The 70,793-nt window shown below is 47.3% G+C and overlaps 3 protein-coding genes across 4 annotated transcripts in view; 1 reads left to right on the top strand and 2 right to left on the bottom strand.

Moving 5' to 3' along the window:
* Positions 1-6,634: 6,634 nt before the first annotated feature.
* On the bottom strand, positions 6,635-21,829 carry LOC309537922 (uncharacterized protein). The gene is made up of 7 exons (XM_082233066.1): positions 21,671-21,829; positions 14,584-14,697; positions 13,401-13,547; positions 12,290-12,433; positions 11,771-11,905; positions 8,957-9,115; positions 6,635-8,245 (listed from the first exon to the last, which is right to left on the bottom strand). The coding sequence occupies exons 1-7, from the start codon at positions 21,717-21,719 to the stop codon at positions 6,828-6,830; spliced, it is 2,166 nt and encodes a 721-aa protein (XP_082089192.1). The 5' UTR covers positions 21,720-21,829; the 3' UTR covers positions 6,635-6,827.
* A 19,948-nt stretch (positions 21,830-41,777) lies between these two features.
* On the bottom strand, positions 41,778-59,959 carry LOC309538059 (heat shock cognate 71 kDa protein-like). 2 transcript variants are annotated; one of them, XM_082233299.1, is made up of 9 exons: positions 59,800-59,959; positions 54,527-54,736; positions 52,933-53,138; positions 51,190-51,342; positions 49,855-50,410; positions 46,507-46,709; positions 46,049-46,247; positions 44,515-44,747; positions 41,778-42,224 (listed from the first exon to the last, which is right to left on the bottom strand). In XM_082233299.1, exons 2-9 carry the CDS (start codon positions 54,729-54,731, stop codon positions 42,033-42,035), a joined length of 1,947 nt encoding a protein of 648 aa, XP_082089425.1. In that variant the 5' UTR covers positions 54,732-54,736; positions 59,800-59,959; the 3' UTR covers positions 41,778-42,032. The 2 variants fall into 2 exon arrangements, with proteins under 2 accessions (XP_082089425.1, XP_082089424.1); XM_082233298.1 differs by lacking the exon at positions 59,800-59,959 and adding an exon at positions 59,669-59,774.
* Positions 59,960-68,392: 8,433 nt separating this feature from the next.
* The window catches only part of LOC309537180 (interferon-inducible GTPase 5-like), a 6,179-nt gene continuing 3,778 nt past the window's right edge, over positions 68,393-70,793 (top strand). The window contains exon 1 of the mRNA XM_082231810.1: positions 68,393-68,800. Coding sequence (XP_082087936.1) covers positions 68,792-68,800 — 9 coding nt within the window. The 5' untranslated portion in view covers positions 68,393-68,791. The remainder of the gene's footprint in view (positions 68,801-70,793) is intronic.

Below are 70,793 nucleotides of genomic sequence, written 5' to 3' on the forward strand. Positions count from 1 at the left end.
AAATAATGGGACTTCTATTATTTTTTCTTTTATTGGTTGATTCCATTATAGCCCACCTTTCTTCCAAGATGCTCAAGGTGGCATACATGGTCCTCTCCCTCCCAATTTCCTCCTCACAACAATCCTGTGAGGTAAGGTTGGGCTAAGAGACAATGACTGGCTTGTCCTCTTATGTTCTTAGAGCCACAGCTTCCTCAACCTTGGACCATACTGTTTCATCTGAATCCCTTTTGCTGGAAAGCAAAACCCCATTTCTTCCACTGAAGTGGAGTAGCCTGCAAAATCCAGGAACGGCATGGTGCCAATGGTAGTTGCCCCCAGATGCCCTTTGGGTTTGGTGGCGTTTGGCTGCCTCTGCTGGCATGAGGATTGGGAGAGAAAATAGGCTGGTTACACCAAGCACTGTCCTATTTCTCAATGTCTTCAGATACACAGGATCTGGGGGTGGGGGGAACCAGCTTGAATTAATCATCCTTCAAACTTCACCCTTCCTGGAGAGACTGATGGTTATTCTGCAAATGTTTCAACATTATTACTGGAAAGAGATGGCCGAGGTCACAGTTTCACACACCCATATAAGGAGGGGATGTGAGCTTTAGCCGTTTGTCAAGTGGCATTCATAGTGCACTCCTAAGTGTATTTGCACTTTCCAAAGCACTTTAAACAGTTACCGCTTTCCGGAAATAATCCTTCAAACTGTAGTTTGTTAAGGGGTTGAGAGCTGTTAGCAGACCTCTATTCCCCTCACAGAGGTACCACCCCAAAGCAGTTTAACAATCAGTCACTCTTCCTGGGAACTGTAGCTCTGTGATGAGAACAGCCGTCTCCTAACAACTCTCAGAATCCTGTAACAAACTACAGTTCCCAGGATTCTTTGGGGGAGGTTATGACTGCTTAAAGTGATGCGGTACTGCTTTAAGTGCAGAGGGGGCCTCAGTTGAGCATGTTTTGCTCCCTAGCTAGAACTGTATTTAGAAATTCAGCCTTACTTTAGAATCTCAATATTAAACGTGGTGGAGACTCTTGTGCCTTTAGAAATAGAGTGGTGCCTCAAAAGTCAAGCGGAATCCATTCCAGAAGTCCATTCGACTTCCAAAACATTCGGAAACCAAGGCTTCTGATTGGCTGTAGGAAGCTCTTGCAGCCAATTGGAGGCCATGGAAGCCCCATCAGACGTTCGGATTCCAAAGAATGTTCACAAACCGGAACACTCACTTCTGGGTTTGCGGCATTAGGGAGTCAAAACATTCGACTTGCAAGGCATTCGGAATCCAAGGTACAACTGTATGGTTTAATTACACATATTTACACCTTTAGTCTACATAGAGTGAGTTACAGCATGGTCATCTCAACAGGGGCTTGTTCCCCCACAGTGGATAACATAATTTTGAGAAGGGGAAAAAACCAAATTAATCTGGGAGGTGTGAATCAGATCAATGCAAATGGAAAATTGTAAATGTTACATTCCTCAGCCATTCCCACTCTCCACTAATACAGCTGTCTTTTCAGGGGTTGTTGTTGTTTAGATCTTACAGTAAATATGTGCAGATTGGAGATAAAACTTGCTACCACAATAATACACCCACACACCTCAGCAACAAGTGCTCACACTACAAGCTAAGAATGCCCGTGAAGGACCTCAGTCACAAAGGTGCATATATGACTTTTGTCTAGACCTAGAGAAAACTCTGTTTGCTGCAGCACTTGCAAACTCATTGAAAGCAAGGGTTCTATAATTAGCAATCTAGGAATTTAGCAGGGTTTCCTCCTCCCTAATTTAAGTTCATTCCGTTACGGAAAAGCCTTGGAGTTATAAATAAACAGAGCCTAGTTTTGTCCCACAGCATGGGGACATCCTCCTAGTTTTGTCCCACAGCATGGAAACTGAACTCGTTATATCATGCAGCAATTGTAAATTAATTAACAAAGACAAAAGTAGGGAAATGCGGTTGCGGTTCTTTTCCTTAGGGCAATGGGACATGAGGCCCCTATGCACACAACACATTTATTTATGCCAATTTCAGAGTCGGGGTTCCTCCAAAGGAGCTACTGGGAATTGTAGTTTGCTGATGGCACAGATAATCTCTGCCTGAGATTTGTTTAGATTGTTGGCATCTCCCCATGAAACACTCCTTTGCAGAGGTCCCTGGGGAAAGGGACTCATGATTAAGCCAGCTTAACTGTAGCCTTGTTGCCATGTTTCACTGAAAACGGGTTCAGATTGTGTCTATACATGGAGATGTGTTTGCTTGAAAGAGTGTACACTTATTGACTTGTACAGCTTAACTGTTATGTAAAGAGATATACAGATTGTACATGGGTTGAACGCTACATGTCAAAAACTGTATTAACAACAACAACAAGAAGAAGAACCACTTAATTCATCTCAAGGCAATTTCCACATAAGGTAATTAAAACAGTTACGAACACTAAAACAAAAAATAAATTTAAAACAAGAAGACACTCATGGTAAAAACCCATTTATCCTGCTGGAAAAGCCCTAGCTGCATTTTAAACCAGTAATGTGTACACAGCTTGAATGTACAGCTCAACTACCGTATTTGTGTGAACAGGCATACAGACTGCACACTCTTTAAATGTAATTTAAACATAGCTATTTCCTCATAGAAGTCAAATTCCCTGGTGCGTAATAAATGTGAAGTAAATGGAGTTTGGTTGAGTTCTTGTGCTGTCTTGTGTTTGTGGCCTTCCAGCTGTTGCTGGATGCTGTCTCCCATTGGTTCTTGCCAAGGTGGCCAGGAATTATGGGAGTTAGAGTCCAGTAACATCTGGAGGGGCACAAGCTCCCATCTAGAAGACTGCTGAACCTCTTGGGCTTCTGGAAGTTTAAAGAACCCATAGGAAGCTGCAGGCTAGATTTAAGCTCCTGGATCCAAAGTGGTTCTGAAAGTGCTGCGAACCAGCTTACTTTAATTTGACATTTCAGACACACACACACACAAAACTCAACAATTTTGTGTTCAGATTTTCACTTTTTGAAATATGGCAACCCTACTACAATATCCATACTGAGGTCCAGCACTAGCAACCTCAGACAGCACCATGGAAGGTTCATTCACTGACACTTGTTCTGCCTTCTTTTTAAAAAAGCAACAGCAGCAGCAACATTTTTGCCAGCTCCCAGTGGAGCTCCCATCTTTGTTTTTGACAACATCCTGACAGCCATCTGAACTTCCAGGGAACTGTGGAACTTCAAATTGTTACGCACAATTAATTGCATGTGACTGGAGCATGAGTCGGATCCAGTCTTCAGTTGGTTCTCATCCCACTTGCACAGTCAATTTCCATATGGCAGCCAATGGGGCAATGGACGCTCTACATTGGAAAGCTGCCTTTTCACATGTCCAAATCTAGCATGCACCAAGGTACGTAAGGAAGACTGTTACATTCCCAAGGAAAGATGTCTGGACTGTGTGCAACAAATTGGTACATATTTACGTGAATCTGCCCTAAGATGAGTCATCGGGGGAAGGCCCTCCTTGGGTTTTCAGCCATTCAGTTGTGGCAAACCAACCAATAATTTTATCTAGCTGCTCCTCTGGGCAACACTTTGACAGATGGCAGCTATGTTGCAATAGCTGTTTTGATGACCTAGAAAACGAGCACGCAATCGTTTTAATTGCAGTGTTAGTGTGTTGTTTTTAAAATAACATTGTTTCTTAATTGCAAGGGAGCTTGAATACCCTGCCCACTACCAGGCAATGGGCAAGGTATTCTGCAAGGTCAAAGCTAGAAATGGGACGCTCCAAAGGCATCTGTGTTTAGGTTAGCAGTGAGAAAGGTGAGGCCTGCAGGCAGTGCTTAGTTAGGCTGTATCCACATCATATATTTAAAGCACTGTTATACCCCTTTGAACAGTCATGGCTTGCCCCAGAGAGTGCTGCGAGCTGTGGTTAGTTAAGAGTTCTGTGAGTCATTAGGAGACCTCTTATTCCTCTCCCAGCACTGCAATTCCCAGAGTTCCCTGTGAAGAGGGATTGATTGTTAAACTACTGTAGGAACTGGAGCTCTGTGAAGGGGACAGATACGGCTGGAATATCTGGAACGGTGAAATTAGCATCCAGGGGGGGAAATCTTAACAAGTTTGTGGTTGATTCCCCACCCCCGAAAGCTCAGTTTTTGTGTCTGGATTTTTACTTCTTAAAATATGGCAACCCTAGGAACATGGGCTGTCACCACAACTCTCAGCACCCTCAACAAACTTTGTTTCTGTTGGGGAGAAGAATTAAGGGGTAGTTTGTGCTCTGTCTGTATTTATCTCAAGGAAAATTCCAAGTGTTGTGACACCGAACATCCTTTTTCTCTGGCTTATGCACATAGTGGGGATGGGAGGTGGGTTCCTCAGGATATTTGTCACATTTTGGATTTGGGTGATTTTATACCTCAGTCCCAATGTGCAACCAGAGCTGCTCCCCCCGCCCCCTTGACCAGCATTTCATCACAGGTGTGCTTTGCAACATGGTTTTGACCCAAGAAAATTGCCTTAGTGGTAGGTTCATTCTCCTTTATTAGATGTTTCACGATGCTTCCCCAATTCTACTACATGATTGCTCCTCGGAGGGACCACAGTGCAACGAAAAGTGGTACAAAAATAAACCAGAACATTGGTGATATAAATAGTTAAGGGGTTTCACCGGGTAGTTACAGGATATGCACTGATTAGAAAGGAAGCTGTGTGATCGCCCTAGAACTTTTGCATGTACAAACAGTACTGAAAGCAAGATCATGTCAGACTGCCCTGGTAGTATCCTGAGCACAAGCCATCATGAATGCAGAATAAAAAATCATTTTAAAGCTGCCCCCCCCAAGTGGAATATGGATGCTCCTCTCCATTTGCTGTATTTTGCAATTAGCCTTCACAATGCCTAGATGGGACTGAATTGACCCTGGAGCTCAGAGTCGCCTTCCTGAGCTTGGAGGAGCCCTGAGTTTTGCTTGTGACCGACTGAGCTTTGCTCTGTGTATCTGGAATATATATATAATTGTAAAAAAAAACAACAAAAAAAATCCCATTGTAGATTTCCTAATAAATATAGTGTGTGTCAATGTGTGCTTGCAGTTCCCCATAGCTGCGCATTATTGGCACAGGTGAGTGAACTGTACAAACCTCACTAGCAGCATATGAAAACAAACAGACCTACCAATATGTTATGGGTTAACTGCTCTACTTGTCCAAACTACAAGAAAGAAGATTCCACCTAAACATTAGGAAGAACTTCCTGACAGTAAGAGCTGTTCGACAGTGGAATTTGCTGCCAAGGAGTGTGGTGGAGTCTCCTACTTTGGAGGTCTTTAAGCAGAGGCTTGACAACCATATGTCAGGAGTGCTCTGATGGTGTTTACTGCTTGGCAGGGGGTTGGACTCGATGGCCCTTGTGGTCTCTTCCAACTCTATGATTCTATGATTCTATGATTCTATGATTCTACTTGTGTATCCTGTTGGTTATGTGGAATATATACTTCTCTAACTACAATCCCTGCAATCCCTACACAGATCTGGCTGGCACAAGGCACAAAACCACAGCTCGCCCCTATACACGAAGCCAAGCCAGAGCACAACTAAATGCAGCACAGCCATCTTCTCAGAAAAACTCTTCACAAGCTCAAGAGGTCAAGACACGAAAGCTTTAGCAACTAATCTACACTTAATGACCCACCCAGTGGTATTCAGAATATCACTCATGAAATCACCCAAGATATCCCTCAAGTAATTAAGGAACAAAAGAAGAAAAGGCACACTAATCTAGGAACTTCCTCTCTGCCCAGAACGTTGGAGGCTATACACCACACCCCTCAACAGTATTTATAGGAACTCAAACACCAGACTCTGCTCTGTTCCAGTAACAAGAAGCCGAAAGCACCAGCCTGAAGATGACGAGTGAGACCTCGTCGAAACGTCGCACAGACACCCCGACTCTTACACGGGAAGACACCCGAAGACACCAAAACCTGCATTCTCTAACTACATGTCAATATGGCACCCCACCTCCCGAATCAGTCCAGGAGGAGTTCCCAGCTCAGCCTGAATATAAGCAAGACTCTTCTTTCAGCCAAGGGTCTTGTAGGGTATATGAAACACATGGAGCCTCATCCCATTTTTCCTACCAGGAGGGAGCAAGATGCCATTTGTTTTATTCATTTGTGCATATTCTCTCACACACCCATGCATACTTTCATGCAAAACCCAAGCATTCCAAATTTTATTCTGGATTACACTTCTCCTTTAAACCCTGTGTGGGTTCGAATGTTCTTTTACGAAAGGAAATGGCAGTAGATCAAGGGGTGGGAAGCCGTACTCCTTGATTCTAAAACCAGTGCTTTTTTCTGGGGGGGACACAGGGGTACGTGTACCCCTAAACATTTTATGAATCTAACGGAAGAAGAAACTATTTTTTTTAAAAAAAATAGTTTCTTCTCTAGCCCAGTGAATCATCAGTTCCATTGCTATGCCCAATGGTGGCCTCATTTCCTGTCACGGTGTTCCTTGAGCCTCAGACGTAAGTGAGTGTTTAATGTGTGAAGTAGGAGTTGGAATCTAGCACGGTGATTGGTCAGTTTCATTGTTACCACCTCCGATGGCAGCTTCATTTCTGTTCCCGGTGTCTCCTGAGTTGACAGCTGTGTAATATGAGGTAATCCATGTTCTTTGTACTTTTGTCCATTTACTGTATTTATTTTCCCCTATTTGAACTATAAAATGGTGGTTTTCTTGAGTCAAAATGAGAGTACCAAAAGATTTTTTTTCAGAAAAAAGCATTGTCTAAAACAAATCAACAGACCTAACCCCAATCCCAGCCTCTGCGGGTTCAATGCAACAGGGCAGCCAACAGGAGAGTGAAACAGAAGAGGCCCAAGTTGGAGACAAGGCCCAAAGCCCCATTGTCAAGGCTACCTTTCCCCCCTGCATTGAGCTCCGGCTGCTTAGCATCACTGAACAACGAGGGTTCAGGGTTCTTGGTGGCAGTGTCTTCCACGCCTCGGCTCTCAGCTCCAGGTGCGGATGCCAGGTTCACGCCGGGTTGGCTTTGGGGCCTGGGCCGCTTGCATGGGATCTTCTTCTTGGGGCGTGGAGTGCCAGCTGCCGCTCCAGAAACGAGGACTGCTCCGGCAGGACTGCTGGTGGTGGCTGGTGCGTTGGCAGTGATCACAACAGGGGCACCTGCCTCCACCTTTCCTCCCGTGGTGGAGCCACTGGTGGCATGGCCTGGCTGGGGACTGCTACCATCAATGGTGACATGCTCGCCACTGGCATCTCCATGATTGCCACCGACGGCAAAGGTTTCGCTGCTAGTAGTAGTGTGGCCAGTGTGGTCCACATTGGTGTTTCCTGTGGTACCGGCAGCAGGAGAGTGAGCAGACCCATGTGGCCGGGTTTCACTTTCGTAGAACACACCTGAAGGGTGGGTGGCGGCCGAACCTTCACGGTTTGCCTCCTTACCAGCCATGAACTGCTGCCCGGTGCTGATGGCCTCTTCTTCTGCCTCACATTCTTCATACTCATCATCGTCATCGCTGGAAGCAGCCACGACCATGTTGCCGGCGCTTGTTTCTGAGGAGGAAGAGGAGGTGGTGGTAGCAGTGGCAGAAGTGGCATTCTTCTTGGGGACTACGACGGGCACCAGCACAACAACACTGCCATGATTGCCAGAAGAAGTGGCGTTGGTGCCAGCGTGGCTCTCGTCCAAGTTTGTGGCAGCTGAGGAACTGCCTGCTGCCATGTCCTCAGAGTCTGCGGTGCCCGCGGGGGAGACGGTGTGGCCCTCTGTGTGATCACCAACGATATTCTCGTTGACAACGTGTTCGCCTGCAGTCGTTGAGTGGTTACGGTCGCCTTCATTGACCAAAGACTCACTCCCTTCCTTCTCATTGACCTTGTAGGCCGTCTCATTATCGACATGGCTCCCGGGAGACAGGTCTGCACCAGCGGGGACATGGGCAACCGCAACGCTGTCTTCATCCTCATCATCATAGATGCAGTCAGGATTTGGTGCAGTGCCAGATGGCGTGGGGGTGGCGCACTCTGCCACCGTTGTGGTGTCAGCACTGTCCGCAGGGACTATGCGCTGCGTCACCACGCCATCCACGATGCGGTCATTGCAGAGGTTGCCTTGGCAACACATGACGTCAGCGTTGTCCAGCTCTTGTACCAAAGCCAGGAGAGAGCTCTGGCACATGGCTGGGGAGGCGCAGCCTTTGAAGGTCACTAGGCCCAAATCCCTACCAGCTGCAGGTGAAGAAAAGAAAAGGGAACAGAGACAATTAGGCAAAAGGGTTTATTGCTCCCTACGAGGCTGTTGTGGTTACTCTCCCTGGGCGAGTGTGAACTGCAGCCCTTGTCGCACACCTTAAATCTCGTATGACATGTGGCTGGAAAACGATTTGGAGAGCTCCTACAATTTCTTTTAGAGTGATTTAACCTTTGGGGTGGGTTTTGGTGCCCAGTGCATGCAGCAGAACTTGCACACTAATCTCTTGAAACTGAAGCACCTTGTTCTTTTGGTGTACCTAAACATTTAGCTCTGCAGCCCATGGAACAACTCAGAGTTCTTCTTGTGCACCTTCTCCAGAGTGGCCCTAGGGGCCAATCCTCAGTGTCTGACTCCCCCCCCCCTTACACTTTTTTGGACTGTAGTTAATGCAAAGGGTTGAAAAGACTTCTTCCCAGTGACTAAAAAGTTCCCATTTTATGCTCGTTGGGTAGCTCTCAGATGCTGGAGACAGGGACCCTAACACAGAAAGAGTAACAAGTCTTCAACCCCCACCCGACCTCAGACTACTACACCTTTGGGTACGAGAAGGGGGGGCGAGTGTCCTGCCCACTTTTGACTCTGGTTTTGCTGTTTCTGGAAGGAAACAAAAAAATGCTTGCCTCCTCTGCCTAACCAGAATGGCACCGGAAACTTAAGTGTAGGGAGTCTTGCAGATCAACACTCACCTTTACGGCTGTTGCCAATCCCCTCCAAGCACATGTTGTGGATGCCTGTGCATTGCACCTTGGAGATTGATTTTTTGGAGCACCCGGACCCAGAGCCATTGTCATCCACACAGCTATAGCATTCTAGCCCGTTTGTTGCCTGGCTTTGGACATGAAGATCTGAAAGGAGAGAGAAAAGTGAAAGAAACAGCCATGAGGCATACCTTTGTCGTAACAACCAGGAATCCTCCTGCCATTTGCACAAGCAGCAGGTTGTGGACTGGACTCGCTTCCAGTTACAAGGAGTGCATGTTATTTCCTTGCTGCAAGAGTGGACCTGGATGCCTATTTTCTACCAGACCAAGTTATTGCATCAATTCACAAAGCCCTAAGCAATGGGCACAGAGTACCCAAAAGACTGCCCGATTCCTTTGTCAGTTTGCATTTCTTAGTGCAGAAGAAATCTTTCCTATTCTGATTAATTCAAGAGGGTTCCGGAAGCTTCTCTGTGTGAAAAAAACAAGCAGAAGGTTCATGATGTTTAGGTTATTCCTTCAGAGAAGCTGAGTACAGCTGGCTGAAAATGGTTCTGTTATCTCTTCTTCAAGGTCATGCTGACTATAAAAGAAGGAGCCTGGGTTTTACTTTCTCTTTCTATCTCTCTTCCTTCTGGTGTGGTGTTCTGTATATAGTGTTACGATTTAGACCTATTATAAGTTATTGTAAGTTTAAGTTAAGTCTGCTGCAACTGGACACTGCCAATCATGAATGTATTAGATTTGTGACCATTATGCTCATTTGCTTTCAGTAGCAGTAAAGCTCTGCTGGTTGAAATACAGTTGCCTCTGGTCTATTTTTTGGGAATCCTGCAATGTGTTTAAGTTTTTAGTCTGCTAACTATACATTGGAGTTCTGCTCTGGATCAATACTGAGTAGAATTCAATGAGTAGAATTTATGCTGAGGATCACCAAGATACAGTGGCGTAGCGTGGGTTGTCAGCACCCGGGGTAAGGAAAGTAATTTGCGCCCCCTAACCCAAGGATTTGCGCCCCCTAACCCATGGATTTGCACCCCCTAACCCTAACCCCCAGATGTTGCGCCCGGTGTGGCCGCCCCCCCTGCACCCCCCACGCTACGCCACTGCCAAGTTACTCTAATGGAGCAGGCATGCTGCTGCGGTTTGGCTGACCTTTGCCAGTGACCAAGACTTCTGTCTTCACCAATAGAAGCCCAGCAGGAGCCACCCTTGCCTTCTCTGCCTGCCATGGTCCAGACAGAAATCACCAATGGATGTTCTGCCTTGTTTGGCCCAAAGAGACAATACATTCAAGGCTAGCTATACAAAAAACAACAAGACCAAGGTCACCTGTAGAATATACCAGTGTCTTAAGCATTTGACTGCATCCCTCATCTGTAGTCCTCTAGAAGTTGCTAGCAGCAAGATTGTTTATGTATGCAACAACAGCAGCAAGAATTTTATTAGCACAAGTATGGAAAAAAGAGAAAACGCCAACAAAGGAAGAATGGCGAACCAAGCTTATGGACTACGTGAAACTGGCTAAGCTGACAGAGAGGATACATGAGAGAGAACACTGATTTCAAAAAAGAGTGGGAACCATTTATAAATTGTATAAAAAGACAGTATAAAGACTTGGACTCATTGGCAGGTTTTGACTAAACTTTCACAACTATGTAAGAGGTCAAACCAGCAGGGAATAGAAATTGTTGAATAAATCAGTACAGAAATACGGGGGAAGGCAAAGAGGGGGGGAATATGGGTATATAAATTGTTTAACTAAGATTTGTGGAAAATTTGTTGTTATAATTTGAAAATTCAATACAAATTTTTTTTAAAAAAATAGAAGTTGCTAGGCTACAACTCCCATCAGCCCTGAGTGTAGAGCAGATAGCCTGGCAGGGGAAAGGGGGCTAGAGGAAAGGACTTGCTCGTTCTCTCCTAACACTGGAACTCATGGACATCCAAAGGAACTGAAAACTGGAAGATTCAGAACAGGGAAAAGAAGGTTACTTCTTCATCCAGCGCATAGTTAAACTATGGAACTTTGTCCACCAAGAAGCAGTGATGGCCACCAAGTTGGATAGGTCTAAAAGAGGACTTTGTCCATGGAGTTTTCTTGGCAGGGATACTGGAGTGGCTTGCCAGTTCCTGCTCCAGGTGAGAGCTGGACCATAAAGAAGGCTGATTGCCAAAGAATTGATGCTTTTTAATTATGGTGCTGGAGGAGACTCTTAAGAGTCCATGGACTGCAAGAAGATCAAACCTATGTATTCTGAAGGAAATCAGCCCTGAGCGCTCACTGGAAGGACAGATCCTGAAGCTGAGGATCCAATGCTTTGGCCACCTTATGAGAAGAGAAGACTCCCTGGAAAAGACCCTGATGTTGGGAAAGATGGAGGGCACAAGGAGAAGGGGACAACAGAGGACGAGAAGGTTGGACAGTGTTCTCAAAGCTACCAACAGGAGTTTGACCAAACTGCGGGAAGCAGTGGAAGACAGGAGTGCCTGGCATGCTCTGGTCTATGGGGTCATGAAGAGTCGGACATGACTAAATGACTAAACAACAACAACACAACAAAAAGAAGACTGGAGAAATTCATGGAGCAAAAGGAAATCAATGACGACTAGCTATGATGGCTGTGCTCTACCAAGAACATTGGGAGGACACAAGGCCACACCACCACTGTTGCAGATGTATGAGATAAGGACTGAGGGTGGCTTAGCATGCTGGGGAACCCACTGTCACAAGAAAACAAATTGATCCTATACCGTACAATTCTATATCTGATGCCCGGCTATCAAGTTTAGTAGTTACCTGGGTTGAAGGTATTGCAGAGGGCTGTTGAGCAGCAGCTGGCATGGATGGTACGGTCTGCAGAGTGGAAGCTCAAAGTCTCCTGGCACCGTGGGAGGTTGGTGCAGCCCTTCATCTTCATGTTGTCATACGGACCTGCAGGCATAATTGACAGTGAAAGACATAAGACACTGCAGAACCCATCATGGAGGAGGGGAAGTCTATCAGTGGCTGATGGTCATGGTGGCTATGTTCTGCAGTAATGCTTCTGAACAGCAGTTGCTGGAAACATCAGGAGGGGACAGTGCTGCCTTGTGGTTGAGTCCTGCTTGCAAGCTTCCCACAGGCCTCTGGTTGGCCACGGTGATCCAGCAGACTCTTATCCCCAGTTCTGATTTGCCAGGTTTCTCCCCTTTGTGTCTCCTCCCACATCTCCACGGGTCCCTCCCATCATCACCTCCCTCTTCCGAAAAACACCTCACCTCTTTCCCTCCCCCACACATCCTGCACTGCCTACCGCCCCTACCACCACCAACTCACCCAGTTTTCCGGTGACGGCAAGATCCAAACACTGGTCCTGATCCCCAGCACAGCTGATCTGAGTGCGAGACGCTTCGGGGCACCAGGCTCCTTGGGTGGCACAGCTGTGGCAGCGCATGTGATTGACAGGGGCAGGATGGGAGACTGGGGGGAGACAGGAAGTGGGGGTTAGCATGTGCTTAGGGAGGGAGAGCACAGTGAGATGGCAAAGGAGGGCAGGGGGAATGGCATCCTATGGACAATCAGCAAAGGAACCTGGGAGTGGTTTTTTTTAAAAAAAACACGACTTTCTTTATTTCATTTAAATCCTACCTTTCCTCCAAGGAGCTCAAGGCAGTTAATGAACTGAACAGAGTGAAAGGTTATGAGTCACGGGGGTGCAGAGATTGTGTGAATGAATTTAAGTGCTTAGCTTATATTTTCAGTTGCTATTTTGTGAATGTTTTTAATATTTATAGATTCTAAATGCCTCATTGATTTGTTAATCACATGACTTGCCGTAATTGTGAGGTATAGCTTATTTTTTTAGTTGATGTTTTAAGGTTTTTTATAGATTGCAACTGTTTTATTGATAATTCGTTAATTGTTTTATATGATGTATGTTGTATTCGCGATGTGATATTATGATTTATTATGTTACGGTTATTTATTGATTGTATGCCACTTTGAGATTCATTTGAATGAAAAGCGGAATAGAAATACAATCCATCCATCAATCAAACAAACAAACAATCCCCATTCTAGCCTCACAACAACCGTGAGAGGTAGACCAGGCTGAGAGTGAGTTGATTGGCCCAAGGTGAGCTTCATAGCTGAGTGTGGTGTCGAACCCTGGCCAAGGTACTGGTCCAACATGCTAACCACTTTGCAGGCAAGGCAAGGAATGCAAACTTCACCCTTGTCATATTTATTCATCACATTCATACAGTAGAACAAGTTCCTACACACCTCAAGAGAAAACAGGTAACAATGGTGGACCTCTAGGTAACTCTCTCTTGGAAATTTCACGTATCATCTCAATATGCTTTCAGCCTCCCTCAAAATCCAACCCCCCCCCAAAAAAAAATTTCAACCTGGTTTCATTTTGGTTGCCGGCAGCCACACGACTCACCAAAGTAGGTCTCATTGTTACAGCCATCCTCAGCACAGTAGCGTGCCTGGTACGAAAGAGACATGAGGTGAGAGTTGAGGGAGATGGATTCATGGGGAAACAGCTGGGGGGCACAGCCTTTCCTCACCGACTGGAATTCCAGGAAGCCTGGACAGGGAAAGAAATAATGTTGTAGTTAACACAGCATCTCACAAACTGGCACCCGAGCCCAATTTTTCCTTTTGCTGTATGAAACCCAGAGGTACCTTTCATTTCATTCCCACACTACTATATATTAGGGCAAATCAAGCAGGGGAACTCTCTGAAGTGTCTCTTTGTGAGTCAGGCTGGGCCGAGAAGGGCCCTGCCTTAAGCCTGCTATGGTCATGCACCGAGGAAGGTCTACTTCGCCTGACCATTGGGCATCACTACCACCTCCACCTCTGCTGACCCACTTCTGCTGCCCATTGACACTTCTGCAAACCATGGATTTCCCCCAAGCTTGCCGATAGCTTGCTCTTGTTTCTCATCGCCTCTTTTCACTACAATCCTGTTGGGGGCCCATGAACTACAACCCCCCAAATTTGGGGTCCTCTGTAAACCTGTGCCAAAGTTTTGCAGGGTTTTTTCGGGGGGCAGCAACCCCCCCATTTTGTAGCACCCCACAAACTGAATAGCTGATATGTCAAGCATGGGGTTCCTACTTAACATTAATTACGAACCCCAAAGTTTGGGATTCCTGTTGGCACTCACAACTTGAGTTTTCTATTGCAAGGAGAGACACACACACACACACATGCTCAGCTCCCAGAACAATTGGCAGGCTTCAGGATAGGTTAGTTAGTATTGTTTTCTCATGCCCCAACCTCAAATTTGCCCAGAAAGCATGGTGATGGCATGGTGATAAAGGCAAGACCTGAAACTTCAGATTTCCTCTACTACGCCCTCTAACAGCAACATTCTGGCCACCCCAACACCAGATTTTTTTACTGTTGATCACCAAGCTCAATATGAGGAAGAGTTCTGTGAAGCTCGAAAGCTAGCTCACTGGTTTGTGACTTTATTTAGCCCCGATCACGACATTAGAACACTGTTCTAATCTGTTTGTTTTTAGAACGAACATGTTTTTTTGTGTATGGATGACCCACAGTCCTTACAAAACAAACAAGAAGTACGCATGACCACCGCAAAAAATGATGCTTACCGACATAAGCCTTTCGGACAGATGTTGAGCAACTGGCTGAAGGATCTTCGCACGTCACGTTCTCTCCTAAGCAATCGTACTCACCGTGACACGTGTTGCATTGCAAGGAAAAGGCTGGAAGAGGATGGAGAGAAATTGGTCAGGTCTAAGGCTGCTTCTTCCACTCTGCCCTTTAGCACCTGCGCAACAGGCAGATATTCACCAGGTGTGCTTTCCCCCAATATGGGGAGGCTTTGGGCTCATCCATACTTTTGTTTGACTTTTACTTTGATGCATACTGATAAATTCCCCCAGATCCAGAATTGTAGAGTTGAAAGGGACCACAAGGGTCATCTAGTCCAACCCCCTGCAATGCAGGAATCTTTTGTCGAATGTGGGGCTTGAACCCATGACCCGGAGATTAAGAGTCTCATGTTTGTGGGTCGAAGCCTTTGCGAGGGAAAACTGTGCCTGTTGGATGCCATCTGCTGGCTGCTCAGCTGTGGAACTGAGTTACGCAACGAGGAGCACATTGGGAATATGTCATGCAGGCTCATCAGATTTTAATCTTTCTCATTGCACACCACGAGTATCACTTCCACAGTTCTTTGCATAATGGATTTTGCTTGCATCACATGCAGTTTAAAATAAATAAGCAAGAGTCGGCAAGTGCAAAGTGCTTATCTCTCCAAGATTTTTATTCCGGGACTGATATTGCAGGGTGTGTGTCGGTCAACAACAGGCATTGTAATCCTTAGCTGGCACCCAATGAACATCAAATGACTGCATTGAACCTCTGTGGAATGCCTTTGTGGAATGGTCTGAAAAGTGACAAGAAAATGCTATCCCAGAAAGCATGGGATAACCATCCCGCTTTATGTAACCTCCCCACAATCAAATCAGAATGAATGCTGAATTAATAATAATAATAATAATAATAATAATAATAATAATGATGATGATGATGATGATGTATTATTTGTGCCCCGCCCATCTGGCTGGGCCTCCCCAGCCACTCTGGGCGGCTTCGAACAAAGATGAAAGATACATTAAAATGTCACATATTAAAAACTTCCCTGAACAAGGCTGCCTTCAGATGTCTTCTGAATGTCAGGTGGATGTTTATCGCTTTGACATCTGATGGGAGGGCGTTCCACAGGGCGGGTGCCACTACCGAGAAGGCCCTCTGCCTGGTTCCCTGTAACTTGGCCTCTCGCAGTGAGGGAACCGCCAGAAGGCCCTCGGAGCTGGACCTCAGTGTCCGGGCAGAACGATGGGGGAGGAGACGCTCCTTCAGATATACTGGACTGAGGCCATTTAGGGCTTTAAAGGTCAGCACCAACACTTTGAATTGTGCTCGGAAACGTACTGGGAGCCAATGTCGGTCTTTCAAGACTGGTGTTATATGGTCTCGGCGGCCGCTCCCAGTCACCAGTCTAGCTGCCGCATTCTGGATTAGTTGTAGTTTCCGGGTCACCTTCAAAGGTAGCCCCACGTAGAGCGCATTGCAGTAGTCCAAGCGGGAGATAACCAGAGCATGTACCACTCTGGCGAGACAGTCTGCAGGCAGATAGAGTCTCAGCCTACGTATCAGATGGAACTGGTAAACAGCTGCCCTGGATACAGATTTGACCTGTGCCTCCATGGACAGCTGTGAGTCCAAAATGACTCCCAGGCTGCGCACCTGGTCCTTCAGGGGCACAGTTACCCCATCCAGGACCATTCAGGACACCTGCTCGCCTCCTGTCCCCCAAAAACAGTACTTCTGTCTTGTCAGGATTCAACCTCAATCTGTTAGCCGCCATCCATCCTCCAACTGCCTCCAGACACTCACGCAGGACCTTCACCGCCTTCACTGGTTCTGATTTAAAAGAGAGGTAGAGCTGGGTATCATCCGCATACTGATGAACACCCAGCCCAAACCTCCTGATGATCTCTCCCAGTGGCTGCATGTAACTGTTGAAAAGCATGGGGGAGAGGACAGAACCCTGAGGCACCCCACAAGTGAGAGCCCAGGGGTCTGAACACTCATCCCCCACCACCACTTTCTGAACACGGCCCCGGAGGAAGGAGCGGAACCACTGTATGACAGTGCCCCCAGCCCCTCAAGACGGTCCAGAAGGATGTTATGGTCGATGGTACCAAATGCTGCTGAGAGATCCAGCAGAACTAGGAAACAGCTCTCACCTTTGTCCCTAGCCCGCCGGAGATCATCAACCAGTGCGACCAAGGCAGTTTCAGTCCCATGATGAGGCCTGAATCCCGACTGGAAGGGATCCAAATGGTCCGCTTCTTCCAGGTGTGCCTGGAGTTGTTCAGCAACCACTCGCTCAATCACCTTGCCCAAGAATGGAAGATTTGAGACTGGGCGATAATTGGCCATCATGGCCGCATCTAAAGATGGTTTTTTAAGAAGCGGTTTAATAACCGCCTCTTTCAGCGGGTCACGGAGGGAAGCATTCATCACCCCACGAAGCCCATCGCCCAGTCCTTCCCGGCTAGCTTTTATAAGCCAGGATGGGCAAGGATCCAGGAGACAGGTGGTTGGCTTCACTCGTCCAAGCAGCCTGTCCACATCCTCGGAGGTAACAGATTGGAATTGATCCCACACAACTTGACTAGACAGGACTCTAGCACTCTCGCACCCTGGCCCTGCTCCCACAGTGGAGTCTACTTCTTCCCAAATCTGAGCGATTTTATCTGCAAAAAACTTTGCAAAATCATTGCAGGAGATCATGTGGCCCGTACTGGGCCCCGATGTCGCAGGTGGTTCCGCTAAATTGTGAAACACCTGAAAAAGTCTCCTGCTGCTGTTTTCTGCAGATGCAATAGAGGCGGCGAAGAAGGTCTTCTTCGCCGTCACTATCGCCACTTGGTAGGCTCAACGTTGAGCTCTAACCTGTGTCCGGTCAGATTCGGAATGAGTTATCCGCCACCGGCGCTCTAGCCGTCTCAACGATTATTTCATTGCCCTAAGATCCATGGAAAACCACGGGGCTGTCCGGGCTCCATGCAATCGGAGAGGGCGCTTCGGAGCCAAACAGTCAATAGCCCTGGTTAACTCCACATTCCAGCGGGCCACGAGGGAATCGGCTGCAAGGCCATCAACATGGGATGGAGCATCCCCTACCACTCTCTGGAAACCATTTGGATCCATTAAGTGGCGGGGGCGGACCATCCGAATCGGTCCCACCTCCCTGCAGAGGGGATGGGTCGCAGAGAAGTCCAGTTGCACCAGGAAGTGATCTGACCATGGCACTTCTTTCATTTCGCTTTTACTTAGTGTCAGATCACCAACATCCATAGAGGTAAACACCAGGTCCAAGGCATGTCCGCGGCTATGGGTTGGGCCAGACTTATTCAGGGACAGCCCCATGGAGGCCATGCTTTCCACGAAGTCCCAAGTGGCCCCTTGTAAGGTCGTGTTGGCATGGATGTTAAAATCCCCTAGGACAACCAAGCTAGGTGTCTCCAGGAGAACATCCGCCACAACCTGAAGCAGCTCGGGAAGGGAATCCTTGGTGCAGCGGGGAGGTCGGTACACCAAAAGGAATCCTGTACTGCCCCTATTGCCCAACTTCCAGAACATGTACTCGGAAAACTGGGTCTTCCCAATAGGATGCCTGGTGCAAACTAATGACTTCCTAAAAATCACTGCCCTCCCCGCCCACATGACCTGGGTTGCTGCACGTAAGAGAAACCTGGTGGACAAGCAGCGGCAAGGACAGGCCCATCTGCTTCATCCAACCAAGTCTCTGTTACACATGCCAGGTCAAGTCCTCCATCCATGATCAAGTCATGGATGGCAGTGGTCTTATGAATCATTGACCTGGCATTGCACAGCAACACTTTCAGGTCATGTGGGTATCCCTTGCTGATTCTAGTATCCATCCGGTCAGGACCAGACCTGGAGGCAGGGATAGTCCTCAGACAACGACTAAACCTGCCTCCTCTGTAATGACATGGTCTGGTCTTAGCATAACTCCTCCTCCTACCCGTGATCACTGAGATCGGTTGTCCCAGTGCATTCCCCCCAGTGGAACATGCCCCAGCCATTTTGTTGGCTGGGACCTACTCCCCGGCAGCCCTGACCCCTCCCCTTAAGAACAAAATAACACCTTAAAAAAAAACAAATAAAACAATACAAACAAAAAACAATAAAAATAACAAAAACATAAAATCAAACAAATTCCCAGGCCCAATAAACATCTATCCCACCCCCACATACAAAAAATTCAAAAGAAAATTTTCAAAACATTTTAAAATTTTTAGTTGGCAGGTGTCTAGGTTCTCCATAAAATGGCATCTCCTCCATGGAATCCTGGGAGCTGCAGTTTCTTACAGGTGCTGAGAGCTCTTAGGAGACCCCGGGGTTGCAGTCCCCTGGGAAGAAGTGTTTATTGTTAAACTGTTCTGGGAATTGTAGTTCTGAGGGTGGAATAAAGGTCTCTAACAACTCTCAGCACCAGTGCTATTTTTCTAGAAAAAGAGGTGCTGGAACTCACCATGAACCCTTGTTCCCATATAATAGCAATGGCAGTTCCAGTGAGTTCCGGCTGGGGAAAAAAGCCCTGCTCAGCAAACTTAACAAACTACAGTTCTCAGGATTATTTGGCGGAAGCCAGGACTGTTTAAAGTCATTGGTTGTGTGCATGAGTCCCCAGTTCAGTAGGACTTACTTCAGAATAAACACCCAGTGCAGGAAGATATTAAAGAGAAATTAATCCCTACATAGTAACTTTTAACATGCAGCTTTGGAAATTTTGGGAGCAGAAACATGGCAAAGGCAGGCTCCTCCTTCCTTCTCAATTTGTTGTTGTTGTTGTTTCAAAGATTAGGCTCCAATTTTTAAAGACAACAACAACAAGAACAAAAGAGAATAAGTTTCTGGGACACATGTTTATGGGATGCATGGAACCGCACCCCACATAATTATTCTGGTCTCCAGAATTCCTGGACCAGAGAACCCGGGAAGCCAGAGGATCACGTTGTTTGCTAATTGTCCTCTTTCCGTCATAAGGTGTTTTGTAAAATCCCTTTCCATGGAGGAGGAGGAGGCACCTTCTGGGTGTTTATGTCAAATTTGGGACAAGTCATTCTCAGGGTGGAGCTTCCCCACGCTGCCTCCCAGTCCTCTCTCTCCCTCTCCTTGCTACAGAAACTACAGAAACATTAAGGTGGCAGGTGGATTTGGGGAAGGAACTGTGGGGAGTGAGAGGGAAGGAAGTGAAGATTGCCCAGACTGAAAGATTGGGAAAGAAAAGGAAAGCTCCCAGGCAAGAACTAGGAAGGTCTGCCATTTTCTGTGCAGTGGCTAGGATTAAGCGCTGTCTTTGGCTAGAGAAAATATAAGGTATTTTTGCATTGGGTTTTTTTGCATTTTAGTTACCTGGTTACTGATTCTTGCCTCCCTTGTTTTTGATGCTGTTGCTGTTACAATCATCTGTATTTTATTACGTATTTATTATAATTCTATAATAATAGTCCTGCATAGGACTAGATGTCCCTTGGGATCTTTCCAATTCTACAGATAATAGAATCACAGCATTATAGAGTTGGAACGATCCTGACTATCGTCTAGTCCAACCTGAATATGCAGCTGTCCCATACGGGGATCAAACCTGCAACCTTGGCGTTCTCAGCACCATGTTCTAACCAACTGAGCTACCCCATGATTCTAACTCTTTCAGTATTTATGAGGTATAGTTGCGTGTTGACATTTGGGTTCTGTGTTGCAAACTTCCCTCTGGTCTTCAGACAAAGGGGGTCTAAAAATTTAGTTAATTAATAAGCTGCCTTAGACTGAGACAGACCTTAGGGTCCATCTTGGTCAGTATTGTCTACACTGAGTGACAGCTGCTCTCCAGGATTTCAGCTCTCCAGCTCTACCTGGAAATGCTGGGAATTGAACTTTGGACCTCCTACATGCAAAAAGATGCTCTGACCCCGTGCTGTGGTTTTTCTCCTATAAAGGCTGGTCCTCAATAGCACAATTAAAGAACTTTGAACTTTGCTGGAGAAGCAGGTCAGTCTCAATGCAAGAAGCCTCATTTCATGATTTAGCTTGTCCACCTCATTGCTGCAGCAGCCTGGAGTGAACTGCATCTCTTTAGCCTTGGTTCACTTAGTTAGGGTTGCCAGCAGACTGGAAAAGCAACAAAGCAGTGAGGTCATAGCTCCTTAAGGGAGATTTGAATTGCAGGAATCCACGTCTGCACTAGCTACATTTCAAGCACTATTATACCACTTAAAACAGTCCTGTCTTCCCATGCAAAACCCTGGGAGCTGTAGTTTGTGTCCAAAGTGCTGAGAGCTGTTAGGCAGCCCATATTCCCTTCATGGAGCTACCGTTCCCAGAGTGGTTTAACCATCCATCCAGCTTCCCAGGTAACTCTAGGAATTTAAATGCATTTAAGTGCGGATGATGCCAAACTCTACTTGGCTAGAACTAAACAATATCACTGGGCAACTGCTGTAGATCCAACCGCTGTTACAGGAGCAGCTACCAAGGAGGGAATATTTTGGGCATCTCTGCATTACAGACTTACAGGACAATCCCAAGCATCACTTGAAATGTCTTATAGCAGGAAAGGCATACTGAATGTAAAATTTAAGATGACGTCAAAAGGATAAAAGAGCAGGACTGAGGAAAAAGCGCTTGTGATCCTGCAATATCAAACCTGCCCCCAGAGATGGATGAACCATTAAGCAAAATGAGCATGCACTAGAGTATCAAGGGGCACCACAGAAATTTTCCACTGTTAGTTTTTCCATGGACCTGCAACTCTGCTTTTCAGTTTACAAATTCTGAGACAAAATTCATCTCTGTTAATTAAAGCACAAAATTTGGCTGTAAACTGGTAAATAAATTGTTCGTATCATGGAATAAAGTAGAAGTATACAAAAACAAACATTATTTTCCATCTTAAGGTAGGTTTCCTTTTGAGAAATAAAAAAAATATTTTACGGTGCCTGGGGCCTCTAAAGGTCTTAATCTGGCCTTGCCTGCACCGCTGAAAGCTAAACTAAAAGTGTGCATTCTGCAACATCATTATAAAAATTAATAATAACAACAATAGTATTTCCTATCAATCCATCTTTAGTTTACCTTGGTAGAAGAGAGCAGGTAGCAGCAAAATTGCCCAAGTCTTGGCCATCTTGAAACAGCTCTAAGCTCCTTGCTGTGTCCTGAGCCCCTGTCTCTGACCTGCTGCCTGGCACTGCCTTTAATAACCTCCTAAATACTCCCACCCAATCCTGCCCTTCCGTAAGGACCAGCCCCAAACAAAGGTGCCACTTTGAACTCCCAATTGGTCCCAGGCTGGGCTCTGCTGCTTTCACAATGGCTGGGAGGGGACAGTGCAAAGGAGGGTTGCCAGGCACGTGAGCACAAAGTGTGGCACCAGAGGACACGTTGGACCGGACCCACCTGGTATCAAGGTGAGTCACAAGCCAGGATTTCAGGAGGAGATGTTTGGAGCATCCCAAAGGATGGATGGGAAGGCGGGGATGTGTCAGGCTTCAGGAATCCAGCCAGTCTGGTTGGGATGGGAGGGAAAGCTGGAGGAAAGGATACAAAAAGCAACAGAGAGGGAGAAACTGAAGCAGGGAGAAAGAGAAAGGCAATCAGAACATAAGAAGAGACTGTTGGATCAGACCAGTGACCTACCTGGTTCAGCATCCTGTTCTCACATCAGCCAACCAGATACCTGGGGGGAAACCCACAAAACAAGACTCTAGCACTCTTCCCTCTTGTGGTTTCCAGCAGCTGGTATTCAAAAGCATTCCTGCCTCCGACTGCGGCTAGCAGCCATTGACAGCCCTTTCCTCCATGAATGTGTCCAGTCCTCTTTGAAAGCCATCCAAATTCATGGCCATCACCACCTCTCATGGGAGCAAGTTCCAAAGCTGAACTATGCACTGTGTGCTTCGTTTTATCTGTCCTGAATCTATGAAGAGAAGCAATGAGAAGCAAGGCCCAGATTCTCCAGCATCATTCACCACTAGACAACAGTTTTCTTTTGAGGCAGAGCTATAGCTCAGTAGTCTTGCAAGCAGGAGAGCCCAAATTAAATTCCCTGCATGTCCAAGTAGGGTGGGAAGAAGCTCCCTGTATGACACCCTGGAGAGGTGCTGTTGGCGAGTGTAGATGTTAATGAGCTGCATGGAGCAAAAATTTGACTCGGTATAAGGCAGATTTCTATGCCCCATGAGGGAGTCTAACTTCAGGCAACCAGGATGCTGTGTCTTGAAACACAATCAAGTGCATTGTACAGTGGCTTCCCTCTGAATCTGCAGAACCTGCTGCCATTCAAGAAGTGTAGCTCATCATCCCAAGGCATCTGAGTTCCAGAGATAAAAACTGAACCGTTCAAACACTGAGGTTGAACAGTTAGAATTATTACAGCTGTTGAGAAGATGAATGTCAAAATCTTGGGGCGTTGATTTACCTCTGGTGGGAATGTCTGAAAGAGGTTTTTGCAATCCTTTCCAATCTCTTCCACAGAGTTGTTGAAATAGAACTGGGATTAGTTTTGCTGATTTACAGGGTGCAATGAAGATGTCCCTTGTAAGAGTTTGATAAACCACCTTCTCACAGCAGTGTCCACAGAGCTCTATTTACATTGGAAAGATCCATACAGATGTACTATCCACAAGTGGTATGATACTTTGGCATCCAACCAAGTCATCTCATTTGCGTAAGGACTTTCTGCTCCATAGCGGAACTTGCCCTCCTTATTTTCTCCTTATGCCCCCCTCAAATCTGCTCCAGAAGGTTGGGGTGACCCCAGAATAGATGGGGGTGCACAGAGGGAAGAGAGGGTGGGGAATCTTCCATTGCACAAGCAGAAGCCCTTGCAGGAATGAGATTACGTTTCTGGACACAACCCAGATTTCACCACTGCAATGAGATGTACTGGATTTCTATTTAAACTGTAGTAAGCATTTCTAAATGTGTAGCAGTCCATATATAAATTAGTCAATAGTGCAGATTTTAGACCAAGGTTTGGTTTGGTTTTCTTCCCTTTTTTGGTGATTCCTCTCTCACTCGGGAATTTTGTATGGGCCACTCTTGGGGGGAGGGGAGATGCTTTTGTAGCTCTCCAGTCCTTGTTTTTATCTGCCTGACAAAGCACTCCCAAATAGAAGAGGGAGAAACACTGAGCTAAGCCAGCAAAGTTGGATCCTTTCCAGACAACCTCTTTGTTGAATATTCATTCTAATTTGTTTCCACAGAGTTTGCGGGGAGCTTAGATGATGTGGGCTATCCATTGAACATCTATCCCAATTTATTTGTAGATAAGTAAGATGGCATGGCCTCAAGCACACTTTAAATTGTATTCTCCCATCACCCTACTTACTACAAAAAACCCCACACGTTTTTGAGTGGGGAACAGCAGGTTTGCTGCCCAAGGGCTCCAAATTAGCTTTAAATGTGCAACCAAAGTTTGCTGGGATGTGATTGAATCTCATCTGGATATAGTGACCTCATAGCAATGGCCTTAGAGGTCTGCTTGGATCCTGGTGTGGAGGTGGGAATTGGACGCATCCCAGGCTCTCTTCCAAGTTCCTGGAAGGCTGTGTGGTCAAGTGGTTGGAAGTCGCAGTCATACAGACTCCTTCTCCCACCTCTGAGATTGGCCAGATCCTGACTCATTAAAACAAGGAGGGTTGAGATGACTGAGCCTTCTCAGCCTTCTCTTGCAAGAGAGGCATCTCTGGACCCAACACGAGTCTGTTCTCTGCTTGGATTGGGTGTGCCTGACTTTCCCAAGTTCTCTTCAATAAATAAGCCTGTCCAAGGGAACACACAGATTGACTGTGGGGCAGTCCAGGGCACATGGCAAGGAAGGTGAGCATCAAGCAAGGAGGAGGGAGGGGCAGCGAATGCTTTAGCAATGCAGATTGATAGGTCGGTGATGACTAAAGGATTGCAAGAAGAATAGCTTTGCCACTTTCCTTCCCCCAGCAGAAAGGACTCCTGAACTTTTAACACTGGCAGGAATTCAACAGGGGAAGCTGTACTCCGTTTCTGCCCTTGCCATGCTGGGAAATGCTTAACCTGTTGGATTTGTTGTTGTTGTTGTTGTTGTTGTTGTTCATCTGCTTGCAATAAATGCACAGTGACCTGCTAGGGGAAAGGAAAGGAAAAGAGAAAGGAGGTTGCATGTAATAGGGATTAGAAGCATGCTCTCTGCCTGGCTTTTGAAGACCCCCTCAGGCAAGGGAATTGCTTTCTGCCATGGGCTTAGGAAAGCAAGCTGTGCCAGTTAGTGAATTATAGAGCTGGACGGGCATGCATGGCCCATCCCTTGCTGAAAAGGCAAGGCCGTTTATGCACTACCAGGTCTCCTACAAATCCACCTATTCACTCCTCTAGTTCAGGGATGGGCGGAAGGGAGAGCAGGTTTTCCTGGTAGATCTCTGGGTGATTTGCATGGGTTTCTGACTCTCAGTTGATTGTTACAGAGAAAACAAGAAACAGGCACCTTTACCCCAAAGACTACAAATCCAGAGTGAAGTCCCTAAGATGATTGGATGGTGCCTTGTACACCTCCTTTTGGCAACTTCTGCATCTGCCAGAGCCACACACACACACCCCATTCCTCTGCACCTCTCCCTCTGTCTCAGGCACCCATCCTTTTATTCGTAGGGGCAGCAGCCATCCAGCCCCTCCTAGCTTTCTTCCAAGGTGGACAGGGGGAGCAATGACCACTCTTTAGCAGCAGCAGCAGAGTCAACAAGGCTCTCTGTTTTAACCTCCTCCCTTCTGCCTTCTAGGAAGGACCAGGTGAGGTCCTCCAAGAGAGGCAGTCTAGGCGGCAAAGCTGTAGCTAGGTGATCTTGCACCCCTGGCAGAACCGTCCAGATTACGCCCCCTAGCCACGGACAAATTAGCTCTTCGTTCCACCTCTCCTCCAACCCCCAATTCAATTTGGCTTCGGCTGTCCCCTGGAAAGTTGCATTGTGATTGGCTGAAACATCGTGAGTCTAAGTACACAATGTGAAATAGTGTGTATTTTGAGTTTGTGAAATTTAAAGAAAAAAGGAATGTGGCAAGGAAAAAAAATAGGGGGAAGCAGGGCCCTCACTTATCATATAAAGACCCTCTATTTAAAACCTTTTCTTATGAGGCAATAATTGGTATTTTTATTTATAGATATAAAAAGGTAAAGATAAAGGGACCCCTGACCATTAGATCCAGTCATAGCCGACACTGGGGTTGCAGCACTCATCTCGCTTTATTGGCCGAGGGAGCCAGCATACAGCTTCCGGGTCATGTGGCCAGCATGACTAAGCCGCTTCTGGCAAACCAGAGCAGCGCACAGAGACGCCGTTTACCTTCCTGCCGGAGCGGTACCTATTTATCTACTTGCACTTTGACGTGCTTTCGAACTGCTAGGTGGGCAGGAGCAGGGACCGAGCAACGGGAGCTCACCCCGTCGTGGGGATTCAAACCGCCTGCTTTCTGATCGGCAAGTCCTAGGCTCTGTGGTTTAACCCACAGCACCACCTGCATCCCTGTTTATAGACATATTTTTAGTCAATTTGGGGGGGAGGCCTCCTCACCACCCCCTAGCTTCGGCCCTGCTGGGTGGACCGGCTGTGAATGTCACAGTCCCTTGAAACTCCCCTCAAAATTTTAGCTGTCATTAGTCATAAAGGCAGCACACGGCAATGTTGCAGGCGCTTTTAGGGCAAACCTGCCTGGAAGGCCTTGCTCTGAGGACCCCCTTTGTTCTTCCCAGAATGCGCAAATAATTCCATGCCACTCAAGTGAATGAGTCGTTTGCCTGCTCAAGAGCTGAAAACCCAAATTAAAAATTTCCGAATGCAGATTCAGAATGGGTGGCTTTCAATGTGGAGTTTTGCCCAACAGCTGTATCAGAACTGCAGTGTTTGCTAGACAACTGAAAGAGGAGTCAGGCACAGGAGTTTAAGCTCAATCCTGAAGCGTAAGAGTTGCGGCCGTCTCCATGATTTAAGAACAATCACACGTGGTGCAAACCGCTTGAGTGCCGTGTGGTAAAGACAGCAGCACTTATAATTTTCAGGTTGCAAAGAGACGCACAGCCTGGCATCGCCTATCGCTAATTGGGATTAAAATGCTCCTAAGTGGAGCTCAGGCATAGAATGAAGTGATCAAAGCAGCTAATAGGCATGCCACCTCCCTTGGAAAAGTATTGCATGGTTTCTGTAAAAGCTTATTCCAAATTCTCAAGTGCTGTTTATCGCTTGCTGACTCACTTTGCCCCTGAGCTGCTTGCATTCCAGGGGCGCCATCCACCAAGCGCATTAGAGCATCCTTGCTCCAAAGCACAGGAGCTGCAGTTGTCCTGAAATGCCGCCCGTATGTCCCAAGATCATTCCCTCTCTGGATATATTGCCCAAGATAGTTCTGCAAATAGATGGCCCACCTTTGCGCCTCACAACCATTCAGAGGATGATCTGCCCCTTTTAGGCGCTTAGACCCATGCTTACCTCGTCTCAAGCCTAGGAACAGATGAAAAAATTATTTCTGATAATGCTAGAACTCAAGGGCATCCAATGAATGTTGGAAGATTCGGGCCAGAAAAACGAAAGCCCTTCATGTAGTCATTGCCACAGGAAGCAGTAGTGGCCACCAACCTGGATGAATTAGAAAGAGGAGCAGACAAATTCATGGAGGTCAATGACTACTAGCCACAGTGGCTGTGTTGTACCTCTACTGGGAAAGAGGAGACTGAGAAGAGATATGGTAAAGGTAAAGGGACCCCTGACCATTAGGTCCAGTTGTTAACGACTCTGGGGTTGTGGCGCTCATCTCATTTTACTGGCCGAGGGAGCTGGCGTACAGCTTCTGGGTCGTGTGGCCAGCATGACTAAGCCGCTTCTGGCAAACCAGAGCAGCGCACAGAAATGCCGTTTACCTTCCCGCCAGAGCGGTACCTATTTATCTACTTGCACTTTGATGTGCTTTCGAACTGCTAGGTTGGCAGGAGCAGGGATCGAGCAATGAGAGCTCACCCCATCATGGGGATTTGAACCGCCGACCTTCCATTTGGCAAGCCCAAGAGGCTCAGTGGTTTAGACCACAGCGCCATCTTTAAATATCTTAAAGGATGTCACATGGACGATGGAGCAAACTTGTTTTCTCCTGCTCTGGAGGGTAGGACTCGAACCAACAGCTTCAAGTTACAAGAAAGGACATTCCGACTAAACTTCAGGAAGCACTTTCTGATGTTAAGAGCTGTCCAACAGTGAAATGGACTCCTTCGGGAGGTTGTGGACTGTCCTTCATTGGAGGTTTTTAAGCAGAGGTTGGATGGCCACCTGTCATGGCTCATAGAATCAAAGCATTGTGGAGTTGGAAGGTACTCAGGGGGTCGTCTTGTCCAACCCCCTGAAATGCAGGAATCTTTTGCTCAGCGTAGGTCTCAAACCCGCGACTCCAGGATTAAGAGTCTCATGCTCTACCAACTGAGCCATCTTGATGAGATTCCTGCAGTGTAGGAGGCTGGACTAGAATGACCCTTGGTGTCCCTTCCAACTCTACAATGCTATGATTCTGTGATTCTATACTTCCAGTGGCATTATGCCTCTGAGTACCAATTGCTGGGAATCACAGATGGGTGCTATTGTGCCCAGGTCCTGCTTGGAGTCTGATTGGCCCCTGTGAACAAAGGATGCTAGACTAGATGGGTTATTGGTCTGGTCTAGCAGCCTTGTCTTATGTTCTTATGCAGCTGGCATATTCCGTTTCTCATTTCCCCCCAGTCTTCAGTTCTCTGCAATTCTGCATCATTTTGTGATTATTTTTTTTAAAAAAACTACTCAGGACAATTGGTCGGCATTTTAGTACAAATGCCTGTCAATATGGACATTTTTTTGTATAGGATTTGCCAGATTTAACACATCTTTGCAAGGAATCTTCTCCACACAGAATGCATTTTACATGTTTATTTTTGTGAATATGTGCATTTTTGCACACATTTCTTGCTTTGAGAACAAAATTCAGAGAATTGTGCATTTTGAAGGGCAACTGCCTTTCAGATCACATACTGCAAATTTGTCAAGTTAGGCTTTGAATGTGAACTGAATTAAATTTCTCCTCCATTCCCAGCAACAAGTGATATTTACAAGTATTTGCATTTCAATTTTACAAACGCAATCAGCTGCTCTCCTCCTTGGGTTTCCAATGGCCCTTTCAGTGATGGGAAGCCAGGAGCCAAGTTCAGTTCCTATCCGTGGTGGTGGTCTGCCATTTTAATTTACCCAAAATGCAATGCCCCGGCCCATTAGATCTATGAAATCTATTCTTGGGTTAAGACCTGGTTTGTCCTGGCATGGTTTAAGCAACATAGCACTGGCATAGCACTGCAGATCGAAACGTGTTTCCTCATGCGCTAAGACGAGAACGTTCTCACACATTTTCTCACAGGCATCCCTGATACCAAATTTTGACCTCGTGTCCCATCAAAACTCCCCTCCCATTAAATCTTCCCCCGCAGCAGACCAAAACCACACAGTAGGCAGGGCGTGTGAGAGAGCTTTAAATAGCCGGTACCATTGCCAAAGTGGGGCTGGAGGATCCGTAAACAGCTGTACCTGCAGCCGTGGTGGAATGGGGAAGGAATTTCTAATCAAAAGCAGAGAGGGAAGGCATGCACTATGGTGCTTTGAGGGAGGGGAAATGCAAAACATATTGGAACAAATTCTCCCTCAGCAGAAACAAAACAACTTCCAAAAAACCCACCATGTTCTTGGGGGGGGGGTTCTTCACTCATATCCACACCATATATTTAAAACACATGGCTTCCTCCCCAAAGTTCCAGAAGCTGTCGTTTATTCCTCACCAAACTACATTTCCCAGCAACCCTAGGAAACTACAATTCTCAGGGTTCTTTGGGAGAAGGCATGCGCTTTAAAGGGATGTTTATAAAAGGGCACCCTCATTATAATGTTTTAGATGCTTGTTAAAAACATTTCTGCTGCAGGAAGCCTATCCGGTCATATAATTTTGGTGTGTGTGTGTGTTTAAAAAGTTGCTGCTTTTTATTTGTACATTACAGATCATTGCGATGCATTGTTTTATGTACACCACTTAGGGACTGTTTTCTTTAAATTAAGCATTGTGCAGATTTTTCTAAACAAATAAATGCAATGAACTCAGAGGTACTTAACAGGATTTCGTCAGCAGAATTTCTTGCCAGTTCATCTGAGGAGACAACAGTGCACAGCATTACCGGTAATCTCAGTGCTTTTTTCCTAGAAATAAGGTGCTGGAACGCGCTTCCCTCAGAAGACTCAAACCCAAAAGTCCCATCCTCTTTGCGGTTGGTGGGGGGGGGGGTGTCCTCACAAGCCAGAGGCTTGTTGAGACTGCTCAGCTGAGGGGAGGGGAGCATTCCATGCCTCAACTGAGCAGTTTAATGAGCCCCACTGCCTCTCCAGCTCACATGTGCCAGAGCAGTAGAGTGTTTGTTCAGCTGAGGTGTGGCTTTCCCACATGTCAGCTGTTAGTCGGGAGGCTGAAGTGCCTCCACAAAGCCCCGCTGCACCACCGGCTCTCGCAAGGAGACCCTCTCCAAAGTCCATAGACACAGTGGTGGCCACACTTGGCCCTCCAGCTATTTTGGGACTACAGTTCCCATCATCCCTGACCACTGGTCCTGTTAGCTAGGGATGATGGGAGTTGTAGTCCAAAAACAGCTGGAGGGCCAAGTGTGGCCACGACTGCTAGAGGATGCCCCCTCCCAGGCTCCAAGGAGGGTTTCCTCGTGAGCTGGAAGCACAGCAGGGCTTTGCTGAGGCTGGTCAGGTCTCTCTCCCTACTTCCAGGGCCCACCTGAGAGGTGCCGGAACGCCGTTCTGGCATATTCTAACTGGGAAAAAGCCCTGATTAAGCTTATTGATCAGTAGTGAATGATCCTTCTTCTGCTGAGGGATGCATTCTGTTGGGATTAATATTTTGGGGCAGCTACATTCCGTACCATCCAAGATGCCGCGGCTGAAAACCGGGACACACATTTTCTGGGCCACACTCATTTTTGGGAGCTCTTTCCCAGCCCTACCTAGAGATGCTGGGGTTGAACCTGAGGCCTTCTGCATGCACAGCATCTGTGCTACCACTGATCTAAGAGAAGGGTCATAACTCAGCAGCAGAGGACCTGATTTCTGCAAATAACGGGGCAGAAGGCTGCAGCTTTATATGTGGGGTTTCCAGATGCCCTTCACTTTACAGAATCTTTCCCGTTATCTAATTTAATAATAATAATAATAATAATAATAATAATAATAATAATAATAATTAATAAAATAAAATAAAATAATAATAATAATTTATTATTTATACCCCACCCATCTGGCTGGGTTTCCCTAGGCACTCTGGGCAGCCCCCAACAGAACATTAAAAACACGGTAAAAGATCAAACATTAAAAACCTCCCTACACAGGGCTGCCATCAGGTGTCTTCTAAAAGTCAGATAGTTGTTTATTTCCTTGACATCTGATGGGAGGGTGTTCCACAGGGCGGGCACCACTACCAAGAAGGCCCTTTGCCTGGTTTCCTCTAAGCTCACATCTCGCAGGGAGGGAGCCACCAGAAGACCCTCAGCGCTGGACCTAAGTGTCCGGGCTGAATGATGGGGGTGGAGACGCTCCTTCAGGTATACGGGGCCAAGGCCGTTTAGGGCTTTAAAAGTCAGCACCAACACTTTTAATTGTGCTTGGAAACATACTGGGAGCCAATGTAGGTCTTTCAGGATACCGTAACACCATAAATCCTCCAAGGGGAAGATAAACACCTTGCTCACTTGCTGCAATGAACCCTTTAATTTGGCACCTGTGATGTTAATGATAGGAAGATACCGGACTGGGAGCAAATAGTCATAGATGAGGAAGCCAGAGATAGGAAAGGCTGTGTTTGCCTTCTTCCCACTCTAGCAGGGCAGGAAGTGGGCAAAGAGGCGAGGTAGACCCATGCAAAAACCACTGGAGGAATTTTGCTCGGCAATTCTGTTTCCTGATCATCCATTGACAATGCAGCTGCTGATTTCTGTTTCCAGGTTGCCCACCAATTCATTTCAGGGTCATCAGTACTTTGCTTTAGGAATGTAAGAAGCTGCCTATAGAGAGTCAAGTCCATCCAGCTCAGTATTGTCTACACTTTGTTGTTGTTGTTGTTTAGTCGTGTCTGACTCTTCGTGACCCCATGGACCAGAGCACGCCAGGCACTTCTGTCTTCCGCTGCCTCCTGCAGTTTAGTCAAACTCATGCTGGTAGCTTCGAGAACACTGTCCAGCTATCTCATCCTCTGTCGTCCCCTTCTTCTTGTGCCCTCCATCTTTCCCAACATCAGGGTCTTTTCCAGGGAGTCTTCTCTTCTCATGAGGTGGCCAAAGTATTGGAGCCTCAGCTTCAGGATCTGCCCTTCCAGTGAGCACTCAGGGCTGATTTCCTTAAGAATGGATAGGTTTGATCTTCTTGCAGTCCATGGGACTCTCAAGAGTCTCCTCCAGCACCATAATTCAAAAGCATCAATTCTTCGGCGATCAGCCTTCTTTATGGTCCAGCTCTCACTTCCATACATCACTACTGGGATGTATACACTAGGGTTTCCCAAACTTGAGTCTCTAGCTGCTTGTGGACTACAACTCCCATCACCTTGAGCTAGCAGGACCAGTGGTCAAGGATGATGGGAAATGTAGTTCAAAAAACAGCTGGAGACCAAAGTTTGGGAAACCCTGGTCTACACTTTCTAGATTTCAGGCAGGAATCCTTCTCAGCCTTGCCCAGAGATGCCAAGGACCTGGAAACAGAGTTCTCCTTAAGAGGGGTAGATTGTGAAGTCATTCTGGAAACTGTAGCTCTAGGAGTGGAATAGGGGCTTCCAAACAACTCTCAGCCCCCTTAACAAACTACAGCTCCCAGAATTCTTTGTGAGGGGGGGAGTCGTGACTGCTTAAAGTGGTACCACAGTGCTTTAAATGTATGACGTTCATGTAATCTGGGGGAGCAGCTGTTGCATCTGGGAGGGAGATGCCTGAGCTAGATTAAAAACCCAACTCCTTGCCTCATATCCTGCAGGGAGGAGGCCAAAGGAGCTGGCTTGTGTGGTTATTGTGGTTGTAGCAATAGCAGTTTGTGTAGGTGTTCTGACTCCAACAGAGTCTGGCTGTTGCTGGTCCTTATTACACTTTTGTGAGCCTTATTACACTTTTGTGAGCCTGGTTGCATTTCTTCGATACATCCGGTTTGCGGGCGCCAAAAGAAAACAGCACATCCCCCTCCCACTTAAAACTCCCACTAGCATACCTGAGAGAGGTGTGGTGCGTATCCAGCCAATAGACAGGCGCGGGGCCCTCTATCTGAGATCTCCCTGGATCTGCATGCCATTCAGTCAACATTAGCCTGTGGGTAGGGATGCAGGGTTTAAGGGTTGGCACAACCAGTCTGCCATCCCTGCCTAGACTGAGCTCATTACCTATCAGGGAGTCTTTAAATTGTGTTGTTGTTTGTCCTGTGAGTGTGTAGCTGAATTCCACCCCACCTTCCTGATGACAGCATCCTTAAACTGAGCACAGTGACTTCTAAGCTCCGGTTTATTGTGGGTAAATCACAGTTTTATTTGTTCATTTCTAAAATCAGGAAGTGCAGGCATCCTGGAGTCTGACAAGGGCAGACCACCAGAGATATGCTTTGCAGAATGAAGCAAATGACGCAAGCCCCCACTCTGCTGCCCTCAAAGTAAGGTAAGCACAATAAAGACCCAGGTTAATTCTGTGTCCAGGGCAGCTGTTTACCAGCTCCATCTGGTACACAGGCTGAGACCCTACCTGCCCGTGGACTGTCTCGCCAGAGTGGTGCATGCTTTAGTTATCTCCCACTTGGACTACTGCAATGCGCTCTGCATGGGGCTACCTTTGAAGGTGACCCGGAAACTGCAATTAATCCAGAATGCTGCAGCTAGACTGGTGACTGGGAGTGGCCGCCAAGACCATATAACACTGGTTCTGAAAGACCGACATTGGCTTCCAGGATGTTTCCGAGCACAATTAAAAGTATTGGCGCTGATCTTTGAAGCCCTAAACAGCCTCTGTCCTGTATACCTGAAGGAGCGTCTCCACCCCAATCATCCAACCCAGACACAACCCAGAGGGCCTTTTCAGTAGTGGCGCCTGCCCTGTGGAACACCCTCCCAGCAGATGTCAGGGCAATAAACAACTATTTTACTTTTAAAAGACAACTGAAGGAGGCCCTGTTTAGGGAAGTTTTTAATGTCTGACACTGTATTATTTTTAATATTTTTTTGTAAGCCACCCAGAGTGGCTGGGGAAACCCAGCCAGATGAGTGGGGTATAAATAATAAATTATTATTGGTAGTATTAGTATTAGTATTACTATTAGTATTATTAGAATTTTACTAAAGTGTTCTCTTCCCTTTTATCAAAGGGAAACGGGTTGTTGTTGTGAAGGTAAAATTGAGAGTGGGGAGATCATCTTCTGCATGACACCTTAATTGATGGATAATTAAAAAAAAAAGTAAAGAAAGAAGGGGGTTGGGGGTGACATTAGAAGAGGCCCCAGCTTTTCAGTTTTACACAAGGAAGCGGAAATGGTGACCTGACCTGGGTTGATGGTAGTGATAGAGAAGTTTCTCTATCAGTTACTTTACCCTACTGCCATAAAGTAGAAGCAAGCAATATTATGCACCTTAACAGATTCCTAAAAGTTAACTTGTTTTGCACGATTTATCCTGAGCACAGAATTTCAGTTGAACATGGGCACAGTAACTTCTGAGGATGGCACAGAATTTACACAAACAAGTTCTAAAAAGAGCTAACTTTAAAAAAAAAAATTAAAAATCAGGGTGCGATTTCCACAGTTAAAACTCCCCCACTCTACTTTTTGGCTCCTGCAAAATCCCCAGCCTCTGCTGCACCCTGTAGCAGCGGTGAGTTCCACAGGTTAATTATACAGAGGTATAATAGGAGTCTTTACCTGGCATTACGCATTGACTCATGGAGATGCCCTCCTCCACTACAACTATTATCCATCTCTATTATCTTGTGGTAGCTTAGCGACCGGATTGGAACACACCACAGTGCTGTAGAAAGGAAACAACATGCATTTTTGCTGCCCCAAACATCTTACACCATGTGTCACGGTTGTCCTGGAAAACACCTGTGGCAAATCGTGGGTGATCCCCATGCTGTGTAAAATGAATGCACCCTCATGTAGGCTGTTAAAGCGGTTGGGACAGGAATCCTGCCTATTTGTTTTCATCACAAAACAAGGGCTGAAAATGTCATGACTATCTGGATCCAGCTGCCTGAGCAAGAATTTTGACACACTAATAAATCAACTATATATATATGTTAATGTATTGTTGTTGTTATTATTTGATTTCTTATCCACCCTTCACCATAAGGTCCTAGGGTTGCAAAAATAAGAGGATCAGCTTTGACTGTTTCACTGCATTCAATTAACTTCTCCACCCACCATATATTCAAAGTGCTATGATACCACTACAAACAGTCCTGGCTTCCCCCAAGGAATTATGGGAGTTGTAGTTTGTCAAGGGTGCTGAGAGTTGGTAGGAGACCCCCATTTCCTTCCCAGAGTTACAGTTTCCAGAGTTCGCTGGGAAGAGGGATTGATTGTTAAACCATTCTGGGAATTGTAGCTCTGCGAGGGGAATAGGGGTCTCCGAAAAAACTTGTCGCACCCTTAACAAATGGCAGCTCCCAGAATTCTTTGGGGGAAGCCATAGCTATTTAAAGTGGCATCTTAGTGCTTTAAATATGTAGTGCGAATGTGGTCCAAGACTGTGTACACACTACATTTAAAGCATATTCTTCCCTGTGGCTTATCCCCCCATAGAGTTACAATCCCCAGCATCCCCTAACAAATTAGAGTTCCCAGAATTCTTTAAGGGAAGATGTGTATTTTGAATGTGTGTTAAAGGTATAGTGAGTCGCTGGCCACAGGCAAAAGTGTTCCAGGTTGCTTCTGATGTAGACAGAATCAAAATAGGAAAATGTTGATCAGTTAGGTGCTTTCACCTGTTGTCAGCAGGGGCACTGACTTGGGCCTCAGGTTATGGGTGTGCAGCATGTGCGTCGTGACATGATGTCATATTGCCACGTGACGTGATGTCACACGCCCTGTGGCTTCAGAACCTAACTTCCAGTGGCACCGGGTTCTGAGACCTTGCAAGGCCTCAGACAGTATCTCCGAGGCATGATTTCTGGTGCTTCATGAGGCACGGGAAGTTGTGTCAGGGTCCCTGTGGTGTGGGTGCTGAGCGTTTTGTGGGTGCTTGGGCCCACAGGGCCCTCTAGAGATGGCTCCCCTAGTTGTCAGCCAGCTGACACTCTGGGGAAAGTACAGTATTTAATTTTGAACCTACCACTGCAGGGAAGGTTCTTGTGGACTCTCAAGAGCCAGTGTGGTGTAGTGGTTAAGAGCAGTAGACTCGTAATCTGGTGAACTGGGTTCGCGTCTCCGCTCCTCCACATGCAGCTGCTGGGTGACCTTGGACTAGTCACACTTCTTTGAAGTCTCTCAGCCCCACTCACCTCACAGAGTGTTTCTTGTGGGGGAGGAAGGGAAAGGAGAATGTTAGCCACTTTGAGACTCCTTAGGGTAGTGATAAAGCGGGATATCAAATCCAAACTCTTCTTATTCTTCTCACAAGGAGGAAATTGAAGCATCCTTTTTGGTGCACACGGATGGGCACGGATGGCAGGTGATGCAAGTGGTCAAATGACCACTGAGTCTAAAGGAGTCTCGGCCAACTTTGGTGGGCATGGATGTAGAGAGAGAGTTTTATAGAGAGTTTTATTTCAACAGCTGAGCCTGAAATTCATCACTCCACATTTAAGGGCAGGTCACAGATGCCAACCATGCTTCAGGAGAGCTCGGTGATAACCCTGCAGGATTCTTCAAAGTGCTGTTTACAAAGTAGACAGAACATTGCAACAGGTTTTGCAATACTTGTTCTGCCATTTCCCCATACCAGCACACGTTGTGGTTAAAGGAAACTCTTGCCCCAGCCTGGGAACTTTCACTCACCTCTCCAGACCCCCCACCTGTTCCTTTCTCTCCTGTTAATTCCCTCCTCCTTCCTTGATCCTCCAGCAAAAGCAAAATCAGCATGACCTTTGCAGAGCCCACACGCAAACAATATTAGGCAAGTGCGTGGATTTATCCATGCGAGCGCAGAAAACCTGTAGCGGACTCAGAACCGAATGTCCCTGATTGTTCAGCATTACGAAAGGAGGAACTCGTGCACTTCAAACCGTTAAGATTGCAAAGGCTGAATTCAAAGTTGCAGGCATGGCTGGAAATGGTGAAATCCCAAGTGTTGACAAGCTACACCTACCAAAACCCCAGATCTACTCAGTCCTGGCATAGCTGTCAAGCGTCCCTTATTTGGAGGGACAGTCCCTTATCCCAGCGCCGTGTCCTGCTGCTGTCCCTTATTGATGGATGTCCCTTAAATTTCCCGGGTTTCAAAGGAAGCAGCACCTCTCCCTCCCTCCCTGCCGGCCAGGGAGGAGGGAGGCTCCAACTGTGTTGCTTGGCTGCCCGCCCCGCCCCCCTCTGGCCTCCTCTCACCAGCCTCGGCCCCCGGGAACCCCTCCCGAGGTGGGAGCCTCGGGCCCTTCCGCCACCATCCTTGCGGCTGCTGAACTGAGCTTCTCTGCCTGGGGCCTCCCCTCTGCCCGTCACCGCCGCTCCCACTAAGCCGTACTGTGGCTGTGCCGCCGAAGGACCCAGATGAGATGGGCAGCCTGGCATGGTCTATGAATTGATGTGGAGCCTTGAGAGGAGAGCGAGGGCAACCATAGAGAAAGCTGTTCAGAGAGAGGAGGAAGAGGAGGCGGCGGAGGTGCGGGCAGGTGTTCCAAGGGCTACAAGGGAAGGAACGCAAGCGCTTCTCCCATAGATTTGTAATGGTAGACTAGCACAGATGGTCTGATCTGCAGGTTTACTTCAGGCGCTATTCCCCCCCTTCCCCCGCCCCACCTGATGGAATTGAGAACTGCAGATGGCGCACGAGAGAAAAGATACGGAACTGCAGCAGCATCTTCGTAGCTTGGACTTCGTTTTGCGCAAAAAGTGGTTGCTGCTTGTAGTTATTTAATTGCAGTGTTTCATCGGCTGGTGTCTTGAGCAGCAACCTCTGGAAACGAAGGGCTAAAAACTGGCACTGCTCTCCAAAATTATCTGGTCCCTTTTAACGGGTTGACTAAAATCCCTTATTTTTGGCTGCTGGTCCCTTATTTTCAAATCTGTAAGTTGACAGCTATGAGTCCTGGTGCATCGAGAAGGAGGGATTAGGAAACTGCACTATAGCATGCAGGAGAACCCTGGGACCATTTTCAAACAGGAGTCTCTAAAACCCCACCTGGAGATGGTGGGGGTTGAAGCTGAGACCTTCTGCATGCAGAACAGATGCTCTGCCACTGTTTCTCTCCAGCAAACACTGGTCCTCAATAGCACAATTAAACAACTTTGAACTTTGCTGGAGAAGCAGGTCAGGCCTTGACGCATGAAGCCTCATTTTGTGATTTAGCTTGTCCACCTCATTGCTGCAGTAGCCTGGAGCGAACTGCATCTCTTTAGCCTTGGTTCCCTTTGTTAGGGTTGCCAGCAGACTGGAAAAGCAACAAAGCAACCAGGTCATCTTTGCGAAAAATACGACCTGCAGGAGCCCCTGGGTGTTGGACCACATCCGCACTATCCATTTATAGCAGTATTATACCTCTTTAAACAGCCATGGCTTCCCCCCCTGAGCTATAACACTTATCCATCAAGTCCTGCTTCCCACAGTGACCTATTAAATGCTTCCAGGAAGCTCATGAGCAGGGTACAAAGGCAACAGCTCTCTCCCACAGCTGCTCTAGGAAACCACTGTCATTCGGTGGTATATTGTCCTCGTCTGTGGAGGCTCCATGGAGGTCTGTTTATGGCAAACAGCCATTAGCAGGCCTATTTGCCTTAAGGAGTGTGTCACCTCCTTAAAGTCATCAGCACACCTTGTGTCAGCTAACATGTTGGGTAAAGAAACCAGGTTAGGCTACATCAACGGTCAGGAAACATCAATGGTCAGGAATTATGACAAGGTCACAGGTCTTCCATCCTTGGCCTACAGGACTATGTTCCTGAAATATTTTCTCAACTCTTTAATACGGTCATGTTGTGCAGATGCCTGATGATCGTCTTCCAAAGCAACTACTCTATTCTGAACATAAAAATGGAAAACGTAATGCTGGTGGTCAACAAGAGAAGTTTAAAGACACTCTCAAGGCAAATAAAATAAAAAAGTAGTATAAAGTGACAACTGGGGAACACAGGCGGGCAAGCGCTCCAATTGGAGAACAGCCTTTACCAAAGGTGTCATGGGCTTTGAAGACACTCAAATTCAGGACGGAAGGGAGAAGTGTGCTAAGAGGAAGACACATTTGGCAAACCCCCACCATGATCAACTCCCACCCGCAAACCTATGTTCCCACTGTGGAAGGAGGTGTGGATCCGGAATTGGCCTCCACAGTCACTTATGGACTCACTGTTAAAACTGTGTTTATGGAAGACAATCTTACTCAGCTATGAGTGATCATCAAAGAAGAAGACCGAGCCATCTCTATGCTCTTCAGTTGAGGACCTCCTGCAGAGGACCTCCTCCTATCAGGAGTTCCATTCTGAACAATAAAGGAACTGGGCGTTTAGTCATAGTGACTCTTACCCTCTGGGTTCCCCCAACCCCAAATGTTAGAAAGACATGATCTCTGTTCTTTCTGGTACCTACAGAAGGCCTTCCACTTCCAACAGGCATTTCAGTTAGCTGCTGCACCGGAATGGCTTTTAAAAATATTTGCATTGTTTTATCTGTTGTTTGCCATGCTAGGCAGCTTGGGGAGGAAGGGCAGGAAGTAGATTTACTAATTATCACCCAGTGGGCTCCCATAGTATGTTGGGAATGTACAAATATGACGTCCGATGTTTGCGGAGGCTTCCTACACGAGCCTCTCGTCTCACCCCATGAGTCAGAGATGCAAGAGTAGGCTTGCAGCAGTGACAATGATGCTCCAAAGGTAGTGCAAATATTTGACAGCTGCAATGAGATTCTGATCTGAGTGACAGGAAGGAGCCAGCAGTAAATCACTGTTGGAGTTAACTCTTTATTAGCAAGAACACAAACTGTACCGCCTTGGCAGAGTATCAGGCCGAATGAGCACAGCAGCTCATCCCTCGTAAGTTTTGCCCCTTTGGGTCAGTTGCTGAGACTGAAAGTACCAGCCTCTCCAGTTTCTCCCATGCAATCTGAGACTGTGCTTTGCATGAAGCCAACCTCTCCTCCACCCTCTTCATGCCTCTTCTGGTTGTGGGAGACAAGCAGGGAGGGGAGCCTGTCACAGGAGGGGGAGACACCCATGACTCTTCAGCAGCCAGACTCATTTCTGCCCTCTGCTTCAGCTTTTGGATTTACTCTTCCAGACTCCCCCCACCCCACCCCAGCACTGTTACTGCTTCAGCTTCTGACAACACCTCCTCTTTCCAGTCTTCTCCCTCTTACATAGCTGTCCCACCACCAATCCCCGGGTTCTGGGCCTTCTTCCCTCGGGGATTCCCCAGTTGGCTCCTGCCACCGCTCCTCTGTGTCCAACCAGTCCATGACACTGATTGTCCAGAGACATCCAGATGGCATAAGCACAACTGTCTAACTGCAACTCTTAACCTTGCAAGCTCAGTAGCACAGGACAGGGCTATAGGGGTGTGGGTGGCGCTGTGGTCTAAACTACTGAATCTCTTGGGCTTGCCAATCAGGTCGGCGGTTTGAATCCCAGCGACAGGGTGAGCTCCCGTTGCTCTATCCTAGCTCCTGCCAACCTAGCAGTTCAAAAGCATACCAGTGCAAGCAGATAAATAGGTAAAGGTGCGACAGGTACCCATTTCCGTGCCCTCTGGCACTCGTCAGTGTCCCGTTGCACTAGAAGTGGTTTAGTCATGCTGGCCACATGACCCAGAAAGCTGTCTGTGGACAAATGCTGGCTCCCTTGGCCTGAAAGTGAGATGAGCGCCACAACCCCATAGCCGCCTCCAACTGGACTTAACCGCCCAGGGGTCCTTTACCTTTTTACAGGCAGGGCTTCCATTTAAAGCCCCCCAGGTTTAGTTGCTGTTATCTGTAGGATGGATTGGGAGACTGTCATAGCTAGATGGGACTTAGGGTCCCATCATTCAGCTTTGTTGAGAGGTCCGCACAATGGTGCAATCGTTTTAACTACCCATGAAGTGAATTCCAGAGCCAATGTAATACCAAATGCCGCTTCTCCTAAGATTTGTTCTTCCCGGGGGGGGGGGGGGGGAGTTGCTCCCTTCTGCATGATCTTAAGTCCTCAATTCAGGCACAGCCCTTGTGGCAAACAGGTAGGGCAAAAGGTTAACTAAAGGGCAAAACAGATTCTTTTGTTTTAGCAACAGAAAAAGGCCTGCGTTTGGGGTGTGCCAGATACTGGCTTTAAACATAGCTATTAGGATGAGAGGGGATCGCGTGCACAGGTCAAGGAAGTTACATGGCCCCACCTTTTTTTGTTGTAGGCAAAAGTGGCTCAGTGGAATTCCCACCGTATTGGCTGACCCAGATCTTTATGGAGAAAGCTATCAATGGTTACTAGCTGGGCCATCAGCTCAGTGCCTTCCAACGCCAGCTTTTCTTATTAAAAGACAGGAACAAAAGCAGTATGGATGCATGCCGCTGCTGCCAGGCATGCACACCTGTGCGCACTGCATCATGGGTTATATGGTCTCTGGTGCTCGCTTCGGCAGCACATATACTAAAATTGGAACAATACAGAGAAGATTAGCATGGCCCCTATATGGTCTCTGACCACAGGGGCTGCAACTATTAACCACATGGTGCCCCTGAACCAGCTGTTGGGCCTGCAAGGCTGCTTTCCCCCAAGCCATGCCCCTGTGCCATACACCTGATGCCAGTTAAGTCTGGCCCGGCCCATATGGGATTTGCAAGCATTGATCAGCAGATGGTTGGATTCCAACAAAGCCCCGTGGTTTTGCACTTGTAGTTCTTGGGCAAAAAAAGTAGGTCACCCAACAACACTGGCATGTCAACTATCTTAACAGGCAACATATTGTGGACTAGAACCTTGTGAATTTGTACACAACAAAACACAAATATACAAAACACATGGGCACCAAAGCGGCAGGGTGATGAAAGTGCAATAATTTATTCATGTGAACACCATCTCTGAAGTCTCGGATTTGGCGGCAAGTAAGGAGACATGCCCTACTCCATTACAGAAAACAGATGGAGAGGAGTGGTGGGGAGAGAACAGAGCAAGCAAACTCCATTTAAGTGCAGAGGCTCATGGGCAGAAGTTGGCAAAGTGAAGCAGAATCCAGGCCAGCTTTCATTTCTCCCTATTACCATGCAGGGCGGAGGAAGAGGAAGAAGGCTCTTAATCCACCTCTTCGATGGTGGGGCCTGAAGAGCCACCGCCAGCTCCTCCAGCTCCTGGGAAGCCCCCAGGCATCCCACCCGGCATGCCCCCGGGCATGCCCCCTGCCCCTTGGTACAGCTTGGTAATGATGGGGTTGCAGACGTTCTGCAGCTCCTTCTGCTGGTGCTCATATTCATCCTTTTCCGCCATCTGAGTGAGACAAGGAAAGAAGAGGTGCGATACCATTAAGGATATTCTGAACTTTAACAAGCTCGGCTTTTGTTTCCCATTCTAACAACAGATTGTACATTCTAGGTAGTAAGTTTTTCTTTGTTTTGTAAAAGTCCTTTTTCAAAGCGTGAGCTTTGGTCTGGGGGAAACCGTTTTTCCTGTCTGTTTTAAATGTTGCATATAATTGATGATATTGTAACCGGTCTGTAACATGGCCCCTTACATTTTCTTCTGATTTCAATTAAGCACCCACCCCCTTCTGTAAAGTGTAGCAATTCCCTGTAAGTTGCCCGTTGTCTATCCATATTAACTCTCTTTATTGCAATAGCCTCAATGGGAGAGAGCCACAGAGGTGTTTTCCTTTCCAGCAAATTTTTATATTTCTTCCAAACTCTATACAAATGCTTCCTTAGAATATGGTTCATAAAGCCTTTATAGACTTTTGCCTTCCCATACCCAAAGGCATGCATGCCAGCCTTATTATTCAATGGATTATTGAATGGTTTAGTTCATGTAAAATATGCAGGGATGTACGGCATGAGAAATGAACCACCGAAAGAGAAGTCATTGATTTAAGGTTGTTTAAATGAGTATTTTGAAATGTAATTTAGAAAATTTAACAAAAATTGTGTGTATACACACACACACACACACGAGAAAACCCTCAGCTGGTTCCAGCCTTGAAGACAGATCAAAAGGGTCTACGCTTCGGCGTTTTGCTCCTGTAGGAAGAGACACTGATTTCTCTGCCCTTCCTTAGCAGCTAGCACTCTTCCCAGGAAACCAGGTTTCAAGGAAAGTTAGATTTGGCTTTTCAGCCAATCTGCAAAGGAGAAGATCTATATTACGCCAAACTTATGCTCCATCACTCGGATGCTTTGGCTGCCCTCTAGTGGAACACAGCTGAACAACACAACAACAACCCACGATTCAAAGGCGAACTCAAAATGCCGCAATAAGGTTCCAACAGAAGTGGAACCGACACGTCACACTTCCACTTGTGCTGTGCCTAGAAAGCATGGGTCTGAGAAATTCTTCCACTGGCCCTGCTCCTTTTCCAAGGGCAGATCAGCAATAGATCAGAACAAACAGGAATCCGGGGGAAACCCGAATTGCATTTGCTCTGATTGAGCGCTCAACAGCGCTTTCCCCCTGTGGGGGAGCCGTGGAACAAGAGAAAACAAAAGCCCTAAGTTACAATTCCCAGGAAAACCTGCAGAGAAGCCATGTTGCATCTATAGCAGTAAACAAAGCCTCGCTCGCCTGCAGTTTGCTGTGCTATACCAAGGCAACTAAGGTTGTTTATCACTGGAGATCTGAAATCCTGTAAAAAAAGACAAAACACCTCCTTCTCTGCCATCACACATTGCTTTACTGCAGGCATGGGGGAGCACTGTGGCGCTGCAGAAGTTGCTCCCATTACCTCTTACTGTTACCCATTTTACAAGGGCATCTAATGGGAGCTGGAGTCATAGAAGCATAGTGTCACAGACTTAGAAGGAACCCCAAGGTCCATTTAGCCCAACCCCCTGCAATGCAGGAATCTCTCAACTACAGCATTCACGACAGATAAACATCCAACCTCTGCTAAAAAAAACCTCCCACAACATACAAAGTGCTGCAGGTTCCTCAACCTCACATTATCCTTTTGATTAAAGGTAAAGGGACCCCTGACTATTAGGTCCAGTCGCAGACAACTCTGGGGTTGCGGTGCTCATCTCGCTTTATTGGCCAAGGAAGCCGGCATACAGCCATGTGGCCAGCATGACTAAGCCGCTTCTGGCAAACCAGAGCAGTGCACGGAAACGCCATTTACCTTCCCGCCGGAGCGGTACCTATATATCTACTTGCACTTTGACGTGCTTTCGAACTGCTAGGTTGGCAGGAGCAGGGACCGAGCAACGGGAGCTCAACCCGTCACAGGGATTCGAACCACCGACCTTCTGATCAGCAAGTCCTATGCTCTGTGGTTTAACCCACAGCGCCACCCGCGTCCCTTCATTTTGATTATTATTTATTAAATGTGTATACTGCCCTTCACCCGCAGATCTCAGTGCGGTTCACAATGTAAAACTGCGATATTAAAACCACAAAATACATAGTAGAAATAAGAGCCAAACCTCCTCGACTGCTTGCAGTATGTGCCTCATGCTGTCCCATTTACCTTAACTTCCCCCTCCTGCTTCACTGTGGCTTCTTTTCCAAACAGGAAGTAAATTCTGAGACAAGTACCGCCGCAGCTCACACCCACTTCCCTTTGTAAGCTCACCTGGTTCCTGTCCAGCCAGGAAATGACCTCGTTGCATTTGTCCAGGATCTTCTGCTTGTCCTCCGGGGACAGCTTGTCCTTGAGCTTCTCGTCTTCCGCCGTGCTCTTCATGTTGAAGGCCAGGGACTCCAGGGAGTTCTTGGCCGTGATCTTCTCCCTCTGGATCTCGTCCTCAGCCTTGTACTGCTCTGCCTCTTGGACCATGCGCTCAATCTCCTCCTTGCTCAGGCGGCCTGCGGCACGAGAGAGAAGCCACACAGGTCAGGGCAAACTGCTAAGCCGGGGTGGGGGGGCTGTCTGCAGGTTATCTGGATGGCCAATGCTCAAGGATGGTAGGAGATGGGACAGAGCAATCTGGCCACAGGTGTCTCCATGCCTGCTCCAAATACACTGATGGTGACTGGATGACAAGAGACACATCATTGTACTGTATGCCAAAATCCAGCCATTACACTAACATTCCCTAGATCCCAATCAAGGATTGATTTCCCCCAGTGGAAGAGGGAACAAAACTTAGGGGTCATCCACACCTCTGTTTCTCCCATGATTTCTTTTTAAAAAGTTTTTATTTATACTTTTCAAGTTAATACATTTCATTAGTTTTACAATCAATTTAACATTTCAAAGTTTGACTTCCTTCCCCCTCTTTCTGCAGTTCCTTAAAGTTATTTCTTAACATCTGCATATCCAAATTCATTTAATTTGCCCCTCTAATTATCGCCTTTAAATATATACTCTTATGAAACTGCAGGTTGTTACAATAATCCTGCCAATGTTTCTACCTGTTTGCAATTTATCTGTAAATATTGAACAAACAGTTTCCATTATTTTATAAATTCTCCCCTGATTTCTAGTCCTGGGTTTGAGTTGGTTATTTTTCTTTAATCTGAAGAAAACCTGGTGGACATTTGTTCCAAATCAGCAGTAAACTGGGGGGTTTCCCAGGGAAAGTGGCAGGACGAAAAAAAGACACAAAAAGAACCTCTCAGACCTGTGACTAGAAATCTTGGGGAAAAGAGAAGTGCGGATGAACACATTTAACCCCCCAGATTATAGCTGAAACAAATCTGGCTGCATTCAGGCAGCACTTCATTCTGTCTTCCCCCATACTTCCTAATTCCCACATGTATTTAGGCGCCAGGCAAAAACATTCCCTCTTCTCCCAGCCCTTTGGCTAATGAAACCCTCTATGGCCTTCTAAATTTTGTGTGTGTGTGTGTGTTACTACGCTGCGCATTTTTGTGCTTTGATATGGTAAGCCGTGCTGTGACCCTCGGACAAAGAAATTTAATTAATAATAATAATACCGCTTGGTTTATTCATTTGCAGAGCTTCACTCCCTATTCCACTGGGCTACTACTGAACAAAAAAATTCAAACCTTCAATGGAATCCAAGCAGAGTTGGCACATTGGCCTGTTTGGGGCATATGTGCTGGTTTTTATTGGGTGCCCAGATTAGCAACCACAAGGATGTGTTGTGATGGGCAAGAGCCTATAGCTGCTGTGCCCGCCCCCCTTCAGCCAGCGTACTCACCCTTATCGTTGGTGATGGTGATCTTATTCTCCTTGCCGGTGCTCTTGTCCACTGCAGAGACGTTGAGGATGCCATTGGCATCAATGTCAAAGGTCACTTCGATCTGGGGGACGCCGCGAGGAGCAGGAGGGATGCCCGTCAGCTCAAACTTGCCCAGCAAATTATTGTCTTTGGTCATAGCACGCTCTCCCTCATATACCTATTTGCGGGAAGGGGGGGTTGAGAAGGAAGGAAGGAGAACACCATGAGGTTAGAAAGCAAAGCTCGGTTCTCCTAACGCAACCACACCACGCAAGAAACTCAGGGTGCGCATCCTTCGGGCAACTACACAAAACCGCCCTTAGCTTCAGTCAACTGAGTCTGTGCCATTGTTTTGGCAATGCTCGGCCTGCTAAATGCAGCGCTCAGACAGCATCCCATAATGCTCCCTTGCCATGGTCACAGTCACCTCCCCTTACCTGAATGAGCACCCCAGGCTGGTTGTCCGAGTACGTGGTGAAAGTCTGGGTCTGCTTGGTGGGGATGGTTGTGTTGCGCTTGATGAGGGCGGTCATCACCCCGCCGGCCGTCTCGATTCCCAGGGACAGAGGCGTGACGTCCAGCAGCAGCAGGTCCTGCACGTTTTCGGACTTGTCCCCGCAGAGGATGGCAGCCTGGACAGCTGTGGGGGAGAAGAGCAACGCAGGTGGTGATGGAGCAGTCAAGCCAACAGTCAGGAATTTAGGCCTGGTTTAGTAGGCTGGTATTATGCTCTTAAGAAGACAATTAGTTTCTCTCCAGTCGTGACCACCGGCTGTTCCAATGCCCTCTGGAGTTTCCTCCAACCTTGGAGAAATTTTGTAAAACCACTTTGGAGAACTGTAGCTCTGTGGGGGAAGCAGCAATCTCCCAAAAACTCCTAGCACCCTCTGTCAGTTGGCATTTCTTAGTGCAAAAGGTATCAATCTGATGTGTACAGATCTTTCCTATTTTAATTAATTCAAGAGCGTTCTGGAAGCTTCTGTGTGTGAAAGAAACAAGCAAAAGGTCTGTGATGTTTGGGTTGTTCCTTCAGAGAAGCTGAGTACACCTGGCTTAAGATTGGTTCTCTTATCTCTTCTGTCAAGGTGATGCTGACGATAAAAATAGGCCAGGAGCAGCCTGGGTTTCACCTTCTGTCTTTCTTTCCTCCTGGTGTGGTGTTCTGTACATAGTACGCTTAGCGTTAAGGTTTTAGTCTTATTGTAAGTTAAGTCTGCTGCAACTAGATTTCTTATTAACTGAATGTATTGGATTTGTGACCATTATGCTCATTTGCCTTCAGTAGCAGTAAAGCTCTGCTGGATGAAATATTAATTGCCTCTGGACTATTTTTGGGGAATCCTGCAACATGTTTAAGCTTTTACTTTTTACGGTACATTGGGATTCTACTCTGGATCAATACTGAGTAGAATTCCATGACACCCTTAACCAACTACAACCCCCAGGGTGCTTTGGGGGAGGCCATGGCTGCTTAAAGTATTGTAGTGCTAGGTGTGGTAAAAAGATATAATGAGGACACCTCCTGAAAGATCAGTGGAATTACAACCTGCTTCTGTCCTGATGAAGCAGGTGGAAGCCAATGCTATTCTATCAGCATTCCCAAATGGTACTATCAACACTAGACTTTTAATGCTTTGTAGAATTAAGTTGAATACTGTGTCCCTAGAAGCCAGGCGTGAAACGTGGCCCTCCAGGAACCTCTATCTGGTCCTTGGGACAGTGCCCAGGCCACAGCCTTTGCTGGCCCCATTCCTGCCTGGCTAGAAATGTATCCTTGGACCCTGCTGACGCTTCTTGCTTTCCTGGCGGGAGTGCGAAGAAACCTCTGGCTTCCACTTGGCTGGAGTATCACCCATTGATCACAAGTAGAGTCACGGCTCAGGAGCATATGAACCAACCCCAGACCCTGTGAGAGGTCTGGAGGACAGCAACACAAGGGCCTTTTCTGCTGTGGCTCCCCGTTTATGGAATGCTCTCCCTGCTAGGCACCTTCACTACATATATTTAGGTGGCGAGTGAAAACATTTCTCTTCAGCCAGGCCTTGAACTGGTTAACATTATATATCCTTTTAAACGTGTTTGTGGAAAGAGGGTTATCCGTCTTGTTTTTGTAATGTATTTTGCGTTTTTATTTTGTGAACCGCCTCAGGATCTTTGGATGAGGAGAGGTATACAGATTTAATAGAGTGGTAACTCATGTTACGGACGGGATCCATTCCGGAGGCCCGTCTGTAATGTGAAAAGCCCACAACTTGAAGCGCTGTGTCTGCGCAGGTGCGTTTTGGCGCTTCTGCACACAGCGCGCTTCTGCACATGCACGAGTGGTGGAACCAGGAAGTAACCCGTTTCGGTACTTCCAGGTTGCCATGGGACATAATGTGAAAAGACACAACATGAAGCAGACGCAACACGAGGTATGACTGTAAATGATAAAGGAGTTAAAAGTGTTGCTCCACCCACTCTGGCCTCTGGCCCCACCCTTGACTGGCATGCAGCTCTTTGATTGAAAAAGTTTCCCCACCCTTTGCTCAATACTTCACTGCCCTTTCTTTGGTATGCAGCATGGTTGAGTAACAAATCCCGATCGACTGCTTCACCCTTACGATGGTTCCAACTCCAGCGTGAACATTAAGAAGAGCTTGGCTGCTGCATCAGCCCAGTGGCCCATCTAGTCTAGAATCTTGTTCTCATAGTGTCCAACCAGAGGCTTATGGGAAACCCAGTGCTGTTTTTCTAGAAAAAGTGGTGCCAGAACTCACCCTGCACCCCTCCCTCATTGTCTTAGAATGGCAGTGGTGCTCACTTGAGAGGTGCAGGAACTGAGTTCCTGTGAGTTCCAGCTGAAAAAAGCCCTGTGGGAAAACCCCAAGCAGGAAGCTGAGGACACCAGACCTCTCCCCATCTGAGGTTTCCAGCAGCTGGGAGAGGCAAGCATGCTACTGAATACCAACAACTGAGGCAGAATACATCCATCAGGGTTAGCGGGCAAAGCCAGGCATCTGCTCAGGCCCCAATAACTGGCAAAGGACCCTCTTCTCATTTTTCAGGAGGCAACTTAAGATGTTTAGATAATGGAAACCAGCTGCCTCAGAAAAGCTGCAGCAGTTACGGAAGAGGAGAGCCTCTGGGTCCCCTGCAGGGACCTGGGTTCTTGGAACGTACCTAAGAATACCAACCCCTGATATCAGCAGCACCGCCTGCAGGACTGGGCAAAATGGTTATCTACTAGTCCAGCATCGTGTTCTCAGAGGGGCCAGCCAGATGGGAAGCCCCAAAGCAGCACCCACACTCACTCTCGCCGTTTTCAGCGATTATTCTTCTGTCTCTGACAGAGGAAGGCAAAACTTAGCCATCATGCTTTCCCCCACTTGCATTTCCTAGAAGGTTGCCACTTCTGTTCCAGCAAAATACAGGACAGGGCGGCTGGGGGTGATTCCCCACCCCCATCTGGTGCTGCAGTGGCTTCAAAGCGATCCACTAAAATCTACTGCAGCCTAACCAGGTGGCCCCCTCTGGAATTTGTCGCACACACACAAATCTGTCCATCTTTCTGGGCTACATGAACCTTTCACACACCCTTTCAAACGCATGCATTTGGAAAGGATCCCTAACTTGGCACAGAGAGAGAAGGACCTGAAATACGGGACAGAACCGTATCAATACAGGACGTAGCATTTTACATCCAAGTATGGGGAAATCTTGCATTATATACAGGACCGGTGGCAACCCTCGTTTCCTAGCAACCAGCACTCTGAGGCCTACCACCTCCGGCGAGGCTCTCTTACCTGCGCCATAGGCCACTGCTTCATCAGGGTTGATGCTCTTATTGAGTTCCCTGCCGTTGAAGAAGTCCTGAAGGAGCTTCTGGATCTTGGGGATGCGGGTGGAGCCACCAACCAGCACAATGTCGTGCACCTGAGACTTGTCCAGCTTGGCGTCCCGCAAGGCCTTCTCCACGGGCTCCAGGGTGCCCCGGAAGAGGTCGGCATTCAGCTCCTCGAAGCGGGCCCGGGTGATGGAGGTGTAGAAGTCTATGCCCTCGTAGAGGGAGTCGATCTCGATGGAGGCCTGGGTGGAGGAGCTGAGGGTGCGCTTGGCCCGCTCGCAGGCGGTGCGCAACCTCCGGACCGCCCGCTTGTTGTCCGTGATGTCCTTCTTGTGCTTGCGCTTGAACTCCGACACAAAGTGGTTCACCATGCGGTTGTCAAAGTCCTCGCCGCCCAGGTGGGTGTCGCCGGCCGTCGACTTCACCTCAAAGATGCCGTCCTCGATGGTCAGGATGGAGACGTCGAAAGTGCCGCCGCCCAGGTCAAAGATGAGGACGTTGCGCTCGCCGCCAACCTACAGGAAGGATGGGCCAGCAATATGTAAAAAGAACCGCGGCCTGTTTTGGGTGGAATTCCAATGCCTTGAACCAAAACTCACCACACAAACATAAATTCCACCACTTAACCATGAACCAAAGAACGGGACTCAATTGCAGACCTGAGCTTGAATTATTGTCAGGATTCTCTCAGAAGATTGCTGGGAACTGTAGTTTCGTGATAGCCCTTAGGACCACGCTCATATCAAACATGTAAAGCACTCCGATACCATGTTAAACGGTTGCGGCTTCCCCCAAATAATTCTGGCACCTGTAGTTCACCAAGGGTGATGAGAGTTTTTCAGAGACCCCACACTCTCTCAGAGAGTTAGAGCTCCCAGAGTTTCTTGGGAAGAGGGATTAAAAGTGCACCAGGAATTGTAGTTCTGGGAGGGGAATAGGTTGGTCTCCGGTCAGCACCCTTAAAGTACAATTCCCAGAATCCTTTGGGAATTGAAAGTGCTTTAAAGGTATGAACTCGACCCAAGAACTTTCTGGGATCTTCTGGCCTAGAAGTGAGGGAAACCTGCGGCCCTCCAAGCTGTTGTTGGGACTCCCACTCCCATCAGCCCCAGCCAGCATGGCCAAGGGCCAAGAACGGTGGGAGTTGTAGTCCAGCAACACCAAGGGGTCACAGGCTTCCCAACTCTGCTCACGAAACATAAGTGTTGTGTCCTCTTCCCTGCAATTCACTGTCCTGGGCTTAGTCCAAACCTAGCAACATGTGGGGGGGGGGGGTAATGAAACCCCTCCTGACCTTTTTGTCCAGGCCATACGCTATGGCAGCTGCCGTGGGCTCGTTGATGATGCGGAGGACGTTGAGGCCCGAGATGGTGCCAGCATCCTTAGTGGCTTGTCGTTGGGAGTCGTTGAAGTAGGCCGGGACTGTAATGACGGCATTGGCAATTGTCTGTGGCAGAAAGAGGGAGAAAGAACGGGAATTAGAGGACTGATCTTGCCCCCATTGTGTTGTTGTTGGTGGGTATTGTGTGGAAGGTAGAGAAAATAAAGGGGGAATTCAAATTTACCTCATAGTCCTTTGCCTCTCCAACTCCACATTCCAAGCTTTTTGTATGTAAAAGGCCCAGAATCAATGCGGAGTACTGCCAAGAAGACCCAGAACCAGTGTACTGGAATTCTGGAGAAAAACTGCTGGTTTAATATACAGACCAGAGCTTCCTGTCACCACTGCTCCCCAGTCATAACTAAACCAAAGTACAGTCGTACCTCGGTTTTCAAACGGCTTAGTTCTTGAACGTTTTGGCTCCCGAATGCCACAAATCTGGAAGTGACTGTTCCAGTTTGCGAACTATTTTTGGAAGCCAAACATCCGACGGGGCTTGCGACGGGCTGGAGCTTCCTGCAGCCAATCAGAAGCTGCGCTTTGGTTTCCAAACATTTTGGAAGTTGAACGGACCTCCAGAACGTATTCCGTTCGACTTCCAAAGTACGACTGTACTTGAAAAGGCAATTGCTCACTTTCACTCCTTTCTACTTATAATTCATTCCCTTCCAGCTAGAATTTAAGACTGTATGCTCCATGTGGCAGAGATCTATCCTTTTGTTTACAAGGCTCCACAAAGTGCGGTTGGCACCAATAGCACAGTGGGCCAAATCTTTTCATTTCTCCCACCCTAGGACCAACTTTAACAGTCGGCGGGGTAACACACCTGAAGCCTGAGGAAGATTCTGAACATTTCCATGCCGTTTTGGTGATTTATCACGTTTCAAATTCAGATACACAAAACATTCTTCTTCCACTACATTGTAGAATTTGGTTTTCATGATGTGTTTTGCTGTTGTTTTTCTCTATTACCTATTCTACATCTATTTTGAAAACACCACCTCTGTACTGATCTGATGTTTCGTAACTTTGATTATGGAGTTTACTTTTCCAAATTTTTCATCTTACTTTAAAAAAAAAAAAAAGCTTTATAAAAATAATCTGGCATTAAGAAGATTGAACCCTCCACTGACCAAGCTGGTGAGAGGAGTTTTCAGTCCTGCTGGCTGCAGGGGTTTCCTCCACTAGCACATTCCCAGCAGGACTGAACCCTACTCCTTTGCCCATCCGGGTGAACTTGTTGACACCTGCAAGCTTCTTTTCTCCAGCTCTGGAGGTCAGGACTCGAACCAATGGCTTCGAGTTACAAAAAAGGAGATTCCGACTAAACATCAGAAAGAACTTTCTGATAGTAAGAACTGTTTGACAGGGGAACAGACCCCCACAAGAGGTGGTGGGCTCTCTTTCCTTGGAGGTTTTTAAGCAGAGGTTGGATGGTCATCTGTCATGGATGCTTTAGCCGAGATTTCTGCATTGCAGGGGGTCGGGCTAGAGGACTCTCATTATCCCTTCCCAAAGCTACAGTTCTGTGATTCTATGAACTGGAACCCCCTGGCAAGCCCAAATTTGCCCACTAGCCAAAGGTTCAACCACCCCACTGGCATAAGCAATAATCCTTCACTGCAGCTGGGGCCAACATCCTTCAAGGCTACCCACCTTGCCCAGGTAGGCCTCTGCAATTTCCTTCATCTTGGTGAGAACCATCGACGAGATCTCCTCGGCATAGAAGGACTTTGTCTCCCCTTTGTACTCCACCTGCACCTTGGGACGACCCCCGTCGTTGATGACCTGGAAGGGCCAGTGTTTCATGTCCGAATGGACCACGGGATCATCGAAACGGCGGCCGATAAGGCGCTTGGCATCTGGGAAGAGGAGAGGCAGGGAAACAGTAATGAGAGCTTCCAAGGAACAACAGCTTCCTTCAGGGAGCTAAGAGATGAGTAAGTCAAGAGCTCCATTATTCACATGCACTTAATCCACGTCCCCCTTCCAGGCGCTCCATGCCAGCAGGGGGAAAAGTGGGCAAAGCAAGAAATGTAAATTTTACCTACACAAACGAGGCTAATTTCTACACACCCCTCTCTATCCTCCCTCAAGGGGCTGCTTCAGAAAAGCCGGTGACTCCTGAGGGAACGGGACCCCAAACCAAGGAGTCTGTGCCATCAGCTGCTTCAATCTCTGTTGCCTCTGGCCCCATCCACCCCTGGAAAGCGGGAGGCTGGGAGGCTGCATAAGGAATTTGTGCTTTCAAGCTCACACACCTGATCAGCTGTTCTCTACACATCAGCCAGCACTAGAATAAAGCCATCCATGAGATTGAGGTTGAATCCTGACAAGAAGAAGTACTGTTTTGGGGGGACAGGGGGTGAGCTGGTGTGGAGGACTCCCTGGTCCTGAATAGGGTAACTGATGCGCAGAAGGACCAGATGCGCAGCCTGGGAGTAATTTTGGACTCACAGCTGTCCATGAAGGCACAGGTCAAATTTGTGTCCAGGGCAGATGTCTACCAGCTCCATCTGGTACACAGGCTGAGACCCTACCTGCCCGCAGACTGTCTCGCCAGAGTGGTGCATGCTCTGGTTATCTCCCACTTGGACTAATGCAATGTGCTCTATGTGGGGCTACCTTTGAAGGTGACCCGGAAACTACAACTAATCCACAATGCGGCAGCTAGACTGGTGACTGGGAGTGGCCGCTGAGATCATATAACATTAGTCCTGAAATGTACACTGGCTCCCAGTACATTTCCGAGCACAATTCAAAGTGTTGGTGCTGACCTTTAAAGCCCTAAATGACCTTGGCCTCGTATACCTGAAAGAGCGTCTCCACCCCCATTGTCCAGCCCGGAAAATGAGGTCCAGCTTCGAGGGCCTTCTGCAGTTCCTTCCTTGCGAGAAGTGAAGTTACAGGGAACCAGGCAGAGGACCTATTCGGTAGTGGTGCCCACCCTGTGGAACGCCCTCCCGTCAGATGTCAAGGAAATAAACAACTATTTGACTTTTAGAAGACATCTGAAGGCAGCCCTGTTAAGGGAAGTTTTTAACGTTTAATGTTTTTAATATTCTGTTGGGAGCCGCCCAGAGTGGCTGGGGAGGCCCGGCCAGATGGGTGGGATATAAGTAATAAATTTATTATCCTCCTCTTCCTCCCAAAGGATCTCCCTGGGAGGATGAAGCGGGGTCCCTCAGCCCTCGGATGGAGCTTATCACCCCTCCAGATGGTGTGACAAGGCCCGGCGTCGAGTTCTTACCGAAGACAGTGTTGGTGGGATTCATGGCCACTTGGTTCTTGGCAGCATCGCCGATAAGGCGCTCTGTGTCCGTGAAGGCCACGTAGCTGGGGGTGGTGCGGTTGCCCTGGTCGTTGGCGATGATCTCCACCTTGCCATGCTGGAAGACGCCCACACAGGAGTAGGTGGTCCCCAAATCAATGCCGACAGCTGGACCCTTGGACATTTTGGCTGCAAGGGGGAAGGCGACACACCAGTGACATCAATGCAAGAAGTGACAACAGCCCATTAATTGCTTAAACATACAGAAAAGTGTATTGGAGTTCAGCAGCATCTGTTCTAGCAAGGATCCCGCCATGTGTGCAAAACATCTGCATTGGCTGCGGGCCCCTGCTAGAACGCACTAGACAAGGCTCTGGGGAAAATTTAACCCAGACATAATCCAACAAAATCTTTCCAGGGGACCACAATGCAAACCGGCTACCGCTGTTCACGTGCAAAAATCTTGGACATGCTTGCAGGAGTCATTATGCCAAAATTTCCTGCTCTCCCCCTGCCCCCCCCAAAAAGCCTTAGGATCCTTCAGCTCCCAAGTAGGGAGACCAGGGTGACGCAGGGAGATCGGCGTTAACAGGCTGGCTTACAATCCCAGCAAGAGTCTGATGAGAGATCGCTTTATGCAGAATGCAGACCTGAGAAATCACACTGCATTGGATCCATTGCTACAGGTTAGAAGACTGAGGAACCTCTGAGTATCCTGGTGGATCTTTAGGATAAGATACCAAAAAGTGTCCCTATTGATAAAGAACAAGGTAACGGGCAACTTTCCATGCCCAAAAGAATGTGACCATCACCAACATTTCTTTTTTGTACTGCCATGCTCACGAAACTGAAATTGCTTCACTGTGTGGCGAGCGTCTTATGAGAGCTTAAGGGGAAGTCGCCACACCAAATACTCAGAGGTTGCAGTTCGTTATAGCACTGGCTCTTCCTGTACCGCTCCTAGCACAGCACATGCTGGAAGCAGTATGGGAAGAACCCCAGAGCCACGTGAGCTGGAAATCAGAAAGCTGGCAGCAGATCTATTTCAGAGAATCAGAGTTGGAAGGGACCACGGGGGTCATCTAGTCTAACCCCCTGCAATGCAGGAACCTTTTGCCCAACATGCGGCTCGAACCCACGACCCTGAGATAAAGAGTCTCATGCTCAACCGACTGATAAATCTATTTAGGGCTAAAGGAAAAAAGCTTGGGTGCTTCCAAGATGCAGATGACTAGACCTTGCAGAGTGCTCTGCACATGCTCAGGGGCACTCTGTAGCCAGCTTGCCAATGCACAGTGCAGCCCCAGCGGTGGAAGAGCACCGACTTCCAGACAAGCTGGCTTCTAAACAGAGAGAGCGAAGATGGCACGTGGCTACGAAGAGCGGTAGGGAGATGCAATCACAGCTGCAAATGAAAAACATAGCAGGAGATCTGAGGTGCTCCCCCCCCCCCAGCACCACTCCTAGCAGCTCCTACGGGAGGGCAAGGTAAGAAACACTGGGACTTGGCTGCAGCCAAGAAGGATCTGCTTTCAGATTAAGCCCTGCAGTTCAGAAGTCATGGTGTGGGGGTCCAAGAACGGGCAGTAGTTAAGCAAAACAGTACTGGGTCCTATTCTCGGCTTCAAGGCATGCTTGGCAGGGTTGCTGGCAGTCTGAAGGGCACAGCTGTTGCTCAAGATCAGATTATATATAAAAAACTACACACACCAGTAGCCAACTCTGCCCTAGGTCGTTAAGGCGGGGTGGGGTGGGGGTGGAGACAGCCGTTTGGGGCTGGGCGGCTGGACTTTGCAAGAGTCTCGTGCCATGCCGCGCGCTCTCCCTCCTTAGCCTGTAAAGATTTTTCGAGAATTCTGCTACAGGGAGGGCTCAGAGACTGCGGAAGACGGCGCAGTGAGCCAAGCCAAGAAACCGCAACAGGCGAAGGAGCTCAGAAACCCTCCTTCCTTCTCGCTCCCCAAGAAAGCCTCTGCTTCCAAGACCACCCTCTGGAGCAAACCCCCCCCCCACTAGACTCCCCTTCCTTTCCTGGAGTTTTTTTTTAAAAAAAAAACGAAAACCAACCCCTGGAGTGCTAACCATAGCTGTCAACTTTTCCCTTTTCTTGCGAGGAATCCTATTCAGAATAAGGGAATTTCCCTTTAAAAAGGAGAAACGCTGACAGCTATGGTGCTAACTTTTCCATCCCCCTCACTCAAGATCCTAAATACCTAGAGAGGTAAAGTGTCAGGGCTTCAGCAGAGTCCTCCAATCTATTCTGGAGCAATTTCCAGCTTAGGGAACAACATGGAGTGCCTCTGGGCATAGTTAAGAGTGTGTTCCCCTTATTTAAGTCTCATCTGCCTCCAGACATCTGGGTTTTCTTTTAAGTGTGTGTGTGTGTGTGTGTGTGTGTGTGTGTGTCTCCTTTTATGCCAATAGATCTGTGCCTCAGAACCACAGGTGGCAGGCAGCGTTTAGGGAAAGGAGGGGGAACAAGCCCCCCAGATGCGGCAGGACTACAACCCCCATCTTCCTCGGAGCTGATGGGAGTTGTAGTCCCATGATACTTGTGGAGGGACACAGGTGCCCCCAACCCCTGGTTTGGGGTGATGGAGCTAGGCCTGAGGAAATCCAGGTTCAAATCTCCAATCAGCTACAAGGTGACCCGGTAATCTCAAGCAAATCACTCTCCAGAGGAACGCGAGACGCTGCCTTTCTCCTGACCATCGAGTGCCAATCTGTCTACACTGGCTGGCAGCAGCTCTCCAGAGTTTCAAGATGGGAGTCTTTCCAAGTCTTACCCAGAGGTGCCAGAAATTGAACCCAGGGCCTTCTGCACAAGAAGCAGATGCTCTGTCCCCTGACCTACAGCTCTTAAAAATCAGCACTGAATGGGAAACCATGCACACGGGACAACCACCTCTTGCTGTATATGCTAAAGCTCCTGAAACAAGGCCCTATGTTATTTTACATAAAATATTTCTGCCAGGTCGAAGGAGGCACACACCTACGTCCCACCATTTGACGCTTCTTTTGAACACCAGAAACTTATGCTTTTATGCTCTTGAGGCACAAAAATGTGTCCCCTTGCTATATTCCAAGTGCAGATCGTTCCAAAGCAGTAGTTAGGACACATGAACAGCCAATGTTTGCAGATGCAGTCTTCTGGGCACCCAGCCAAGCCTAGGTATATCCCCAGAAGAGTAGAGGAAAAACTACTCTAAACACATTTAATTGGAGAATGGGATGGAGTACCAACTCCCATTTCCCTTCCAGAAAAAAGGCGTGTGTTCACACCTCCTGGGCAGCCAGTTTCCATTGGCTCCATTATTATTTTTTGTGAGGAGGGGGGAGCTATCCTACCAGGCTCTACGCCCCACCCACCCGTGGCAACCCCAAAGAAGGCAAAGTCAGACAGGCACCTGAGGAAACCAAACACTCCACCCCTTTCAAGTCCCTTCCAACAGGTTTTAAGTGTGCATGTTATGCACTCTGAATTCATCCAAATTAAGCTACCATCTGGGCAATAGCCAGCTTTAATCATACACAGAGTAAGACCCACTGAAATCAATGGGCTTAAGGAACTTTATTGATTTCAACAGCTCCACTCAAGAGCACAATTTTTGGCAGCAAACCTTAAACCCCCCTGCTTACCTGGGAGTAAACTCCATTGAAATCAATAGGGCTTACTGCTGAGTAGGCATGGTTCGCATTAGGCAGTAAGTTGGATATGCAAATGAATTTGCAAATGAAGCTGTCCTATGCAAGTATTCAAAATACTGATTGCACTTGTTGCAGGAAACTTCACCTAACTGAATCCTGTTGCCTTTAAATGAACAGGAACAGCTCTCCCAGCCATCAGTTGGCAACTGCTATTTTTTTTTTTTTAAAAAAAAACCGCTTCAGTTCTAACATGAATTGTAAGAATGTACTCCCAGGGCAATCTAAGATGTACAGCTGTCTACAGGCTGATGTTATTCAGAAGTACACATCTATTTTAAATTCCTAATTACTCTTTGGAGGGGAAACAACACAGTCCAGTGCTCTTTTGAAGAACTGCTGCCAGCCAGAACCAATTAGACAGAAAAAGATATGAATCAATCCATACTTTATTTATTTTAAAGATTCCAAACCACCCTAATGGATTCTGAGATAGTAGGTTGTTAGTTATTGTTGTTAGTAGCAATACCACCAGAAGGAGCAAGGAGTTAAACCTTGCAAAATAGTCACCAGCCAGTTCAGTGGAAGCTGCCCAGAGAACTGCGAGTAACGGGTGTTGTCTGCCTGTAATTTTCCACGGTAAAGCTATAGTGGGCGCTTATATTTAGAGATGGCAAATATCCACCTATTTAAGTTGCTCCAAACTGAATGCCTCAACATCCAACGATGGCGTTCTGGTACTCGCCAACGAACGCAGAACCCAAGCGTCCGGGCTCAGCGCTACTTTGCGCTGAATTAGCTATAAATCCTAAATTCCAGGCACGCCTGCCTGCATTAAGTTCCACAAAACATAACTGCGCGATCCTAAGAGGATTTGCAGTCGCACAAGCCGGTCCTACGCATCTGACGCGAGCCTTCAACAGCGGCCACTGAAGCTGCATATACAGTATAGGCTTGCGTTTAGGAACAAGCTATTAATAAAACCCGAGCTGCGTTTGCAAGGGAGCAAGCTTTGCTGAATGATCAATGAGAGCAAGTTCTGAGTTGGAACACGGTCAGGATCGTGTAAATAAAGCGTCTGCAAAGCCCATAAGAAAAGGGCTATCAGGATCGTAACTTCCGCAGCCCGTCCCAAATTCGCGCACAAAAAAAATAGTGGCAAAAGATGCGTTCGTCGCCCCTCCCCAGTTTGGGGTGCTCGCTGGCCCCCAAATTCCAAAGACTCGTTTCCAAACGCAACCAACGGCGAAGCTCAGGTCAAGCCCTAGAACCGAACCCGTGTTTTACGCCGCGGTGCAGCAAAGCCACTCTGCACTATGCTCAGGGGCACTCTTGCACTGGAAATGAACCCATCCGCTCCACAACGGAACTGCAGCAGCCCGAATGCACGCAGCCTCTTCACTTTCGCGCGGTGCAATCCACAGGAACGACCCGCGCTTGGGGATCCCTCCTGCGAGGATCCCCCGCGATCCTTACTGGAATCCGAGGGAGCCCGCCCCAGACGCCTGGCTGCAAACGCGGGAAAAGTGCGCAGTTGTTGAGAGACGCCAAACTTCTGCTCCCACCCATGCATGCACATAAACAAGCTGCAATACAGCCATATATACCTTATGCAAGATGCAGCCCCTTTTTCTTCTGACAGCAACTGGAAATAACAATTGGAAAAATTGCTATCTATATTGAAAGTGCGCCGCAGCTGCAAACAACTGGAGAGCGTCGGCACGCGCGCGCCCGCCTGCTACTCCCAGGCTTTATATGCAGACCGCCCTCCCCGCCCCTCTTATTGCGCGCTCTAGTGCATTTTTCTCTTCCCCACCCCGTTTAAGGGCGCTGACACTTTGCAGAAGCTTCTCGACTTGGCTTCGAATCCGTCCAATCCGGGCCCGGCTCGACTTGTCTGTCAACGAGGGAAGGGGCGGGGCCGGGCTCCAGCTGTCCTGGCGCGGGAGTGGAACTTTCAAGAAGCCGAGGGAGGGGAGGATCTGGTTTCGCGCGCCCCGTTTACACGGCAACCCGGAGTGACACTCGGTGCTCCATAAATAAAAAGTTTCCCGTTGGAGCTATGAGTTCAGTTTCTAATTTTGCAGTTGGGGTGCGTGGTTATTTTTAGGGAGAAGGGCAGGCGTGGGACAGGAGAAAGAGAATAAGGATCTATATAGAAGACCACCTGGAAAGTTTATGGCCAAAGTTAGGGTTGGTTTTGTGTGTGTTAGGGGGCTGCAATGTTTGCTTCTAAACTCTCTGAAGGGTGTTGCAGAAGCAAGAATCTGCATCTCCAGGACATAATTTGAATGGGTGTGAAAAAGCACCTCTGAGCATATGCAGACTGCTTGTCCAAAATAGCATACCTAAGCATATGAAGCATTAGAGGAAGGTGGCCTCTTCCTTCTCTGCTCCACCCCTTTGCTAATATTTATTAATTTGATTTATATCCCACCTTTCCTTCAAGACGGGGTACGTGGATTTTTCACCTCCACGTTTTATCCTCGCAAACAATGCTGTGAGGTAGGTTAAGCTAAGAGACAGTGACTGACCCAAAGCCACCAAGCCAAAATTGCAGAGTGGGAAGGGGCCATGAGGGTCATCTAGTCCAACCCCCTGTGATGCAGGAATCTCAGAAATCTCCTTGAGCCAAGTCAAGTGATATGTGACTATTGTAATGGATGAACATTATCCGGACACTTCATTACTGAGTTCTCCATGCACCTGAGGTTTGGCTGGCCTTCAAGTCAGGACAGCGGCTTAAGAATGGCAGACCCTGCCCTGTGGAACTCCCTGCCAGTAGATACTCAGCAGGAAACATCCCTCCCTTCCTTCAGAAAACTTTTGTTGTTGAGACAGGCCTTTACAACATGATTTCTGCTGCCCTCCCTCTTATAACCAGACAGCATTTATTTATGTTTTAAATGATTGAATCATAGAATTGTAGAGTTGGAAGGGACCCCAAGGGTCATCTAGTCCAACCCCCTACAATGCCAGAATCACAGCTAATGTTTTTCTGGCTCTTTTGTTGATCTTATCCCCTGTGTGCTGTACTCCACCTTCTTTTTTTTGGGGGGGGGAATGCAGGTTTTGTGTCGCAGTGGTAGACACTTGGAGGAAAATGGGATGGATGCTTTCATGGGAAACAGAGTGTTTCTCTTTAACACCCTCTGTATCTGTTTTCCTGTTAAATGAACATCACAGGCTCCTTCAGCTCTAACATTTTTCTTTAGACTGCAGTGTCTATTAAGACTAGGTACATGACTCTCAAGCGGAAAAACACAGCCACCCTCAGGGACCATAATTTGAACTTTGATTACCATCGTGTATCTCAGTCTGTACTTTCCCACTCTTAGGTTAAAAACAACATCTTTCCTAGACTCGGTTGTATTAAGAAGCAGTTGCTTAAGATTCCAGGACTGCACCATTTTTATTTTTGCCTCTTATCTCAGGGGTGTTTCACTTAAAAGAAAGGACCCTCAGTAAATTTTGACATTTTGCTTCTAGGTTGATCATATTTAAGAGAAAAACTACAGCTAACCTTTTTCATGGGCTTTATAAATAAGCATGCTTAAACCTGCCTGTTTTTATTTTGAAGGGGTGGGAGAAACCCATTCACAGGGCCCCAATCCAGAATGCAGTCCTGATCCAGACTGAGGGCCTGCACCAGTCATCTGCTGAAAACTACAGTGGTACTTCAAGTGACAAACGCCTCAGGTTACAAACTCCGCTAACCTGGAAGAGTTACCTCGAGTTGAGAACTTTGCCCCAGGATGAGAACGGAAATCATGTTCCGGCAGCGCAGCAGCAGCTAGAGGCCCCATTAGCAAAAGCACGCCTCTAATTAAGAACAGTTTCCGGTTAAGAACGGACCTCTGGAACGAATTAAGTTCATAACTAGAGGTACCACTATTCAGTGGTACCTCGGGTTAAAGATGCTTCAGGTTACAGACTCCATTAACCCTGAAACCTCGGGTTAAGAACTTTGCTTCAGGATGAGAACAGAAATCACGCAGCAGTGGCGCAGCGGCAGCGGGAGGCCCCATTAGCTAAAGTGGTACTTCAGGTTAAGAACAGTTTCAGGTTAAGAACGGACCTCCAGAACAAATTAAGTTCTTAACCCGAGGTACCACTGTACCCAACTTGCCATTCCTCACCAGCCTACCAGGAAGCAGCCAGGAGTGAGCAAATAGCAGTTGCAGCCAGTGTGTCAGGTGTCAGACTAAAGGTCTGGAAGGCCAAGGTTCAAATTTCCCACTCAGCCATGAAGCCCACTGAGTGCAAGTTGAAATCTCTCAGCCTAACCAACCTTGCAATGTTGTTGTGGCACCAGGCTTGGCTCCAGGAGTTGCCGGAAGAGCAGAAGGTGCCACCCAACTGCCTTAGAGACTCCACACTGGATTTGTAATAATAATAATAATTTATTACGGCCGTAGGCCCATACAGATAAAAACAAGACATAAATAACAGCTTGTGCACGTGGGGGAAAAACAGCCGCTAAAACACTACTATAACAATAAAATACTATAAGATGGAATGGCATACTACGCCTTAATTAGCTTGTGGTGCTCCTTGGCCACGCTTTTGGGTAAGGACAGCGACCAGGAACCTAGCCACTTTCAGGGTCGTATGGGTATCCTTATCCTGCAAGATTTGAGCAAGGTGGAATTTTGGTGGGGTACCCTCTACTTTCTGTATGATTGATCCCAACAAATTTGCCCGTGGCACCTTGAATAAGGGGCAAGTGAACATAATGTGCTGAAGCGACTCTGGCGTCTCCTTATCACATTCGCACATGGCGGAGGCTTGGCCCTTTGAGAATCTATGTCTCAGGACATTGGAGGGAAAAACGTTAAACCTCGCTTTGGTGAAGGCCAGCCTATGGGCAACAGTCGAAAGAGAGGAGAGGTATGATGGAACGCAGTAAGTTAAAGTGATACCAATGTTCTGGGGCGAACAAACACCTCCCCCCAGCATATATGGATTTGTGTACGGTTTACTCCTTAGCTTTTTATATGCCACAAAGCAGTGGAGGTTTAGGAGCAGAGTTTTCCTTCTTCTAGATGGGCTCCCTTCCCAGGTTGATGAGCCTCATCTAGGGGAAGTCTAATGCTTATGGCTTCTAGGAGCTACAGCTGAGAGCTGAGTGCTGGGTAGAAGAGTTTGGATTTGATATCCCACTTTATCACTACCCTAAGGAGTCTCAAAGCGGCTAACATTCTCCTTTCCCTTCCTCCCCAACAACAAACACTCTGTGAGGTGAGTGGGGCTGAGAGACTTCAGAGAAGTGTCACCCAAGGTCACCCAACAGCTGCTTGTGGAAGAGCGGAGACGCGAACCCGGTTCACCAGATTACGAGACTACCGCTCTTAACCACTACACCACACTGGCTTTTGGGTAGAGACCAAAAGTGGCCAAACTACCCCAGAAGAAGCATGACGTCTCCCCCTAGCCCTCCCCCTCCTCTAGCTCCCCATAACTGTAATTATAAATAAATAAAGCAGCAGAACTGGGAGCACACATTTTTGAGCAGGGCCTTGCAAGGGTGTTGTTGTTTTTCCAAAATAACAGCAGATGTCAGATGAAGCATGCTTGAATAATGTCACACGTAGGTTGGAGCTCAGGCTGGTAATCTTTCCTAAATGGCCGAATGATGACGCCTGGACCAGGAAATGCCCAGTAAAGCCAAGTGGCCTTGTTTCACCTCTCCCTGACCTTCTCTGCCGGTGTAAACCAACACCATTTGCCTTCTGAAGTCCAAAGCGGCTGCCCTCTCAGTATACGAAACTAGCAGCCAAGAGGGGTGACACTACAGAGAACATTCTGGATCCCGTTTCTTGCCTTTTAACAGCAGAGACAAAAGTATGTTCATTTGTCAAGTTGCAGCCAGACACCTGTTATTGGTGCATTCATGGGGGCAGGAAGAGAAATAAAAATAACAATGCAGCAAACAGAAATTAAACTGGTGAAAGTTTTCTCATTGCTGCATCTGCAGGTCAGGAAAAAAAACTCCACAATTTCTTTGGTGTGCGCCAGGGGAGAAGAGCCAGTTTAAAAGACCCACATTGGCTCCCAGTACGTTTCCGAGCACAATTCAAAGTGTTGGTGCTGACCTTTAAAGCCCTAAACGGCCTCGGTCCAGTATACCTGAAGGAGCGTCTCCACCCCCATCGTTCTGCCCGGACACTGAGGTCCAGCGCCGAGGGCCTTCTGGCAGTTCCCTCATTGAGAGAAGCAAAGCTACAGGGAAGCAGGTAGAGGGCCTTCTCAGTAGTGGCACCCGCCCTGTGGAACGCCCTTCCAGCAGATGTCAAAGCGATAAACAACTACCTGACATTCAGAAGACATCTTAAGGCAGCCCTGTTCAGGGAAGTTTTTAACATGTGATATTTTAGTGTATTTTTGGTTTCTATGGAAGCCGCCCAGAGTGGCTGGGGAGGCCCAGCCAGATGGGCGGGGTATAAATAATAAATTATTATTATTATTATTATTATTATAAAAGGTTGTCAACTGTTTAGGGGAATTTTCCTTTTTCAATGAATTTCTATCACTTGCAGCCTGCAGGCTACTGGAAATACAGTAAAATGCTAGCAGTGCAGACACAAAGGAAGAATAAGTAAGCTCCCTGTTTAAAATGCAATAAAAAAAATGCATTAAAACCTCCTGAGATTATTCATGGATCTAATTTACTCAGATTAATGCCTTTGCCTTTACAAACCACTGATATTTGGTTCACGAGCCTCACTCGGATTTTCTACGCTGCAATTGCAAACTGTGCAACTTGAGAGGATAAAGGAATGTGCTATCTGTACATACACAAGGTTTACAATACAGACAGCAGTAGAAGCCACGTGTACATGGTTATACCACTGAGTTGCCCACAGCTGACATCTGGGGGAAGCCACTGCATCAAGCAACTCCTGCTGCTGAACTGTGCCAGCTGGTCAATATAAAAGCAACTGTGCCTGAGTTTTGATTTTCCTCTTCCCTCCCTGTGCCCCTTCCCTTGTGTGTCGTGTTTTTGTTTTTTTAATTGTAAGCCTAAGGGGAGGGATTGTCTTGTCTTGATTGTATGCAAGTCACTCTGGGAGCCTTTTTAGTTGATGAGTGGGGTAAAAAAAAAAAATGCTCCAGATTTGTTTCCTGAAGAAGTTCAAGGTACTTTGCCTAAAATTGTTTACATTCTGGGCTTGGGAAACCTTAAGGGGGCATATTTTCCCAGTATGCACCTTTGCGCACGCTGAGATTTAGAAGCAACTATTAATTCTGAGTGCTATATAATGGGTTTTGGAGTGTGTGTGTTTTGTTTGTTTGTTTGCTTTTTGCTGCTACAGAGCCCTGAGATTGTGGAACACTACCTACAAGAAATCCACCAAAAGAAGATCCAAAGAGGAGGAATGATTTCATTTCTGAACTATGTCCTACAAAGCATTTCACAAGATAATAAAAACACATATAAAACACTTGCATACATATTTAGAAAATGAAAACAAGCGTATCTGGGGTGGTTGTTTTTTTAAAAAAAAATTAAAATGACTGGAATACATAAAATCAATTTCAAATCCAAAGGATACCGTCTGCTGGAATGAAAACCTCCACTTTAGAAACACTTGTTGAAAGACCAAAGTCTTCAACGCAAAATTTGCAGCGGCTTTCGGATATGCAAAGCCCAACATGGAATTACCAATAGCTTCGCTGAACTTCGAGCTGCCCGTCAGCGCGCAACAACCAATAGGGAAACAAAGAGGCGGCAGCTTATCCTCCAATCGAAACGAAGTTCCAGACTTTTCCCGGGCCACGCCCAGCGGGAGATATGAGACGCTCGTCACGTAGCTTCTCCTTTCCTTCTCCCGCTCCGCTTTACCCGCTGCTCCCCCCTCCCCTCCGCGAGGCCCGGTAACCATGGAGACGGCAGAACTTAGGGAAAAGGCGGGCTTTGGGGCCTAGCATAGGCCTCTCTCGCGGGTGGCGAGGGCTGCGCTAAAGCAACGCGCGGATCTAACTTGGGGGGAGGACCCCCTGCAGCTCAACGAGGGGTATTCCCGGAAGTGAGCGAGCTTTATTATTGGCTCCGTAAATAGTGTTGCACAAAAACCCTTCCTACCTTACAGAAGTCGGAGCATAATCGGATCCCTGCTCTCACAGGGGCGAACCAGACGCCTGTGGGAAATGTGCAAGCAGGATATGAGCACAGGAGCACCTTTCCCCTCCTGTGGTTTCCAACTTTAAAATATAATAATAATAATATTTATTTGTTATTATTTATTAAATTTGTATACTGCCCTATACCCATAAGTCTCAGCACAAAGTTACATTGCAAAAATGCAACATACATGATAACAATCATTAAAACGACAAACAATGCTCATGTATGCAAACTAAAAAAAATGCACTCCTCAACAAAAGGCCTGAGCAGCAAATGTGAAAATCCAAATCAACATCTATCATTTAAAAGCCAATTTAAAGCAACCCCACCTCCCAAATGAAAGAACATCCACCCAGCTATTTCCCCTCACAGGCTCTCAAGGGGGCTTGCGGATGAAATAAGAACAGTTAAAAGCATAGAAAGAAACTCCAATCAATCATGCACACACAATCTGTTAACCACACACACACATATAATACTGCCTCCCCCGTGAAGGCAGGAGCTTAGCCATCATTGTTAGCTGACATTGATAGATCCTTCTTCATTGGTTTGCCTAATCCTCTTTTAAAGCTGTTGTAATTTCTGGGTTACAACAAAACCACCAGAGTCGGTGGCCATCCCTGCCTCTCCAGTGGGAGTGAGTTCCATAGTTTTATGTGCCGTGTGAAGAAGCACGTTTCCTCGTTTCATTACACACATTTGCGCAAATGCATATTGAATTCTGTGGGTGTTGATCTTCATGTGTGCTCACTGTTCTCTTTAAGATCCCTTATCAATACTTGCCATTCCCTTAAAAGTAATTATTAACCTGGCCATTAATCCTCAATGCTCACATAATCCCAGCTGAAAATAATCCTGAATCCATGTAGCTGCATTTATACCCATGTGCATTTTGGTTGCCTCGTCCTCTGTTATTCCATGCTGCCGAAAGTCTGACTTTAAACTCATTTAAAGACAGGAAATGGCTATCTTTTTTGGTGGTTGTTTGTTATACGCTTTGTACAGCATACAGAGAGGTTGGTGCTCTGACAGCAAGAACTCCTAATAGTGAACTCTGGTGGTTAAACAGAAAATGCAGACTATGAAGAATCCGAAAATAAAAACAAAACTTGTGTGCTGGAACGGTGTGGTGGAAGTAGACATGTGGTGCAGTAATAAAACATTTAGCACATTTATGAAGCTAAGCAGGGCCTCGTATACTCTTGCTTTGGCAAGCGTATTAGAAGGCGGAAATTCACTGCAACATTATTAATTTTTTGCAGGTCCCACACCGATGATGATGATGTTGCTATCTCGAAGATCTTGCTTCAGCAGTGCCTGCTCTCAGACTCAGCAGTTTGGACAAAAGAATGATGTCCAGGATGTTCAGTGGATGTTTCTGAATGGGAGCTAATGGTTGGGAGATCACTGGAGAGCTTTCGGGAATATTCTGAATCAGAGTTATCAGGGCTGGGAGGGAACACATCACCCCCGCTCCCTGCCCAGTTTATGTGAAGTGTGTGGGAATGAATGACAGAGGAATTTGGGGGGGGGGAGAGGGAGAGAGAGAGAGAGAGAGACTGGGAGGGAGAGAACTGAGTTGAGATTAAATTATGGAATCATCCTCTGGGGAGATGACATAAAACAGTAGATCTGTTGCTCTGTAGCAGTGCAAGTGGTGTTGTGTATTTGCACCTATATCAAATACTGGAAAAAAGCTGGTTTTCACTACTCATCAAAGGAACCAAATCCAGACAGCAGGACCCAAGGAACTTGCCAGTGCTAGTAGACAGTATAAACAATTGTTAATAACTCCCCTTTTTCTGTTCTGAATGGGAAGTGGAGATAAAAACAATGTAGTGACCAGCAGACAGCTATCCAGGTTAAGCACCCCAGTGCTCCGAAGGGTCCCTCACTGGTCTGCCCCTGCCTGCCACTCACTGCGCAGGCATTGCTTGAGAACCACTCTCAGCTCCCATCTCTCTGCACCTGCCCCCTCCCTGTTGCCTCACCTGGCAGGTGCAAATGGGCCAAGGGCCAAAGCCAGGCATTCTGGGTCAGGTAGGTGGTGACGGAAATGCCAGAGCCAAAAATTCACAGACGGCGACCCAACAATCCCCGATAGCGCGTGCTCCTCCTCCCTCTCCGGTGCGCCGGCCGCTCCTGGGATCACCTTTTCTGCGCGCCACGCTTCCCGGATCCCCGGGCAGTGGCTGCTTTGCGATGTGACTCAGGCTGGTGCATCTGGGTCACCAAGGCGCGAATTAATTGCAGCAGCCACTCAGGACCAGTCCGGCTTTTCTTCTTATTTAAAGAGCCTGCTGTTTTGTCAATCCCAACCAGCGCGTTTCTTGCACCGGCAGCTCCGCCTCTTCCCATGTGATGGTTTCTGTTTTGCTTTCCACCTACAGACGATCGGCAGGATCCCCTCCGGTTCGCCACGTCTGCTGCTCGCTTGCTTGCTGCTTCGCCTTAGGGAATTGGTTTGGGAAATGAATTCTGTGAGTATAGAGGAGGGCTCAAAGCTGGCGCGAAGGAGCGCACACATCCACCCGCCCGGTTGCAAAAAAAGCGCTGCGCTTTGGTGAAAACTCAAAGGAGCGAAGAGTCTGGTGACACCTTGAAGGCCTGCAGATTGGTTGCAGTAGGAACTTTCCCGAGCATCCGACCAGCTGGCCTCGAATCCTCAAGCTTTTCCCACAACGAACCATGGCCGACTTCCGGGTGTCACAAGGCTCTTGTGTTTTTGCTGCAGCAGTCACTGGGTTGGCTACCCTTCTGAATATGGGAAGGGTGGGCTCTAGTGGTTAGAGAAGGGAAAGCCGGCAGCTGGGAGTCTTGTTTCTCTTTTGGTTTGCTAACAACTTGTTGGATTGGGTGAGGTGAGACATGGGGCTCCGTCCCGCATTTGTGGGTGCAGAAGGAATCTTTCATGTTAAGTCAAAGCTACATTTGCTTGCTTAGTCATCTGCTGTTGGGGATCACTAGTGGAGAGATTGCTGTTGCATGCAGGTCCTGCTTTGGAACTCGCTTCCTTGGGAGGCACTGATGTCCATTAACTTGGATGGCTTTAAAAAAGGATTAGTGAAATTCATGGAGGAGGAGGAGGAGGAGGAAGAGGAGGAGGAGGAGGAGGCTATTAGTGGCTACTAACCATAATAGCTAGGCTCTGCCTTAACTGCCAGAGGCAGCTATGCCTCTGAATATTATTATTATTATTAATTAAATCTGTGTACTGCCCTGTACCTGCAAGTCTCAGGGCGGTTCGCAAGATAAAATCACAATATAAAAACGTAACCTGGCTGGCCACTGTGAGAACAGGGTGCTGGACTAGATGGGATTTTGGCCTGATCCAGCAAACTGTTCTTATTACTTACAGCTATTTTGTAGCTTCTTGTAGCTTGCTCATTTACTTTTGTAGCATTTTTCTAATTTAATTGATTTCCTCTAATTATTCTGTAGTTTTAAGCACGTGCTGTGCTTGGAATGCTCTCTTTGAATGGAAGAGCTTAGTAACAACAACAACAACAACAACAACAATAATAATAAAACAAAATGGTCTGATTCTGATTCTTTTCCTGATTTGGAGGGATGCACGTGTTTATATTAAGTGGTATGTTGAAAATGGCTAGAGTAAAATACTCATTTAGATAGTTGTCAGGAAGGAAAAGTGGGATAGAATCAATGGCAAGGAAAAGAAAGAGGGAAGTCAGGGGCGGGCCAAGGGCCACATTGCCTTCTGGGCAAGCTTCCGAGGACCACATGATAGTGGTGGGTGTGGCCAGAGTAAAAAATTAGCAAAACAATTACAGTGGTACCTCGGGTTACAGACGCTTCAGGTTACAGACTCCGCTAACCCAGAAATAATACCTTGGGTTAAGAACTTTGATTCAGGATGAGAACAGAAATCGTGTGGCGGTGGCGCGGCGGCAGCAGGATGCCCCATTAGCTAAACTGGTGCTTCAGGTTAAGAACATTTCAGGTTAAGAACGGACCTCGAGAACAAATGAAGTACTAACCCGAGGTACCACTGTAATGTAAATCTTACTATTGTGGAGAAGTCTAATTTCTACATCCACTCATGAACCCTGCGGTGTTCTTCATCCAAGCAAGAGGCATGATCAGAGTTCAAGAACACATTCCAGCCAGGCATAAACACTCAAGGAAGAGTGCAAAGGAGGGTTTAGGAGGAGATGTAGCCGGGGGTGTTTCGTTTTGCTTTAAATCAAGCCCAACGCTTTTCAAACAGCTTTTCTTCTGCTTCTGAACAAGTAACTTCATCCCACAAACTACAGTCATACCTCGGGTTATGAATTCTGCGGGTTGCGTATTTTCAGGTTGTGGACCGCACTGAACCTGGAAGTACCGGAACAGGTTACTTCCGGATTTCAGCACATGCACAGAAGCGCAAAATGACATCACACACATGTCATCACACGCAGATGCGGTGCTTCAGGTTGTGAACACTGCGGGTTGCGAACGTGCCTCCCGCAT

The sequence above is a fragment of the Podarcis vaucheri genome (assembly GCF_965113315.1).
Source record: "Podarcis vaucheri genome assembly, chromosome: 7".
NCBI lineage: Eukaryota > Metazoa > Chordata > Lepidosauria > Squamata > Lacertidae > Podarcis > Podarcis vaucheri.

What these genes read in the sequence shown, in the direction of transcription:
- LOC309537922 (XM_082233066.1), bottom strand. Translation starts at nt 21,719, where the DNA reads ATGGCCAAGACTTGGGCAATTTTGCTGCTACCTGCTCTCTTCTACCAA. An exon ending in ACCTGCTCTCTTCTACCAAG is followed by an intron (nt 14,698 to 21,670) that starts GTAAACTAAAGA and finishes ATCCTCTTCCAG; the next exon opens with CCTTTTCCTTGCAATGCAAC. An exon ending in CTGCAATACCTTCAACCCAG is followed by an intron (nt 9,116 to 11,770) that starts GTAACTACTAAA and finishes CTCTCCTTTCAG; the next exon opens with ATCTTCATGTCCAAAGCCAG.
- LOC309538059 (XM_082233298.1), bottom strand. Translation starts at nt 59,771, where the DNA reads ATGTGCATGCATGGGTGGGAGCAGAAGTTTGGCGTCTCTCAACAACTG. An exon ending in CGTATGGCCTGGACAAAAAG is followed by an intron (nt 50,411 to 51,189) that starts GTCAGGAGGGGT and finishes TCCTTCCTGTAG; the next exon opens with GTTGGCGGCGAGCGCAACGT. An exon ending in CCTGGCTGGACAGGAACCAG is followed by an intron (nt 42,225 to 44,514) that starts GTGAGCTTACAA and finishes TGTCTCACTCAG; the next exon opens with ATGGCGGAAAAGGATGAATA.